Source organism: Arvicola amphibius, chromosome 2, assembly GCF_903992535.2.
Source record: "Arvicola amphibius chromosome 2, mArvAmp1.2, whole genome shotgun sequence".
Classification (NCBI taxonomy): Eukaryota; Metazoa; Chordata; class Mammalia; order Rodentia; family Cricetidae; genus Arvicola; species Arvicola amphibius.
The window spans coordinates 106,578,497-106,650,043 of record NC_052048.2 but is presented as its reverse complement, the minus strand read 5'-3'; the positions used below and the strand labels follow the sequence as shown (position 1 = coordinate 106,650,043).

General features: G+C 40.8%; 3 protein-coding genes and 1 pseudogene across 4 annotated transcripts; 1 reads left to right on the top strand and 3 right to left on the bottom strand.

Annotated features, from left to right (window-relative positions):
• Positions 1–10,971: 10,971 nt before the first annotated feature.
• Positions 10,972–26,182, bottom strand: LOC119806790 (zinc finger protein 883-like). Its single transcript, XM_038318781.1, has 4 exons — positions 26,074–26,182; positions 15,310–15,436; positions 15,016–15,070; positions 10,972–14,078 (listed from the first exon to the last, which is right to left on the bottom strand). The coding sequence occupies exons 1-4, from the start codon at positions 26,092–26,094 to the stop codon at positions 12,497–12,499; spliced, it is 1,785 nt and encodes a 594-aa protein (XP_038174709.1). The 5' UTR covers positions 26,095–26,182; the 3' UTR covers positions 10,972–12,496.
• Positions 26,183–29,259: 3,077 nt separating this feature from the next.
• Positions 29,260–37,745, top strand: LOC119807282 (annotated as a pseudogene).
• A 7,345-nt stretch (positions 37,746–45,090) lies between these two features.
• On the bottom strand, positions 45,091–47,022 carry LOC119806789 (60S ribosomal protein L24-like). Its single transcript, XM_038318780.2, has one exon. The coding sequence runs from the start codon at positions 46,421–46,423 to the stop codon at positions 45,950–45,952; it is 474 nt and encodes a 157-aa protein (XP_038174708.1). The 5' UTR covers positions 46,424–47,022; the 3' UTR covers positions 45,091–45,949.
• A 29-nt stretch (positions 47,023–47,051) lies between these two features.
• On the bottom strand, positions 47,052–64,069 carry LOC119806787 (zinc finger protein 14-like). 2 transcript variants are annotated; one of them, XM_038318778.1, is made up of 4 exons: positions 63,937–64,069; positions 51,296–51,422; positions 51,011–51,068; positions 47,052–49,313 (listed from the first exon to the last, which is right to left on the bottom strand). In XM_038318778.1, the coding sequence occupies exons 1-4, from the start codon at positions 63,937–63,939 to the stop codon at positions 47,993–47,995; spliced, it is 1,509 nt and encodes a 502-aa protein (XP_038174706.1). In that variant the 5' UTR covers positions 63,940–64,069; the 3' UTR covers positions 47,052–47,992. The 2 variants fall into 2 exon arrangements, with proteins under 2 accessions (XP_038174706.1, XP_038174707.1); XM_038318779.1 differs by lacking the exon at positions 51,011–51,068.
• Between the last annotated feature and the right edge of the window lie 7,478 nt (positions 64,070–71,547).

Here is a 71,547-nt window from a genome sequence, read left to right as displayed (position 1 = left end):
TGTGGCTTCCCTATCCTATCTAGAGGGCTATCCTATCTAGAGGGCTCAATCTCACAGCTGACTTCCTAGTCTTTTGCCTCTTACAGTTTTTCTTCCCCCTTTTCAGCAAAGTTCTGAGCCTCAGGTGTGGGAGTTTTGTGGTAGATGTACCAATTGGATTGGCCATCCCATAGTAACTGACTAGTCATGCTTTTAGTACTGGACTCCTGGTGCTACAAAAACAAGCTACTTTGATGAGGGGTCAGATCTTATCTGCAGGCATAAGGATGAGCTTTGAGGGAGTGTTAGGAGTGCTCAGAGTTGGTTCTCTAGGCATGAGTAGCTGGCTTAGGTTTAGTAGGTAGGGTTTTCCTCTCAGTGCATGGGCCTTAAATCCAACGGGACAGTTGTTAACACTCAAGATAAAAGTGCCACTTTTTAATCATTGATATTCATAGCTTTACATTTGGGTATTGCTACCTAATGCTCCCCTTCCTTGGCAACTTGCACGGCACCTTCGGATACTCAGAGCCACAAGGATGAGGTCTCTGGGTCAGCTCCAGCTCTCTTACTCCAAGTTTTGTGTCCAAAATGTGTCACGTTCTCAGCGATAGGGGCTCACCTTTAAGTTCTGGGAAATAACACAAGGCAACAATAGCCTATGTTGTTTGGGGAGTCTCTTGCACTTCCCTAACCAACCTAAAAGGGCTGTTTTGGGTTTTGTTTTTTTTTTTCCTGTGATAATGAGGCTTTTGTTACTCTGTGGCTCTTGGAAGAAATAATATTGCCCCAAGTCATGTAACCTTTTTAAGTTTGTGTGTGTATATATTATAGATGTTTGTATCCTAGATAGATTTAGGTAAGTATAAAATGATTCCCTGTGTACTTTTTGAGCGTTCTTTTTTTTTTTTTTTTTTTTGGTTTTTTCGAGACAGGGTTTCTCTGTGGCTTTAGAGCCTGTCCTGGAACTAGCTCTTGTAGACCAGGCTGGTCTCGAACTTACAGAGATCCGCCTGCCTCTGCCTCCCGAGTGCTGGGATTAAAGGCGTGCGCCACCACCGCCCGGCCATTTTTGAGCGTTCTTATTTATCCCTCCCTGCTCTCTCCTGTTGCCCTTCCACTTTCCTCCCCAGTTAGAAGCCCCATGTGCTCCATACTACCTGTGTCCTGCCACTCCCCACTCCAGCCCTCTCACCTCTGCCCCCAGATTTCTTTATTTTCCTGGTGTCTGTCGTTACTTGCTATTCATGTCTGGATTTTCAGAACTAGAACCACAAAGAGAACATGTGTCGCTTATCTTCCTGGGTCTGAGTTACTTCATTTATTACAGTGTGTTTTGTTTCTACCCATTTGCCTGTAAACTTCATGGTGTCACTTGTGTTTACGTATGGCTTGGTTTCCATTGTGTACATGTGCTCATTTTCATTATCCATTCATCTGTTGATGGGAATTTAGGTTGTTTCCACTTCTTAGCTATTGTGAGCAGAGCAGCAATGAATATGGCGAAGCAATATCTATGGAGTAGGAGAGTGCGTCCTCTTGGCCAAAGGGTGGTATAGCTGAGTCATATGGTAGATTGATTTGTAGCTCTTTGAGAACTCTCCGCACAGATTTCTGGAGTGGCTTGATTTGAATTCCACCAAGAGTGAATAGGGTCCTCTCCATGCATCCCCTTCAGCCTTTGCTTTTTTATTTTGTCGACCTTAGCTGTTCTGATTGAGATAAAATAAAATCTAGTCATTTTATTTGCATTTCCCTAAGAAGAAGGGGTAACGGACAACCCTGTCCTGTTCCTAATTTCAATGGTGTTCAAGTTTTTCTCCACTTAAGATGATGTTAGCTGTACTTTCCCCATATGTAAGCTTTATTATGTTTATTATCCTTTGCTTGCAGAATGTAGGGAAATCAAACTGGAGTGAGTTGGAATCTTGTGGCTAGGTTTCATAGTGCCTTTCAAATATTTATGTTTTCACCCATACATTAGTTCTGCTTTCAGCCTTCGTCAGAGAAGCTACTGTTTGCACTGGGCAGTGGGTATCGCAGAGACTCATAACTGGTCAATGTGTTGAGAATAAATGTTTTAAGGTAGCTCATCCCTAAACGAATGACCTATACCACTTCCTCTGAGGCCTAGAACAAATTGTGGAAGAGGAAGCAGGAAGACTGTAAAGGTCAGAGGATGTGGAAGCATGTTGAATGGAGATGGCTATTTTCTGAGCACTACATGACTGTTGCGCTCATGAACTGAGAGCAGCTTCTGCTACTTGCATAAGCCTGGGCCTCTCAACATTCCATCACAGGTTCAGGGGAGTGTTATGAGGATCCACTCCTCTCTGAGCAAATGTAAGTAGTTAATGACTTTTGGAGGATGTTAAGGCATGTTCTTCAATGTTGTATCCACTAGTATGCTGCCCCGATCAAACAAATAATTCTCATCAGTTCTCAAGCAGGCAACCCTAACTAAATGGGAAACTTCAGGATGGAAAGTTCAGTTGGAGGAGGAAAGGGAGAATTGAAGACAATGGGGTTATATAATCAAAATACATTGTAAGTACATACGTGAATATGTATACATAGGAGGTACTGGCGACATGGACCAATAGTTTCCAGAGTATCTAAATTCACTTCCCAGTCAGGCAGTGTACAAATGTCTGTAACTCCAGTCCAAGGGGATCTTATGCTCTTTTCTTGACTCTGCATACACACAGAGGCACACAAGCATATGCATAAATCATACGTAAATTACATATTGTGAAAAAATGTATAATATCTTAATAAAGAGATGACTGGAGAGACGGCTCAGCAGTGAGGAGCACCTTTTTGCTTTTTCAGATGACTAGACTCAATTCCCAGTACCCACATGATGCTCACAACCATCTGTAACCATCCTAGGGGATCAGATGCCATCTTCTAGCCTCTTGGGTCACTAGTCATGCAAGTGGTGTACAGACATACATGCAGGCAAAACATCCCCACACATTTTTTTTTAAATTAAGGCTACTGTGATGGCTATTCCTGGTTGTCAACTTGACTACATCTGGAATTAATGAAAACTAGTTAAATAAACTAAAATTGGGCACATCTGAGGAATTTCTGTTTAATTAAATCATTTGTGGGAAGACCCGTCTCTAACCTGGGTCACACCTTTTGCTGGATACAAATATAAAAGTCATGGAATAAAAAGCCTTTCTTTGTCTGCTTGCTCTCACCCTTGCCAGCAAGTTCATTCCTTCTATGGCATTAGAACCCACTTCTTTGGGATTCTGCTATATACTGTAGACCTGCTGACTCATTCAGCCTTGTAGACTGGATTCTTGGACCTTCCTTTCATAGGCAGCCATTGTTGGACTAGCTGGACCACTTCCTGTTGGTCATTCTCATCTCCTTCCTATATATAGAGAGACATTCACTATAAGTTCTGTTACCCTAGAGAACACTGACTAATACAGCTACACAGTGAGACTTGGTCTCAAAGTAAGAGTCTTCCCGAGGGATTGCAATGTAGTCAGTGAGGTGTGCCAGTATTCAGTCTAGAAGCTCAGGGCCCACCCTACATCTTGTCCCTTTATCTCTTTCCCACTTTACCATGGTAGCCTGGTCAGTCTTGATTATGATCCAGGTTATATCAAAAGTTAACCTTTAATATTGTCAGACTCATTTTGCACTGTGGCTCTGAGAACCTACTGAGAAGCAATTGACATGCAGAACAGTGAAATGAGATTGAGAAACCTGGTCTGAATGCAAGCAGAATTTTTTTTTTTGCCAGTAGTGTTTAATTCTTAACTAGGTTTTTAGGCTATTCAGCCTTTGGTTCCTGTCCATCATACATTGACTTTAAAAAAACTCTGAGTAAACAATATTTAATATTCTCATAATTTAAGATGAAAATGCATAAATGCCTAACTAAAAGGAAAGTTTATGACCCCAAGAAATGACTCAGCTGTCAAGAATCCAGCAGAAGATTGGGCAGCTCACCAACACCCATAAAGCCTGCTCTCTTGGATCTGACATTCTCTCCTGACATCTAGAACTGTACATAGTGGTATAAACACAGACACACACACACACACACACACACACACACACACACACGTAGAAAGGAAGCGGCGGGCTGTGTCCTGCCACCCGGCTAGCTTTGCCCAAAATAATTACACAGAAACTGTATTCTTTTAAACACTGCCTGGCCCATTATCTGTAGCTTCTTATTGGTTAATTCTCACATCTTCCTTTAACCCATATTTAGTAATCCGTGTAGCACCACGAGGTGTGGCTTACCAAGAGAGATCTTAACCTGCGTCCATCTCGGAGAGGAGAATCATGGCGACTCACTATGGCGACTCCCTGAAGCGTCTCCCCAACTCTGCTTCCTTGTTCCCACAATTCTGTTCTGTCTACTCTGCCTACCTAATTTTCTGTCTCTTAAAGGGCCAAGGCAGTATCTTTATTAATAATGAAGTAACACATAGACACTCCTCCATCACACACACACATGTCTATAATTAAAATAACAAAGGAAGAAAACTAAGCAAAACCTAGTTTTCCACCTCAAAAGTAATTACATATAAAGGATATAATTTTTCTTTACAATTGTCCATTAAAATGTCAGTTATGTGTGTATGCACATTTGTGTACACCAGTTAAGACAGAGTGACAGGAACAATAACTGCATATAAGAAAGAGGTGATATCTGACAGTTGTGAGAACATTATTGAAGGGTTTAAATATACAAGGTGTTGCTGACCACATTGCTCATAACTGAAATTCCAGCACTTGAAATACTGAGGCAGGAGGAAGGCCGTTAGTTTGCTGCTGCCATCCTGGGCTAATCTTAGTCATGTTCTATTGCTATGAAGAGACACATGACCAATACAACTCTTACAAGAAAAGGCATATAACTGGAGGCTTGCTTACAGTTTCAGAATTTCATCATAACAAGAAGCATGGCAGCATGCAAGTAGTCATGGTGCTGGTTGTTGACAGAGCTTTCTGTCCTGCACAGTCCTGCAGACATTCAGTCCCAAAGAAACACAGAGGCCTACATTAATTCTAAACTGATTAACCTATTAGCTTAGGCTTTTTAATGAACTAATTCTTATATCTTATAGTAACCCATAATTCTTGTCTATGTTAGCCATGTGGCTTGGTACCTTTATCACTGAGGCATTCTCATCTTGCTTCCTCTGTGTCTGGGTGATGACCAGAGACTGAACCATTCCTCTTCCCAGATTTCTCCTGTTCTGGTCACCCCACCTATATTTCTTACCTGGATACTGGCCAATCAGCATTTTATTAAATCAGTACAACTGACAAACTTTTACAGGGTACAAGACCATTGTCCCACAGCACTCTCCCTCCTTCTTTTCAGAACAAGAACTCTAATCTTTGTTTAGTTTCTTTCCTGATCATTATCCATAACAACTTGTAACCAACACTTTAAACAAAGACAAACATCCATAATCTATTTTTTTGGGAATGTGGGTGTAGTTTTCTAGGCTACTTCCTGCTGACTGGGAGCACTGATAATCTTATGGGAACATGAAGAAATTTTAGGATTATAGTTAAGTCCTGACTGGAATATTCTGTGAGGCTTGATTATTCCAGCCAGCAGTCTTGAGGAAGTTCTGGATGTAGAACTCAGAGGAAATTCCAACATAGGTCCTCTGAAATGTTGGATCATCTGGGCCATCTGCTCCTATAGGAGATTCTTCAGGGGGTCTTCTTTGATCAAACCTAGTATTTCTTAATCCAGAATGAATCCACAGCCTCTCATTTCCTGTGGAAACAAAGCAAAACCTCTTCTCCAAAGTAACATATCTTTTGACTTAAATTTTGAAGTCAAAACATTTTTAAATATATATGTTGGATTAATCCAGTAGCATTTATAATCAAATGTCTTTTAGCAGCAGATGCTTTTTCCTCAGACATCAAACAATTCAAGACAATACAATAACATACAGTATCCAGATTCTCTTCCATTTTTATGTGGCTTTATTTTAAATTCTATTTATTTTCTTTTATTTTTAATTTTTTTCAAGACAAGGTTTCTCTGTGTATCTTTGGCTGTTGTGGATCTCACTCTGTAGACCAGGCTTTCCTTGAACTCACAGAGATCTGCCCATCTCTGCCTCCCAAGTTAAAGGTGTGTGCCACCACACCCAATTACACTCTCTCTCTTTTTTATAAAGGACTTTATCTTTTTTTCTCTCCAAAGCCTACATATATTTTTAAAGACATTGTAAACTGTTTAGAGTTTTTTTTCCATCTGAATCTGTCTTTACTGTATATCTCTTTTTTCTGACCACATGTGTCTTTATTCATTAATAGTAATCACAGCACACAGAGGGGACTCCCACATCTTGTATAAGTAGAAATGATCTAAGCCACAGGGAAACATTTCCTACTCTATTCTAGATGGTGAATGCATTATGACCAGGCAATTAAACACTTCTGCTTTGTTGGTTTCCCTGTCATGATCAATACTAACCTTGCATTCTTTCTGCCTTAAGTTGCTTTCTTAGGGGCAGTTTATTACAGTGACAGAAAGCGAATGAACACACACACAAGAAGAATGGTGAAATCACTGGAAATGCACTGTAGTGTTGAGTTCACTTCATTATTTCAAATATTCATTCTCTATTATTGCTGATACACATTTCCTATTCATCTTTCTTCAAGAACATGAACTCATTGATACTTAAGACAATTATTCTTTCATTTTTCAAGAGAGGAGTTCTCTATGTAGCCCTGGCTGTCCTGGAATTTGAGGTTAGCCTCAAACTCAGAGATGTGACTGTCTTTGCCAGTGCTGAGATGAAAAGCATGTGCCACCACCACCTGGCCAAGACAATTATTCTTATTTTTTAAAAGTTTTTTTTTCATTTTACATACCAACCCCAGTTCTTCCTCCCTCCCCTACTCCTAGCTCCACTTTCCCCCATACTATCCCACATCCACTCCTTAAAAGTACAAGGTCTCCCTTGGGGCATCACCAAAGTCTGGCATGCCAAGTTGAGGCAGGAAGCAAGCCCCTCCCCCTTGCATCAAGGCTGAACAAGGTATTCCACCATAGGGAATGGGCTCCAAAAACCAGTTCATGCACCCAAAATAAGTCCTGGTCCCACTGCCAAGGGCCCCACCAACAGATCAAGCCACACAACTGTCACCCACATTCAGAGGGTCTAGTTAAGTCCCATGCAGGCCCCTCAGCTGTCAGTCCAGAGTTTATGAGCTCCCACTAGCTTGGATCAGCTCTCTGTTTTTTGATCTTGACCGTCCCCTTTTCATGAACTTGACCCCCCTTGCTCATATGATCCCTCCTCCCCCTCTTCAACTGAGTTCTAGGAGCTCTGCCCAGTGTTTGACTGTTGATCTGCTTCCATCAGTTACTGGATGTAGGTTCTATGATGACAGTTAGGGTAGTCATTAATCTGATTACAGGGGCAGGCCAGTTCAGGCACTTTCTCCACTATTGCTAGGAGTCTTAGCTGGGGTTATCCTTGTGGATTCCTGGAATTTCCTCAGCACCAGGTTTCTCCCTATCCCCATAATGGCTCCCTCTATCAAAACATCTCTTTCGTTGCTCTCCGTCTATGTCTCTCCCTTACCTTGGACATCTTGATTCTTTATGTTTCCATCCTTACCCCTCCCTTCTTTCCCTCCTCCCAATTTACCCAGGAGATCTTAACTATTTCCTCTTCCTGGGGACCTCCATGAATGTCCCTCACAGGGTCCTCACTTTTATCTTGCTTCTTTGGGGTTGTGAATTGTAGCTTAGTTATCCTTTGTTTTGTGTCTAATATCTATACTGTGTTTGTCCTTCTGAGTCTGGGTTACCTTACTCAGGATGATTTTTCTAGTTCCACCAATTTGTGTACAAATTTCATGATGTCATTTTTTTACCTCTAAGTAATACTCCATTTTATGTAAATGTACCACATATTCTATATCCATTCTTTGGTTGAAGGGCATCTAGGTTGTTTCCAGGTTCTGGCTATTACGAATAATGCTGCTATAAACATAGTTGAGCAGTATCCCTGTGGTATCATTGTCTTTTGGGTGTATGCCCAAGTGTAGTTTTGCTGGGTCTTGAGGTAGGTTGATTACCAATTTTCTGATAAACCACCATACTGATTTTTAGAGTGGCTGTACAAGTTTGCACTCCCACAAGCAGTAGAGGAGCGTTTCTCTTATTCCACATCTTCTCCACCATAGCTGTCATCAGTGTTTTTGATCTTAGCCAATCTGTCAGATGTAAGGTGGTATCTCAGTGTTTTTTGATTTGCATTTCCCTGATGACTAAGGATGTTGAACAATTCCTTAAATGTCTTTCAGCCTTTTGAGATTCTTCTCTTGTGAATTCTGTTTATATCTGTACCCCATTTTTAAATTGGATGATTTGGTAGTTTGATTTCTAATTTCTTGAGTGCTTTATATATTTTTTAGATCAGCCCTCTGTGCTCTTGGATTCAATTTGCCAGTATTTTATTGAGTATTTTTCATCAATGTTCATGAGGGTGGTTGATCTGTAATATTCTTTCTTAGTTGTGTCATTGTCTGGTTTAGATGTCATGATAACTATAGTCTATAGAAATAGTTTGGCAGTGTTCCTTATGTTTCTATTGTGTGGAACAATCTAAGGAGTGTTAGCTTTTCTTTGAAATTTTGGTAAAATTGTGTGTTAAAAGCATCTGGCCCCGGGCTTTTCTTAAAAAAAAAATTATTTATTTATTTATTTATTTATTTATTTATTTATTTATTTATTTATTTTTATTGGTTGGGAGACTTTTGATGATTTCTTCTATTTCCATAGGGGATATACATCTGTTTAAATTGTTTGTCTGGTCTTGATTTAATTTTTGTATGTGGTACCTATCCAGAAAATTGTCAATTTCTTTTTCAATTTTGTGGAATACAGGTTTTTGAAGTATGACCTAATGATTCTCTGGATCTTCTCAGTGTCTGTTGTTATGACACCTTTTCATTTCTGATTTTGTTTATTTGGATATTCACTCTCTGCCTTTTGGATAGTTTGGATGTTTGTCTATCTTGTTGATTTTCTTGAAGAACCCAGTCTTTGTTTCATTGATTATTTGTATTGTTCTCTTTGTTTCTATTTTATTGAATTCGGCCCTCAATTTGAGGGTACTAAACTGAAAGCTATTAAATTTATGCAGAGGACATGGTGCAGACCCATATAGGTCCTGTATTTGCTGCTTCAGTTTCTGTGAGGTCATATGAGCCTTGCTTAGTTGACTCAGAGGGTTTTGTTCTCATGGATTTCTTCATCCTCTCTGGGTCTTATCCTGTTCTACAGGGTTCCCTGAGCTCTGAGGGGAGAGATTTGAATGGGAACATCTTATTTAGACTCTTTCCATGTAGTCTGGCTGTGGGTCTCCATCCTTGTTCCCATCTGCTGCAGGAAGAAGCTTTTCTGATAATGACTGAATTGGGAACTGATCTATGAGTATAGCAAAATACCACTACTATTGACCCTTTTTTTCCTTTTTAGACTAGTAGTATTTGATTTTACCTTAGCTCTTGGGCTATCTAGTCCCTTGTTCTTGGCTATCCAGTTTGGTTCCGTGGGTGTAAATGGGTTCTGTCTTGAGAGTGGGACTTAAGTCAAATCAGTCATAGACTACTTATTCCCACGAACTTTGTGTCATCATTGCCCTAGTATATTTTGCAGGCAGGACAGGTTGTAGATTATGGGGTTTGTGGCTGGGTTGGTGTGTATGTTTCTCTTCAAGTAGCATGCAGAGTACCTTCCCATACCAAAGACACTAGAAGATGGGGGTGAGGGTTCTATGTAGGCAACAGCTCAATTTCTCCACATTTTATGAGTTTTGTGGGTGTTGTTTTCAGCAATGGAATCTTGCTGTCAGTTTGTGGGGAGCAGTCTTTGTCTTTGCAAAACTCTGGAGATTTTCATATGATCCTTTTGGTCAACAACTCAACTGGATATGTCCCTGTACTAGAAGCTTCATTTGGTGACAAGAGAGATGCATGCCTGGTTCTTCAAATCCAGTTTTAAAGTCTGTGGCTGGTGGGGTCACAGCTGGCATAGTGTAATATGACTTTAGTCCCAGCACAGGAGAGAGGTAGGTAGAACTGAGTTAGATGCCAGCCTGGTCTATGCAGCCACTTCCAGAACAGTCAGCACTACATAACAGATACTGTCTAAAAGAATGGTGTGTGTGTGTGTGTGTGTTAAGAACTCACTGCACCTATAGTTTTCTGTACTAGATCCACACAAGATTGGGCCTGTGAACATTTCTCCATGGATAGGAGAAGGAATCATGAACCTGCACACATCCAGTAGGGAACTATTGGTAATTCATGGTTGTTGTAGAGGAACAGCCATCTTTGCAGTGGCTTAGGCTCAGACAATTTGCCCTTCAGTAGATGATCTCTAATCCATGTTTGAGCAAGATACTCAAATTAGACTTAGTGGGGCACACACAGAATATGGAACTAAGAAGGGGATTTGTTGAGGATCCCAGAAATAGAGGGACAGAGATGAAAAGGGAATGTGGAAAAAGGGACTAAAATTATATAGGTGAATAAAACTGTCAGAAAAAAATCAAGAGCAAGAAGGGGCTAGAGAGATGGTTTATCACTTAAAGATTTCTTGCTGGTCTTCAGAGAACATGAGTTTAGTTCCCAGCACCATCACAGCTGTTTGACAACATGCTATAACTCCCAACTTCAAGGATCTGATGATTGTGGCCTCCACAGGCACCCGTATGCAGGTGAGCTTAAACATATAAACACACAGCCAAGTGTACTGGTTCATGCTTTTAATCCCAGCCATTGGAAGTCAGAAGCCAGTGAATCTGTTTGATGTCAGACTGTTCTAAATAGCAAGAGCACAGCCACAGGTACAGTATGAGGCCCTTTCTCAAAAAACAAAAATATCCCCCAAACTCAACCAAACAAGCAAATAAATAAATAAGGGTAAAACACATATACAAAAATATAATTTGAGCCAGGTGTGGTGGTACAAGCTTTAATTCCAACTCTTTGGTGGCAAAGGCAGGAACTATGTGAGTTCTAGACCAGTCATAGTGAGATCCTGTTTACAAACAAAAAAGAAACAAAGCACTATTATTGGAACAACACATACACTGAAAAGTACAACATATAAAAATCTATGTAAACACCAGAAAATTTCCATTTTCACATAAATGTAAGGAAATTGTAAAGGAATTAATAATACTTTTAAAAAATATGACATATGAGAAAATACTTTTAAGAAGCATATATTTTTACTTTCAAATGAACCATAATTACCAACAAACTAGGTGAAATTAAGTCTACTGTTCTATTAAAAATGCATCTCAGTTCAATGAATCCAACAGCTCTACAGTAAAGTTGAAAAAGTTCTACCTCATTTCATTTAAACAATACCATTTAAATGACATTAATTAACCAAACTTACACTACCTCAACACAATTTTTTTTATATATGATTGCTATTGTTAGGGACAGTCTCTTGGTAGCTTCAACATTCCAAACAGTAGGTAATACAGGCAGGCAAAATTATGACATTGTTTATGAAATCTTATTTCAAAACTATAAAAAAAACAATGTAAAAGGTTACATATAAGACTTGAACAATGACAAAAATTCTCATAATTTTACTGTAATCCAGGTTATTTCCAGAAATATTCTGTACAAATAAATTTGTTCAGTCTCCACATTTATTATTCTTATAAGATTGAATTACATAATATTTCATAAATTTTCTTATGTGAAAAATCCACAACTGTTTGCTTTATACACATAATTACTTAAAGATGTGTTTTTAATTCTAAGTATGTGTATCACATGTGTTCTGTGCTTGCAGAGGCCAGAAGAGGGCATCACATCTTGGATGTGGAATTAGAGGTGGCTGTGAGCCACACTGTGTGGATGCTGAAAAACTCAGGTCCTCAGGGAGAGCAGTATGTGCTTTTAATAGTGGAACCATCTTTTCTTTTTGTAAAGAAAATTCCACTTGCTTCTAACTGGTTCTTCTTAAACCTCCCATGTGGTGCTCAAACCCACTATATCCGTTATAGTTCTCTGATCTCTACCATCTCTTCTTCACCAAGTGCTAGAATAAAAGGCACGCCCTACCATGCCCAGTGCAATAGGATGTTATCCTATATATATTTGCATATTGGGGATACAACTACACTTTTGCAGCTTTCAGTTAGTTAATCTCCACTGTTTTTAAAAATAAATATTCAGTTTGTGTGTGAGTCCAAGTGTGTACCTGGAACTCAGAGGTAAACATTTGGGAATTCTCTATATCCACTATAAGGGACCCTGGGATGGAACTCAGATTACCTGACTTAGGAAAAAACACCTTTACCCATTGAGCCTTCTTGTGAGTTGTTCACACTCTTCTTTCCTTCATACCTCACAACATAAGTAAGCACAGGCAAGGCCACCAGATACACTGCTGTAAATTTCCAGTTCTTTCTGTCAGCTTCCATGCATATAAAGGGATGTGGAACACACAAAAGCTTCTCTATTTTTGAATGTGTAAGGTTTCTCTCCAATGAATTCTTTCATGTTTCACAAGATAGCTGCAATCACTGAAGGCTTTCCCGCACTTTTTACATACATATGGTTTCTCTCCAGTGTGAATTCGTTCGTGACGGTAACGGGCACTCTGATGTGTAAAGGCTTTTCCACAATGCTTACATATGTAAGGTTTCTCTCCAGTATGAGTTCTTTCATGATTGCGAAGGTATGTGGAACACCTAAATGCTTTCTTACAATGTTTACATACATAAGGCTTTTCTCCAGTATGAGTTCGTTCATGATTGTAGCAGGCCTTACGTTGAATGAAAGCCTTCCCACAATGCTTACATGCATAAGGTTTCTCTCCAGTGTGGATCTTTTCATGGCTGATAAGATGACTGGAATGAATGAATGCCTTTCCACACTTTTTACATACATATGGTTTTTCTCCAGTATGAATTCTTTCATGACTGTAACGGGTACTGGAATGTGTAAAGGCTTTCCCACAATGCTTACATGTGTAAGGTTTCTCTCCAGTGTGAGTTCTTTCATGGTTGCGAAGGCATGTGGACCATGTAAATGCCTTTCCACACTGCTTACATACATAGGGCTTTTCTCCAGTGTGTGTTCTTTCATGATTGTAACAAGCATCACGCTGGATGAAGGACTTGCCACACTGCTTACACGCATAAGGTTTTTCTCCAGTGTGAATTCTTTCATGGTTGCGAAGGGACGTAGAACAGGTAAATGCTTTTCCACACTGCTTGCAAACATAGGGTTTCTCTTCAGTGTGAATTATTTCATGTCTATAACAGGCGCTGTGATGGCTGAATGCTTTTCCACAATGCTTACAGGCATAAGGTTTCTCTCCAGTGTGAGTTCTTTCATGGACAAGAAGGTGTGATGAACGAATGAATGCCTTGCCACACTGCTTACACACATAGGGAGCGTCTCCACTGTGGATTCTTTCATGTTTCTGAAGGTACGAGTAGTGTCTAAATGCTTTTCCACACTGATTACACACATAACATTCCTTCCCAGTATGAATTTTTTCATGGTAGACAAGCTGACTGAAATTAACAAAGGTTTCGCCACACTGTGTACACATAAACGGTCTTGCTCCAGTGTGCATTCTTTCATATATTTGAAAGTAAGTGTATTTCCTGACGGCTTTATCAAACTGATTGTATTCGTGACATGTACCATCACCGTAAATTTGCTCATCATTTTTGTCAGAAGTGTGAATCCTATACACTTCGTTAGATTGTTTCTTTTTATGAAATATCTGCCTAGGACTTTTGAGTACCTGAAAGTATTCGGAAGAGGTGAAATCTGCATAATGTTTCTCATGTTGAAATGCTATTTCCACATATCCCTTATTCTCAAATGGTTTCTTTCCCGTTTCACTTGTGAGATGCACAGCTGAGGGTAAATGACCAATGGTGCCTCTTGCACACATACTGCTTTCCCGTACTGCTGTTGCAGAAGGCATGTGCTCATTATCAACATATTCCGGAATTGGGTGGTGGGCTTCTCCACACTGACAACCATTTCCACATTTACAGTCTCTCTCAGTTAGCTGAGTTCTACAGAAAGAAAAAGGAAACAAAAGAACATAACATTTTAAGATTAGCCAAGAGAAGCCCTAGAGGCTGGATGCTGTGACTCACTCCCATTAACTCCCATTAATAAATAGAGTATTTAGGAGGCAGCAGCAGAATGACATCAACTTTGAGGTTCACATGGAAAGGGCCTGACTTAAGGGACAATACTAAATGTGGACTTTATTTGTATATAGAATTTTTCTTCAAGAGTGTAGACCCTTGCGGGCTCCTCATGCTCCACTGGAATACCCTGTACCCACTGCTATATAGGTAATACCAATTGGACTCCAGGGATTATTTAAAATAAAAAAAACTTCTACAAAGAAACCATGTGGTTACTAGAAGAGGGATGCGAGGAAGGGTCCTGGAGGAGTTGGAGAGAAAGGAAAAGGACAGATCTATGATTAGATACATTGCCCACATGTGTGTAATTACCAAAGAATAAGTTTTGGAAATGTCTCTACCAGTTAACAATGGGGAAAATTACTCATGCAAAGGTGTGAAGCAAGCATGATGAAATTTGAAATACCTGAGTAATCTTCACAAGATTTATTGAAGCTAGATCACAGTTTAAAACTGAAATTCACTGTACTTAATATAGAAGCATATATCCAAGTCCTAAAGTCAACCTGATAAAAATAGATTAAATACTTTTGTGCATGAAGAGGAGATTGTATAGCTCAAATCACTGGAGAATGGCTTACACTGCCTGATGTTGTAACACATTTAGGAAATATTACTAGAGTACACAGATGGAATTCCCATCAACTCTGGATGGACAAATTAATACAGGTTTTAGAAAACATTGTCATAGAACCATTTTACATTAAGATGTAGTTGGATCATTGGTTTGGTTTTCATCTTTCCTAAAATATTACAAATATTTGATGCAAATTCCATGCTTTTGAGTGTGAATTACCGAAAACTTCTTCTGAAATTTTCACACTCCTCTTCAATGTTTTCTTCTGTTTTCCCTGGGAGTAAATCAAAAGAAATCATTATGACTTATCCAACACTAGAAAACACTTATTAAAGTCTACCGTTTACTGTGGTACAATATGACTTGGAATGCCACAAATACTATCAGGTCCCCTTTCAATATTTCAATTCATGAAACTACATTCAATATTTCAATTCATGAAACTACACAAATAAGCAAGAAAAGCTGTTCTCTCACTCAGTAGGTAAAAGAATCATAGTGTTTTGTTTTTACCTATAGAGATCAGGTTCATAAAAGTTTCTGTCATCACATCTCTGTAAAGCTTCTTCTGACTAGAATTCAAGAAAGCCCACTCTCCTGGACTGAAGTTCACAGCCACATCCTCAAAGGTCACTGGCTCCTAAAAAAAATAATAGCGCAATGGTTAGTGTTAACTGCCAGTTTGACAAGATCTGACACCTTGACAGGACCAGACCATCACCGTGAAAGCTGGAAGACAAGACTGTGGACAGAAATGCAGATCAGCAGCCCATCTCGTGACATTTTGGAGAAAAATTAGAACTCCATCAGACACTGAGACCGAGGTCATCTTTTCCTTTGCCACATATCTGGACTCACACCAGTGGACCAGGGTTTAAGATCCTGGATGGAGTTGAATATAAAACAATGGACTAATTTATGTGACTGAGGAAAGGGGTGTCTGCAGCCTTAAATTTTGGATGAGCAGATTATTACAGACAACAGAGTTGCTGTATTGCTAAAGAGATTAGTACTGGACACTGGGGTAATAGAGAGGCAGCGAGCACAGGGAGTAACTAATGAGACCCTACTTGATTTGGACAGTGCAAATATCCCTTCCTCAAAAATGCTCTTACCAACTTAATGACAACTTCTTGTCAATCTAGTGTCCTCTACGCATCAGGATGCAAGTATGCCTGCTTTAAACAGTTAAAATAAATTATTTCCCTTGGCAACACCTGGGAAAGTCTGGACTCCATTCACATACACACCCAGATTATGGGCTGATCTGACAAGAACTAGTTTTAGGTAGATGGGAAATAAGACAAACATTGCAAATGAACCTATGAGGATAATCAGTCTTCTCTCTTCCATCTTATGCTTATACATGGGTATGACCAAATTCTGACAAATTACAGAAAAGGACATGTGCAGTGAACAGAGACTTACCCCAAACCAGCCTATCAATCAGAACCATCCGTGCATGTTAACCTTCCTTAGCAATCAAACTCCTCCTCCTTTCTAACTCCATAACAAGGGGAGACCAGAAACCATAATTGAGGTCCTCAAGTACCCTCAGTTCTCAGGACTGAAACCATACTTTGCAGCTACTTGGTTTTACAAGGCTTGTTCTAGGGATGGAGAGATTGCTCAACAGGAAATAGCTGCTCTGCCAGGTAGTGGTGGGGTACACCTCAACTCCTGGGAAGCAGAGGCGGGCAAATCTACATGAGTCTGACCTACAGGGCAAGCTCCAGGACTATCAGGGCTACAGAGAAAAACTGGCTCAAAAAAAAGATGAAGGAGGAGGAGGAAGAAGAAGTAGAAGGAGGAGGAGGAGGAGGAGAAAGAGAAGGAGGAGGAGGAGGAGGAGGAGGAGGAGGAGGAGAAGGAGGAGGAGGAGGAGGAGGAGGAGGAGAAGAAGAAGAAGAAGAAGAAGAAGAAGAAGAAGAAGAAGAAGAAGAAGAAGAAGAAGAAGAAGAAGAAGAAGAAGAAGAAGAAGAAGAAGAAACAAACAAAAGAAAGAGTAATTGCTGCTCTTAAACTGGAGCGGAGTTTGTTCCCAGTACCCACAGTCAGGTAGCTTACAAGTGCAACTCCAGGGGATCCGACAACTTATTTGTGCATCCACTGGCACCAGTACTCCCCTGCACACTGACACACATATAGACCAAATTAAAAAGAAAATATCTTTTCATAAAAATCAGGATTTTCTTCTTTTTTTCCATTTGATTCTCCTCCTTGTGTTCTTACATGTGTGTGAGACAGATAGCATCATTGGTTCAGTAGTCAATGTGTGCTTGCTTGTAGAGATAAGCAGAAAAGTAAAAGGAGAAAGGAAAAAATCCTTTGTGGGCATAGATGACAGAAAACAACTACAAGCTACTGTATTGCTGGCCACGTGACTATTGAGAAACGATGACTGAAAATAGCTTTGCTCTGGGCGCTGGAGCCTGGAGCAAACTAAACCACTCCCGCTGAGGCATAATTGCTCTGTCCCAAGCTCCACAACCACCTCAAGAGAACAAAGTCCTGACTGGGGATCATCTACTTCTTAGTTTTCCCTTGAGTACTCCCTGGCCCTTTAAAGCCGCTGCGTCTGCCCACACATCATACAGTTAAGTTAGTAGGTGTCAGCCCATTGCTGGATAACCAGGCCACTGGGAAATCAGACCCTTCTGGTTATGAGAGACTGTCAAGTCAATCAATGTATGTCTAGTATGAGCAACTTACATACTCCTTTCTGTGGCTTTACATCTGTGACTTTCAAATATCTCAGCTTTCTACACTAACACAATGTGTACATCTGAAGGCTGAGGGGCCCTGCCTTTTTTTGTAACATGAGCTGCAGATAACCTGTTCTCTCTAATTATGGAGTAGTAACCACTGATGGACGATTTCTCTCCTATTTCCTAACCAAACCCAAAGGAAACAGGCTCTCTCTGGTCACAGCCTTTCCCGGACTTTCCTTACTGGATATGTGGCCCGGCAGGACTCCTCTCTTGTAATGATTATGTCATCACTCCTACCGAGAAACCTCTTCAACTCGCGCTCAACAGTAACTCAACTCACCAGCCAGTGCCTTTACAAGAGGTTCCCTGGGAGATCACGTACTCCAACTGGAGGCTGCCACGAAAAGACTAAGGCACGAAAGCATAGGAAAGGCCTTAGCAACATGGAACATCGCTTAGCCTGTGCTATGTGTATGTGCTACTCCAACAAGGCACCTGAGAGCATGGTAGTAACCTAGGACACCTTCCCCCACCCCTGCATCAGGCAACTTATATACCTGTTTCAAATGATGTAAATAAGTTACTCCCTTTAGGAAACCCTCAGCAAAACCCCATTTCTATTCAAATACAAACTATTACATGTCCGAGTCATGTGAACATTGGGCCAATCCAGGATTAGCTAGTTTTTGCTGTAAGTTCAATAAGACAAATTATGTCCTCCAAGGGATTTTTTAAAAAAATATTTACAATATTTACAATCTTATGCTTATGTATATTTAGGAGTGTATATGATTAAAACCAGAAGCATAATGGAAAATGACATATTAAATCTCACCAAGGGTTAAACTGATTTTGTGGACAAAGACACAAAGAAAATAGGGCATATATTCTTAGGGGTTTTTTTGTTTGTTTGTTTTTGTTTTTTGACAGGGTTTCTCTGTGTAACAGCTTTGGCTGTCCTGGAACTCACATTTTAGACCAGGCTGGCTGAGAACTCACAGAGAACCATCTGCCTCTGCTTCCCCAGTGCTAAGATTAAAGGTTCGGGCCACTACGCCTGGCAAGTGCACATTTTTGTTGGTGACCCTGTCAGAGGAGCAGCAGGTGGCAATTGACTTCAGGAGTTCTGCCCACCAGAATGCAAGGCATTGATGAGCAAATCTTAGACAGGCAAGGCCTGGGGGCTTCAGCTCCAGAATGTCTCTTGCTATTGTTGTGTCTTTGCATGTTTGTTTCTACCATATTTCTCTGGTATCTGGCATGGTGTAAATAGATGTAGGGGAATCCTTATTGCCTTTAATGTGGTGTGATTATCTCCTGGAAATATTCCATTCAACTGGACGTTTTTACCTGTGGATTATTATGAAGATGATTTCCTCTTAAGCTGTACTAACTAAAGCAATGATTTTATACAAAAATAGTGTTAAATAGAATTTTGACGATTGAGGGTTTTTAAATAATTATAGTAAAGGATTGTAATAGAAGATAGTTTAGTGGAAAAATAAATAGAGGTTAAAAACAAGAGTGTTGTCTATGTCCCTGAAAAAAAAAGTGTCATCCATCTGGCACAACTGAGTCCCAGAAGCTAAGAGAGCTTAAGTTCTTTTAATCTTAATGTTGGGAGATATGTTCATGGGTTTTGGTGTGCATCACAGCTAAAACAAAGTTTTAAATAATGACTTAAAGTTAGGTTGAGATGTTTTTTTGTTTAATGGCTTTGAGGTAGAAAATCTTGGGGAACAATTTAAAGTTTATAAAGGTACACTTTTTTTAAAAAACTTTTTTTTCCCACAAGAAGCCGTGGGAGAGAGACACCGTTCACACAAGCAGCACACGCACAGACACGACACGCGGGATTCGAACTCGCCGACACACGCACTCACGCGGGCGCCCTACACGATGAACCACCGCGTGGCTTGCTAGGCACACTTTTAATAGTTAAACAAGGGACTCGTTGAAGGCAGGGAACAGGAACAATGGCAGCCTGGCTATTGCTGGCTGATGAAGTGTGTGCCTTTCTTTCTAGAACGGCTTGATGACCAAAAGTGATGATTAATTCCTTGTGCCCATTTTTGCCCTCAGTTTCCTGATAGTAAAAAAACAAAACAAAACAAAACTGTTAGTAAGTGGGTGTTCACCCTAAGGATGAAAATAGAGCTAATTGTTTTTCATATATAAAAGTTTAGATTAATGATTCTTTTAAGGATATTTCTAAGATTATCTTTTGAGATAAATAATAAAGTGATTGATCTTTTCTTTGTAGCCACAAAATGCAGTCTGCCAGCAAAAGAACTGCCTGGGGAAAATACCTTGCTTGCTTACACTCTGTTCATCTATAACAAGTTGCTTGGGTATGAATGTATGTGGGTTCTTGAGACAACTTGCTTTTTACCTGTAATACATAATGTTCAATCATGTAAAAGCTATGGAAAACATAGTGTTTTCTACTTGCATTCATTATAATTATTCACTTAAAAATAGAATGTAACCACATTGTAATTTTTATTTTGTTTGAAGGATTTTTCTGGAGTATATAAGTTGTAAGGGAAAAAATAAACTTAGAAGGAAGACATCAAGAGAGATAGAAGGGATACACCTGGTTAGAGGTAAGAAAAAAAGAAAAGAAGATGATAGGGAGACTCTCTAAAGGTGTGTGTGTTTGTGTGTGTGTGTGTGTGTGTGTGTGTTTCCTTTTGCACTGGCCCCAGAAAGTTAAGTTTAGCCCCACCTCGTCAGCCCTAGAGAATTAAGTTTTACTCCCTAAGATAGAAAAGTCGAGTGATTAGTTTGCCAACTCCGTGGATTCCTCTCAATTCCTGATCTGCTAAAGGTTGGTCCTTACAGCAGCAAGATACACTCTTAAGAACTCAATATCACACACCCAAACAATCTCTTTATCATCAAAGCATGAAATTCCCACAATACTTGAGGTTATGTTAGTTAAGTTCCAGCATGGATTTGGGAGGGGCGCACAAGGGAGAAGGAGAGTCAGAATTTCTCTGTGGCTACAGGTAGGCTAATCATACTCCAGTGGATGAGGCCACACCCACCCATTTTCATCTGCATCTCCTAATGGCTGAGGATGTTGAACACTTTGTATTTATAAGCCATTTCTCTTTCTTCTCATGAGAATGTTCTGTTCAGTTCCACAGTCCACTTTTTTTATTTGCCTTGGTGGTTTGCCTGCATGTATGTCTGTGTGAGAGTGTTGGATCCCCTGGAACTGGAGCTATAGACAGTTGTGAGCTGCCATGTGGGTGCTGGGAATTGAACGGGGGTGATTTGGAAGAGCAGTCAGTGCTCATAATGGCTAAGCTATCTTTCCAGCCCCACAGTCCACTTTTTAATTAGGGTGTTTGATGCCTTGATTCTTTTTATGTTGTTTTGAATCGCTTTGTATTACAGACACTAATCCCTTTTAGAGGTATAGCTGATTTTCTCCCATTCTGTGGGCAGCCTGCCTCTTCATGTAATTGACTCTTTGTTGTACAAAAGATTTTCAGTGTCATGAAATTCCATTTGTTTTACTTGAAGTCCTATCTAGAAATTCCTTACCTGTGCTTGTCATCTGAACTGCACTTACAAAATTTTCATCGAGAAATTTCTGGATATTAAGTTGTTTGTTAAGGTTCTAATCAATTTGGGGTTGAGTTTTGTGCAAAGTGAAAGATAAGGATCTAGTTTCATTTGTCTGCATTTTACAGCTACAGTAAGAGGCCACCTCACTCCAGTCAAAAATGGCCATCGTGCCGGGCGGTGGTGGCGCACGCCTTTAATCCCAGCACTCGGGAGGCAGAGGCAGGCGGATCTCTGAGTTCGAGGCCAGCCTGGTCTACAAGAGCTAGCTCCAGGACAGGCTCTAGAAACTACAGGGAAACCCTGTCTCGAAAAACAAAACAAAACAAAAACAAAAACAAAAACAAAAACAAAAAAAAAAAAACGCCATCGCGAGGAATAAAAATGACAACCAGCACTGGCCTGGATGTAGGTAAAAGGAAGCCCTTGTCCTGTTGGTGAAAATGTAAACTAGTGCACACCCTGTGGTCATCAGCCTGGAGGTTTCTAAAGAAACAGAAACAGGGCTGAAAAGATTGTTGAATAGTTGAGAGCCCAGGCAGCACTTGCAGAACCCCTAGGCTGTATTCTCAGCATTCACCTCACAACTGTCTGTAACTCCAGCTCCAGAGAATCTGACACCTTCTTATGCTCTTCATGGACACGTACATAATGCAATATACAGGCATAGCTGTAGGAAAAATACTCATGCAAATAAACATAAATAAAAAATTCCAAAACTTGAAATACATTTATCATATTGCCTGGCTATACCACTCCTGGGCATATGCACACAGCACTTTGTACCTTATTCTAGAGATACACTGGCACATCCATGTTCACGGCTGAGCAGTTCACAGTAGGTAGGAAAAAGAATCAACCTAGATATCCTTCGACTTAAGAACGTATAATGAAAATATATGGTGTTATCTACACAACAGCTGTAGAGAAAAATGAAGTCGTGAAAATTTCATGAAAATGGACAGAACTGAAAAAATTATACTGAGTCAGTTCAACTAGGCTAAAAAAAAAAAACAAAACACTGCAAGGTTTTTCTCATCTGAGGTTCCTAGGTGTATGTGGAAGAGAAGAAAGCAAAACCAGGCTATTGGCAGGGAGGATGCATGGAGGTGTAGAATACAGATAAAACAGAAGTTGAGAGTGGAGCGCTGGGACTGAAGGGCTCAAGCAGGCTTGGGAATGACAGAGATGGCAAAAAGAGGAGCCAGAATAAGGCTTAAAAAAATAAAACGCACAAAGAAGTTATTTGGGCACTTATGATCGTGCAGTCCAAGTTAAATATAAATATAAAAATATATAATATATATATGCATACATATATTTAGTGAACACACATATACTATAATATACATAACGAGAGGGATATTAGAACATATGCTATATGAATGATCAGTGAGAAAATATTGGAAGCTAAAGGTTTAAGAAGGGATAAGAATGGAACATAGGGGAAAGGAGGGTTAAGAACTGAGTTAACCAAAACTAAAGATGTGTGAAGTAGCGTTATGAAACAGCACTAGCTTGTAAAACTAATTTAAAATACATTTTTTTCTTGGAGGGGGTGGGGAACAGAGCCTTACGAGGTAGCCCTTGTTAGTCTGGAACTCTGCCTATAGACCAGGCTGGCCACAAACCCACAAAGACCTAAGCAAGCAGAAGTGCCACCCATTAGTGAACAATGCTGCTCCCTAAAAGCCACAAGGGACTAAATAAAAACGTCAGGGTCAGGCACAGGTCACCACCATATGAGTTATTGGTCAGTGAAGCTTCTGTAGCACCCCAAACAATATAGGCTACTTCCATTGCTTTGGATTACCAACCATAACTAGATGATAAAATTCTACTGTTGAAGACACCACACAATTTGGTTGCGGGATACAGGGAAACCAATCATGAGCTGACCAGGAAACTCCCAGGTAGCTATTTTTTCAGAGCGTTGAGTGGTACTATGAAAGCTGTTGGGAGAGAAGAGGCACCAAAGATTTTATCCTGAGCTGAACTCTGGATGCTACAATACTGATATGCCAGACAAGATGGGCCTACTGGAAAAATGTTTATGGAGCTAAGGAACTTTGCCAATGAAATTTCAGGCCTGCGGCAGAAGACAAAAGTCATGTCTGATAATTTAGCATGGTTAAAACCATGGCTAGGAATGCCATAGGTCCTAAGGGACAAGTCACTGATGTTGTGTTTCTAAGCGCTGATGTTGACACAGTCACGGCCTTCTAAATGTTTGTGCTTCCTTCATGGATGCTTGCTTCTCCCAACCTGGGTCAAAGGGGCTTCTTACTGTAGCCATGGTAGTTAAGACAGAGAAGCATTACTGTTTAAAGTATGAGAATAACTGTGTATTCTCAACCACAGATGGGACATTATATCAACCTTCTGTTCCCAAGACTCAGGAAATATTGCAGAAAAACTGAAGTGAAAATGTAAGCGCTGGGGCATGGGGGGGCAGTATCATCAAATGCTGACCTGACATGGCTGTTGTGTACATGAATTAACAATGGCTGTGGTTACCCACACAAGGTCTGCATGGGATCATGCCAGTGAAAAAGCCCAGCAATGGACTTGGGAGAGGCTTCCAAAGCCCCATCCTTTACTGAAAAGCTAGTTTTAGTTGGTGGTTTCTTGCGGGGGGGGGGAGAGTCATTTTTCTTTTGGAGTGTGGCCTTGTTATGTTTGCCATATTCCTGAACAGAACCCCTTGCCCATGTAAATAAGGGCTGCACTAATTAAACTCAATGGGGGCAAAAGTACACTATTTTAGAAACTGACCCTGTCTTCATACCTTGAATCTACCTTGACCTTAACCCTAGGTACACCGTGAAAATATTCATTTGTTTAGGAGGTAAATAACAGAAAGACTTTACTATATAGAACTCATATGATCTTTTGAAAGAGGCTATGATGGCTGAGAAAATTAAGCTATATATTGCTGCCTAACTATTCTTTCCTTGGTAAAAAGTCTTCCACTTATTTACACTGCACTCTAAATGCCCATCATATTAGAAGATAGAGCTCAAGTAATTTCTCCTGTGACACAGATGTTTGATCAAGCTGTTTTGGTTTGTCTTTGAGACAGGACTTGAAACTATTTACGGTTTAGGATGTCACTGAACGGACAGCAATCCTCCCACCTCAGTCTTGCAATTGCTGAGATTTCAGGATGTCATTATGACCAGCAATGGCTAATATTTTTAATCCCTTCAACAATTGGTACCACAACTACTAAACTCCATCTCTTTCATGTAATTATTTTTACCCATAGAAGAAAGACAGTTAAGTTTTTTAGTCTAATGTTCTCTGTCACTCCCTTTTAACTGGTGTGCGCATGCATACTCGTACACAAAGACACACACAATATTGACATTTAAACGGATAATTTTAACAAAAATGTGTATGTCTTTTATGTGTAACTGCTTTCATTGTAATAAACTATTTTGCTTGATTTTCATTCTGTATTATTTTTTGATATGTCTGTGTGTATAATGCCTGTGTGCAGGCTCTAGAGGCCAGAAGAAAATGCCAGGTCCACAGGAGCTGGGTTTACAGGTGTCGGTGAGCTGCCCAAACTGGCTGCAGGGACAAAACCCAGGTCCCCTGCGAAAGTGGCAAGTATTCTTGATAGCTGTGTCATCTCCTGAGGCCTAAACTTTCCGATTAATTTGGTACTTATTTTCCTTTCAACTTCTACCAGAAAATTAAAAGTGTTCTTTTCTAAGTACAGTTTACCCAGAGTTTTAAAAAATTCAATGTACAAGTAATCTAAACTCACTTTCAAGTAACAGTATACTGTTTCATACACAATGGAAATATTTTACCCTCTCCAAGTTTGTCTTTCTTGTCTTAATATGCAAATGCTCATTATTTTACTTATCATTAACTAGAATTATCTATTACACTGCTAAAAATCCCTTCAATTTGGGTATGAATACAACACAGAGGGAATTTTAAAAAGTAAACATTTTCTTTGTAGCATTTAGTACTTTCTTGAACATAGCAGAATATAAAATCAACATTCAATAAGCAAGAACATTCCTCTATTCCCATAAAGAATGGGCTGAGAGAGAAAACCAGGAACACAATCTCATTCGCAGTAACAGGAAAAGAACTAGAAGTAAAAGATCTCGACCATGACAACTTCAGATGGTAAAGAAACTGAATACCCCAGCCTATGGACTGCAAGAAACAATACTGTGCAAATGGAGATCCCTCAGAGAATGCCATGTGATAAATACTGATTAAATACTCTCAGACTCAGCTCCTTCTTCTTGGAGAAGCAGCTCAGGGCACACAAACAACAATACAACCGCAAGTACCTGTTCCCCTCCAAAGGGCTCACAAACACCAGGTCTGCAAAGCTTTCCAAAAATCCTAATTTTGGCCTCAGAAATGGTCAATGAAAAAAAATCAAATTTAGGTTTCTCTCCTTCTTCTAAGATTGGGAATTTTGGCCCACGCTCACAAAGGGCAAAATCAAATACCCTCTAGAAATCACCATTTTTTAAAAAGCAGAACACACCCCCCACACGCACAGTTTAATTGATGAGTTGAGGTTTGGGAACGTAGCCTAAAGCCAAAGTCCTGTCCTACTGGACCGCGGTACTAAAAAGAATATAATTCAGATAGGTGACGACAGAAAAAAATCGAAAGCAGCCCAGATGTACCTGTAAGGGCAGACGAGCAACAGCTCTCACTGCCCACGTCCCCTCACACCAGCCTGGACTCTGTGTCACCAACCTGCCAGCGCTGCGGTAAGTGCTGAGGTGCACATCCCAGGAATGACTCACCCCAAGAAGACAGGGGCCTGGGACGAAGTAGCTTCCCTGGGACAGAACCGGACGGGATCCGACGTCGGGCCGCTGCTCTGCACACAATTCCAGAGCTCTGGGGATAGGCGAGCCAGCAGGGCACACCCGCTGGACAGCACCAGGGGACCGGCCAGGCGACAGCGCTGCAGGAGGATTCCAGGATCCCGGGGCACACTCACCATTTCCTCTTTCAGATGCATGCACGTGTTCTTCCCAATCGGCTCGAAACCAGGAGAGACAGGTAGTGTAGACCCAGCACCGCAGGCCTCCTCGACAACACAGGACTCAAACATGGTGGCACGGAGGGGGCCTTCCGAATATTCGCGCTCCTCATTGGACAGTTTGTGAAGGGCAGCAACAGCCTCCCTGATTGACGGAAGATGCGGGCAGCCTTGCGCTTAAATGCCTGAATTAATCACCTTCACCTTCCCAGAGGCAGTCAGAATGACAGTTTCCATCGTACTCCAAGTTCTGTTTTTAAAGCTGGGTTAAGCCTGTTCCGACCAGGTTTATAGCTTTTCATTTAAGGGGAGCAGGGGACCATGCTCCAAACTTTCAGGTGCCTACACGCTTGGGGTGTGTGTGTGTGTGTGTGTGTGTGTGTGTGTGTGTGTGTGTGTGTGTGTTGTGCGGTGATTGTCCTACACAGTATGTTAGTACATCTTACACAGGTCCTAATGGGAAGGCTTATATAAGGCCTGAATTATCATTTGTCTCTTTCAAAGTCTAGGCTAACTTTGTTTTGTCTTATACCAATCATTTTCTTCTTTGGTTATACTTTCCTGTTAGGGTATAAAACCATTAGGGATGGCCAAAAGTAACCATTATAATTACTGTTATTGTTATTATTATAAAAACTATTGTTATTTATCGCTGTTATTATAGTTGTTGCTGTTAGGGTCAGTTTAGATTACAGTCCATGAGATACTGGGTATTTAGGACTCCCAAGTTCCTTAAGCTTTTCACCAGTGGTTTTGCCTATGGAATTTTGAGGTGTCCCGTAGTCCCATGGAAATTAGTAGACCTGGAGATAGGTCCACAATATTATTCCTGTGGTCCTTGTGCACACTGGTACAGGTTTCCACATATGGCTATTGAACACCTGAAAGAACAAATTACTCCAGTATTGATGAAGTCCTGCTTGAAAATTGAGCTGTAGGGGCTACAGAAATGGTTCAGTGGTTTAGAGTACTTATTGTTCTGGCACACGACATGAGTCCAATTTCTGGCGATCAGTTGTGGGCTCACACTCATCAATAACGTCAGTTCCAGGGGATCTAGAGTCCTCTGCTGACTTCCACAGGCACCAAGTCTCCACTGAGCATGTACACATGCAGGCAAAGCATCCATCCAAAACACATAAAATAAACACATCTAAACGTCTTAATTAAAATAGTATTTGGAGGGCTGAGAGATGGCTCAGAGGTTAAGAGCACCCACTGTTCTTCCGGAGATCCTGAGTTCAATTCCCAGCAATCACATGGTGGCTCACAACCATCTGTAATGAGATCTGGTGCCTTCTTCTGGTCCTCAGAGATACATGCAGGCAGATGCTGTATACATAATTAATAATAAATCTTTGAAAAGAAAAAAAATAAAAAAATAGTATTTGGATGTTTCCTAACAATTGGCAGAAATTTGACCGTGAATGATTACAAAATAAAGATGAGGCCAGGTGGGTGGTCGCACATGCCTTTAATCCCAGCACTTGGGAGGTAGAGGCAGGTGGATCTCTGTGAGTTTGAGGCCAGCCTGATCTACAAAGTGAGTTCCAGGACAGTCAGGGCTACACAGAGAAACTCCATTTCAAAAAAAAAAAAAAAAGACAAAGTAAACAAGCAAATAAAAGAAAACTTGATATGTTTTAATATGTTAATATGTTAAATAGAAATCCGGCATAGTGGAAAATATGAGCAAATTATTTTGATGAAACATAACGTATGTTTTTAACCATATTAATTACCTAAATAACTCTGAAATCACAGGGCTAAGTTATATCCTCAGTCTTTCCATTTCAAGAATGGCAGAGTCTAAAGGATCATTTCCGAGAGGAGGGCCTGTTCGTGGTAATGAAATTGTACGCTGGAGCAGAAGCTAGTGTGTTCTGAGAGCAATGAGGGCATTTTAGATTTCTTACAGACTCAGAGCTGAGACAATGATTAACCAAAAACCATCCAACTAATGCTTTAACTTTTCAAGAAAGTGTCTTTAGTTACACTGTGAACAAAAAGAAATTTAGGACAGTCTGAAATTTTAATTAATATTACCACTTACTTATAAGCTGAATTGGGCTGGAGAGATGGCTCAGCGGTTAAGAGCATTGCCTGCTCATCGAAAGGTCCTGAGTTCAATTCCCAGCAACCACATGGTGACTCACAACCATCTGTAATGAGGTCTGGTGTCCTCTTCTGGCCTTCAGGCATACACGCAGAAAGAATATTGTATATATAATAAATAAATATTTAAAAAAAAACTTATAAGCTGAATTGTATCATGGAAGAAATATAAAAAGAGGTACATATTACATATATACATGGGTATTATAAAGATAATTTTAAATCAATAAATACTGTATAATATTTTAGTTTTGGGTTAGTCTGTTGATTGTACCATATTTTACTGTCATCAGCAATCTCAAATGTAAAGCTTATCCTTTTTTAAAAAATTATCTTTTAATTTTTGCCTGCATGTATGTTTGAGGGTGTCAGATCTTGGAGTCAAGGACAGTTGTTACCTGCCATGTGTGTAGCGCCTGCACACGAGCTGGAAACTAAGCTGGAGACTTAAACACACACACACACACACACACACACACATAGACAGACAGAGACACAGGGACACAGGCCATCCTTGATACAAGAATGCCAAGTTTATTGTGCTCCAGGGAAGCTTATATAGGGATCCTTAACCGATAGCCATGCCCCAGCTCTTGGGGTATTTCAGCTGCAGGCCTCACCAGAACCCAGTCCCCTGCCATCAGGGTCTATTGCTCAGAGCAGCTGCAGGCACAGGTAAACAAGTTGTTTTGCTCAGTTCACTCCAGCAGGCAAAGGGTCTGAGGCAGGCAAAGAAAGTCAAGGCGCCAGGAGTCTGCAGCCCCCAATACATGTGTGTGCTGGGGATTTAACCTGGGTCCTCTGGAAGAGCAGTCAGTGTTCTTAACCATGGAGCCCAAAGCCTGTCCTTTTGAAGATATGATTATAATCTAAGTAGAAAATCTTGGATATTAAAGACTTAGAGACTAGACTGATTATTGATAATACTATAAGCATGTGGAACAGAAACTACTAGCTTGGTATTTAAATTACCTTTTTAAAAATTGACTTAAATTGGACAGAACCATAACTTAAAAAAAAAAGCCCATCATGCAGACCACCAGGAGGAGAACCATGAGCAGCAGGTCTGTGGGTCAGGCCAGGCTGCTGGAAGGGGAAGGCTGCCCCGAGAATTGTGAGCAGCAGCAAGGTTGGCCAGACTGCCGGGAGGAGAAGCATGAGCAGCAGCATGTTGGACTGGGACCAGGCCAGGCAGCCATGAAGAGAAGTGTGAGCAGCAATGTGGGGGTAGGGGGCTGGGCCAGACTTCCGGAAGGAGAAGCATGAGCTGCAATGACAGCAGTAGCCTCCAGAAATTATCTGAGCACCAGGGCCTCAGCCTTACCAACACCAGGAGGAGCAACCATCTGACCATTGGGCTCAAAGGCACCCGGAGGAACCATTACCAGAAGCTTTCCTCTACCTACACCTGAAGAAGCCATCAAAGGAGCCAAAGCCCCTAACTTCACCAGTTGGAGGAAAAGGGACACACACACCCCAAAAAAACAGGCTTGACCTGTTCTGATTGGCAGAAAAGATGGGTAGACAACAGAGTAAGAATATACTCAACAACATAAGGAGCAAAACAACACCACCAGAAACTAGTGGTTTGACAACAACAAAACCTAAACATCCCAATGAAGATGAAGCAGAAGAAGAGCAACCTTAAAAACAACTTTATGAAGATGACTGAGGTCTTTAAAGAGAAAATGAAAAATTCCTTTAAAGAAACAGAGAAAAAGACAACTAAAAAAATTGGAAGAAATCAACAAATATCTTAAAGAAAACCAAGAAAAAGCAATCAAACAGGTGAAAGAAACAGTTCAAGACTAGAAAACTGAAATAGAAGCAATAAAAGAAAGACACATCCAAGGAAAATATGGAAATGGAAAATCTGGGTAAATGATTAGGAACTACAGATGAAAGCATAACCAACACAATACAAGAGATGGAAGAGAGATTCTCAGGCCTTGAAGATATGATATAGGAAATAGATTCATAGGTCAAAGAAATTGCTAAATACAACAAATTCTTAACATATCTAGGAAGCTGGGACATCATGGAAATATTGATCCAAAGAATAACAGGAATTGAAGAAGGAGAAGTCCAGCTCAAAGACACAGAAAATATACTCGACAAAATCATAGAAGACTTTTCCAACCTAAAGAAGGACACACCTATGAAAATACAGGAAGCTTACAGAAAACCAAATAGACTGGACTGAAATCAAAGTCCCCTTGCCACATAATAATCAAAACACTAATCATACAGAATAAAGAATAACGAATATTAAGAGTTGCAAAGGAAAAAGGCCAAGTAACATATGAAGGCAAACCTATCAGAAATGCACCCAACGTCTCAATGGGAACAGAGAAAGCCAGAAGGTCCTGGTTAGGCATTATACAGACATTAAGAGACCACAGATGCCAGCCCAGACTACTATATCCAGTAAAAACTTTCAACCAGTCCGGTGAGCGATGGATGGAGACAGAGACAGAGACCCTCATCAGAGGAACGGACTGAGCTCCCAAGATCCAGTTGAAGGCAGAAGGAGGGAGAAGATGAGCAAAGAAGTCAGGACCACGAGGGTTTGGTTCACCTGTTCTTATGGGAGCTCACCAAATCCAGATGGACCGGGTCTGAAGGAGCGTGTGATCAAACCATACTCTCTGATTGTGGCTGACAATAGGGGCTGACGGAGAAGCCATTGATAAAAGCACTGGGACTTGTTTTTACAGCATGTTCTGGCTTTTTGGGACCCTAGTCTATATGAATGCACAGCTCCCTAGGCCTGGATGTAGGGGGGAGGGCCTTGGACTTCCCACAGGGCAGGGTTCCCTGCCCTCTCTCAAGCAGGGTGAGAGAGGGAGGAGGGGATGTGGGGGAGCAGGAGGGGATTGGGAGGAGGGAAGGAAGTGTAAGTAATTGAATGGAAAAAACCTTTCAATCAACAAAGATGGAGAAAACAAGATATTCTATGACGAAACCAGATTTAATCAATACCTATTCACAAATCCAGCCCTAGTGAAAGTACTAGAAGGAAAACTCCAACCCAAAGAAGTTAGCTATATTCACAAAAACACAGGCAATAGATAATCCCACACCAGAAAATCCCAAAGAGAAACACAAACACACACACACACGCTGCCGCCACCACCACCACCACCACCACCACCACCAACAACAACAACAACAACAACAACAACAACAACAACAACAACAAAATAATAGGAACCTACAATCACTGGTCATTATTATCTTTTTATATCAAGGGGCTCAGTTCATCTATAAAAAGACATAAACTAATAGATTGGTTACAAAAACAGAATCCATCTTTCTGCTGTATACAAGAAACACATTTTAACCTCAAAGACAGATATCTCAGAATTGCCGGGGACCAGCCTCAGCAGAGAAGTGGGTCTTGAATCTGGGATGTCTGGAAGGCAAAATGAGTACATGAACACAGGATTCTGATGCAAGCTGACAGGCTATCAGCTGCAGGACAAGTACTTCTTATCCTTCTTCTTCTGCCCTGAGCTTCAAACCTCAGTCTTTTATTGTAAATTTTGCACATGGAAAATGATTCTTTTTTCTTGTCACACATTAATTGTTACCTGGGCAAAGCAGTTCACAAGAAGTAAAAGGATTCTTTGAAATCAGAACATCATCATTCATTATGACATTTTCCCAGTTCCCAAGCCCCATGCCAGCCACTATATTCTTAATTCTTAGCTGAGTTAATCATAAAACACCTTCTGAGGCTTTTATCTCAGAGGCTATCTACTTGCAGTTACAGAAGCATAGTTCAGTGGGTTTTACTCCATTGTCGTACCCTTCCTATTGTTGGTCCTCACAATTCCAATTTTGATTTATAAGGCCATAGCCAGACAGCTCTAAAAGTCCTAAGTTCCTCAAAAACTTTATTCATCATACTCATGTTCTTTTCTGTCTTGGTGTAATTATTTTGCCAAGTTTTATAATCACGTAAAAAACAATTTCTGCATTTTCCTCAAATTTCCCCAATTCTATCTTTGGTCAGGTTTTTCCCCATAACCTATTTTACAGTTTCAATGCCTGCCTGCTCTATCAGATTGGGAAGACTCATATTGTCGTACAGCGCATCCATATTTTCAGAAGCCACTGGTGTGGAAAGAGAAAAAGAACATGAAGAACAAGTACACTAATAGAATTGCTATAACCAGAATCAATGCCAAGTGGCTGGTAGGTGTTTTCTTCTTGGCCCTCAAGTAACAAGCTCGTTTAGATGCCACTGGTTTGCCTGGAGGGAATTACTTCCTGCAACTCAGGAATCGCATGTGGAGGGGGGCTGTGCTTTGCCATCTTCGGCACAGAGTAAAGGGTTGGGAAAAGATTTTCCAATCAAATGGACCTGAAAAACAAGTTGGTGTAGCTATCTTAATAGCTAGCAAAACAGACTTCAAATTAAAATTAGTTGAAAGAGATGAAGGTCATTTCATATTCATCACAGGAAAAAATCCATCAAGATAAAGTCTCAATTCTGAACATCTCTGCCAGAAATGCAAGAGCACCCTCATTGTAAAAGAAACATTATTAAAGCTAAATCACACATCAAGCCCCACACACTAATAGTGGGAGACTTCAACACACCCGCTCACCACAGGACAGGACAGACAGACAGAAACTTAACAGAGAAATAAAGAATCTAAAGGATGTTATTATTCAAATGGACTTAACAGACATCTATAGAACATCTCACCCAAACACAAAAGAATATACCTTCTTCTCAGCACCTCATGGATCCTTCTCAAAAATCAACCATACTTGGTAACAAAGCAAATCTCAACAGATAGAAAAAAAATGGAATAACCCCCTATGTCTTATTGGACCATCATGGCATAAAGTTTGAATTCAACAACAGCACTAATTGCAAAAAGCCCACAAACTCATGGAAACTGAACAGTTCTCAACTGAGTCACCACTGCCCAAGGAAGGAATGAAGAAAGACATCGAAGACTTCCTAAAATTCAATGAAAATGAATGTATAGCATATGAAAACTTATGAGACATTTTGAAAGCAGTGTTAAGAGGAAAGTTTATAATCTTAAGTGCCTACATAAAAATGTGGAGAAATTCCACATTAGTGAATTAACAGAACACCTGAAATCCTTAGAACAAAAAGAAGCAAACTCACCCAGAAGGACTAAATGACAGGAAATAATCAAACTGAGAGCTGAAGTCAAAATAGAAACAGCGAAAACAATGCAAAGAATCGATGAGACAAAGAATTGGTTCTTTGAGAAAAATCAACAAAATTGACAAACCTTTATCCAAACTAACCAAAAGACACACAGAGAGAATATCCAAATTAACAAAATCAGAAATGAGAAGGCTGACATAACAACAAGCACAGAGGAAATGCAGAGAGTCATCAAGTCCTACTTCAGAAACCAGTATTCCACAAAATTGGAAAACTTAAAGGAAATGGACAAATTTCTAGATAAGTATCACATACCAAAATTAAATCAAGACCAGCCAAGCAAATTAAGTAGACCTTTAACCACTAAGGAGTCATCAACTATATCCCCCCCCCAAAAAAACCCAGCCCAGAACCTGATGGTTTCATTGCAGAACTCTATCAGATTTTCAAATAATTAATACCAACACTCCTCAAATTGTTCCAAAAATAGAACCAAAAGGAACATTGCTAAACTCTTTTTATTAGGCTACAGTTACCCTGACACCCAAACCACACAAATTGCAACTAAGAAAGAGAATTACAGACCAATCTCCTTCATAAACATTGATGCAAAAATACTCAATAAAATACTGGCAAACCGAATATAAGAGCACATCAGAAAAATCATCCACCATGACCAAGTAGGTGTCATACCAGAGATGCAGGCATGGTTCAACATACAAAAATTTGTCAATGTAATCCACCATATAAATAAACTGAAAGAAAAAAAAAACCCACACGATCATCTCATTAGATGCTGAAAAAGTCTTTGACAAATTTCAGAACCCCTTCATGATAAAAGTTTTGGAAAGTGGAGGTACAAGAAACATACCTAAACATAATAAAGGCAATATACAACAAACCAACAGCCAACATCAAACTAAATGGAGAGAAAATCAAAGTGATCCCACTGACATCAGGAACAAGACAAGGCTGTACATTCTTTCCATATCTATTTAATACAGTACTTGAAGTTTTAGCCAGAGCAATAAGACAAAGAAAAAAGGAGATTAAGGAACACAAATTGGAAAAGAAGTCAAACTGTCACTATTTGCTGATGATATGATAGTATGCATACATGACCCCAAAATACCACCAGGAAATTCCTACAACTGATAAATATCTTTAGTAATGTAACAGGATACAAGATTAACTAAAAAAATAAATCAGTAGCCCTTCTATATACATATGATAAATGAGCTGAAAAGAATATCAGAGAAACAACACCCTTTAGAATAGCCACAAATAACATAAAATACCTTGGGATAACTCTAACCAAACAAGTGAAAGACCCATGTGACAAGAACTTTAAGTCTTTGAAGGAAGAAATTAAAGACATCAGAAAATGGAAAGATTTCCCATGCTCTTGGATAAATTGGGTTAACATAGTACAAATGGCAATCTTACCAAAAACAATCTACAGATTCAATGCAATACCTATAAAAATCCCAGCAAAATTTTTCACAGACCTTGACAGAACAATACTCAACTTCATATGGAAAAACAAAACCCAGGAAAGTCAAAATAATCCTGTGTAATAAAGGAAATTCTGGAGGTATCACAACCCCTGACTTCAAACTCTACTATAGAGCTACAGTAATGAAAACAGATTGGTATTGGCATAAAAAACATACAGGAGAACCAATGGATTTGAATTGAAGACCTAGATATCAACCCACAACCTATGAACACCTGATTTTTGACAAAGAATCTAAGATTATAAAATGGAATAAAGAAAGCATCTTCAACAAATGGTGCTGATATGACTGGATGTCAACATGTAGAAGAATACAAATAGTCCAATATCTATTGCCATGCACAAAACTCAAGTCCAAATGAATCAAAGACCTCAACAGAACACCAACCACACTGGACCTCATAGAAGAGAAAGTGGTAAGTAGCCTTGAACACATAGGCACAGGAGACAACTTACTAAATATAATTCCAGTAGCACAGACACTGAGATTGACAATTAATAAATGGGACTTTATGAAACTGAGAAGTTTTTGTAAAACAAAGGACACTATCAAAAAGACAAAATGGTAATCTACAGACTGGAAAAGGGTCTTCATCAACTGCAAATGTGATAGAGGACTGATCTCCAAAATATACAAAGAACTCAAGAAACTAGACATCAAATGCACAAATAATCCAATAAGAATACGGGGTAGCACCTAAACAGAGCACTCTCAACAGATGAATCTCAAATGCCCAAAAGACACTTAAGGAGATGCTCAACATTCTTAGCCATCAGGGAAATGCAAATCAAAACAACTCTGAGATATCATCTTACACCTGTCAGAATGAATAAGATCAAAAACACTAATGACAACTTTTGCTGAAGAGAATGTGGAGTAAAGGGAACACTGCCCCATTGCTGGTGGGAGTGCAGATTTGCACAGTCACTTTGGAAATCAGTATGGTGATTTCTTAGAAAATTAGAAATCAATCTTTGTTAAAAACCAACAATACTACTCTTAGACATATACCCAAAGGATGCTCAATCATACCACAAGGGTATTTGCTTGACTGTATTCGTAACAGCATTATTTATAATAGCCAGAACCTGGAAGCAACCTTGATGCCCCTCAACTGAAGAATGGATAAGAAAAATGTGGTACATCTACACAATTGGATACTACTCAGCAGTAAAAAATAATGACATTTTGAAATTTGGAGGCAAATTAATGGAACTAGAAAAAAACCACCCTGAGTGAGGTAACCCAGACCCAGAAAGACAAATATAATATTTACTCACTCATAAGTGGCTTTTAGACATAAAGCAAAGAATAACCAGGCTACAGTTATCTAGAGAATCTAGACAACAAAGACCCTAAGAAAGAAATACATGGATCTGACTAGGAAGGAGAAAAAGACAAGGATCTCCTGAGTAATTTGGGAGTGTGGGGAGTAGGGAAAGAATGGGAGGGAAGAGGGGAGGAAGGAGGGGGAGTGGGGAAAATGTATAACTCAATTAAAAACAATAAAGTATAAAAAACTGTCATTAAAGAGAACCTGAGTAGACTGTTAGTATTATTTTATAAGTTATAATGTGTCTTAGAAATATGAGATACTATTGTTATTTTAATACTTAATAACATGGTCAATTTTCTTACATATGGAATAAGCATACTTCGATTTTGACTGTGACTTTTGATTGGTATTGTACATCCTGTCATCCTCACTATGAAAGTAGAATTTCACAGAAAAATTGCCAAGCATTTTTCTATCATTCTATATATATTACCGCCAATATATAAAATTTTACACTTAACATTTGTATATCAGGAATATTTCTGGGGTCTTTGAGATGGCTCAGTGGTTGAGAAGTCTTGCTACTCTCCCAGAAAACTTGAATTATCCCCAAGACACACATAGTGATTCACAACCATCTTCACCTCAAGTTCCAGGGAATCCAATGCCTCTTCTATTTTCCTTGGCACTAGACCTGCACATGGTGTCCAGACATTTGTCCAGGCAAAATATTCATACACATTAAAATTTTTTTAAAAATTTGAAAAAAATTTCAGAGCAATTTTTCAAAGACTTATAATACATATTATCAGAGGCATCCCAAATGTTATAAATCAATTTTTGTCTTATTATTTTGCTAAATGTGAAACTCACCATAAGTGTAAATGAAATTAAAAATTCATAAAATAGATCATTATTAAAATTTCTGTATCAATGTTAATTGAAATACCAGAATGATAATTATATTTCATGGTAAAAATAAATATTATTTTATAGAAATAGTTAACATTTTAAGATTTCATTTAACATTTAATAGAGCTTAAAATATCCTATTAAAAGGTCTTAAGTCCCTCCCCTACATCCCTCCTTCCCTGCAACTGATAAATTGTGTGGAGGTGGATGCTTGGGTGTGTTCAAGATTTGGCCTCACCTGTAATCCACACCTATGGCCCAGGTAGGCATTTGCTGCTGGAGGTGTAATGAATGCCAGTACTGCTCTTTAAGAGTACAGAAGACCATCCTCATACGTGATTTCCTAGCAGGTGGCTTACATGAAGCTGCCAAAGCCTTAGATAAGTGCCAACTCTATCTTTGTGTGTTTACGTCTTACTTGTGATGAGCCTATGTATGTCACATTGATGGAGGAACTTTGTGATAACCACCAAATCAACCTAATTAAGGCTGATGACAACAAGAAACTAGGAAATGGGTAGACCTCTGTAAAATAGATCAAGAGGGGAAGCCATGGAAAGTGGCTGGATGCAGTTGTACAGTGGTTGAGGACTACGGCAAAGAATCTCAGCCCAAGGATATCAATGAAGAGTACTTCAAATGCAAAAAGTGAATAAATAAAAATTTTGACTCCTTTAAAAAAAGGTTTTAAGAGTTGCTGGGGTAGATACCAAGTATCTAGGAAGAGGCACTGTCAACTCAAGTGATATAACTTCACTTAAGACGTGTGTGTGTGTGCACGCACACGCGTGCGTGCAATGCATATCTTATATTCACATATATGCTTTGTATGTAATTTTATGCATGTAACATATAATGAGTCTTTGATGATGTATCAAACATCCTATAAGTATCTGTTCTTCCTCCATCTCCCGTATTGATGACCCTCATCTTATTCCCAATTTAAATTCTGCCTCCTCCAGATTTTCTACATTTTCCCTGTATTATCACTCATTCCCTGCTTTTCCCCTCTCTAGTTCTACCCCAACATCATTTTCAGGTAAATGGGATCAACTAGAAAACAATTGCAGTAACTCCTTGCTCTTCTGTAGTTCCTAGCTCCAAATCTTCAGGTGTGAAAATATAACCTGGAGTAACCACTGAAACCATATCTTGTCTTCCAAATAAAAAACATAGTGAAAGCTCTTTTGTAGGATTGGGCCAATAATTAAAATCCTCAAAATTTATCTGTACCCTTTTCACACTGTTTTTTTTCTAAATTAGTCTGCACAAAAATTAAAAAGTATTTATTTCTGTGATAAGATTCAACTACATAAAAATTTCACAAATGTCATCTTATTTAAAATGACACTCAGCCTTTTCATAGTCTGCAATGAAAATTTCATTTGCTGAACGTGGTTCTTCTTGGATGTGCCCTGAGTTGGTTGTCTAGGTTTCTCTTCTATAGCTCTGACAAACTTTTAAAAGAAAGTGCTTCATTGGGCTTGCAGCTATAGAGGGCTAGAATCTGTGACGGCAGTGCAAAGGCATAGTAGCAAGAACAGTTGAGAGCTCACATCTTAATCCACAAGGAGGCAGAAGAACACATTGGTGTGCTACTTGTAATGCTATACTTTGTTGTCAACTTGATTACATCTGGAATTAACTGAAATCCAAACAATGGAGGGCAAAACAATGCAGGATTTTGCTTGAGTTTTGAAGTAGGAAGATCCAGTTCTAATTTGGCTCTTGAGGTAGTAATACACACACCTTTAATCTGGAACATACTTTCTCCTGGAGGTTTATATAAAGCTTTTGCTCTTGGCCTACCTGCTCTCAAGTCTATTCTTTCACTGGCATTGGAGCTTACTTCTTTGGGACTTTAGTGTATACTGAGGAAATCTCGCTGAAACATCCAGTCATGTAGACTGAGCAACTACTGGATTCTTGGATTTTGTTTACTGCTAGCTATTAATGGATTAGCTGGAGCACAGCCTGAAAGTCATGCTAATACATCTCCTTTCTAGATAGAGATTCATTCTATAAGGTCTGTTACTTTAAGCGCTCCGACTTAAACACTTGCCTTCTGAAACCTCCAAACTTGCCTAGAGTGACAGATATTTCAACAAGGTCATAATTCTTAACCATTCTCACACAGCTCCACCAATTCCAAATCAAGTATTCAAACTTATGAACCTATATGGGCCATTCTCACCCAGGCCACTACAGTGGTAGGAAAACTTGCTGTTGTAGCTAATAATAATAATTATTATTATAATAAATATTAGGGCAGGTACTTGCACACATAGTATAGTTGGTTTTCATACTATATATAGTAAAACATTGTAGATAAAACAATACTTTTGCAGGTCTCACAATCTGTTTCTTTTTCTCTTTTTTTCCTTTTGTTCTCTTTCTTTCGTTCGCTTTCTTTTTTTTTTTTTTTTCGAGACAGGGTTTCTCTTGTGACTTTGAAGCCTGTCCTAGAACCAGCCTGACCTTAAACTCACAGAGATCCACCTGTGCAGGTTGGGCTGAATAGAAAACGACAGAATAGAGAAAGGTTTGTAGAAACTGAGCACAATTGCTTTTCACCAATGGCCTTCTGAAGTGATCCCAGGAGGCCACTGGGGAAAGAGCATGTGCAGAACTTCTGGCACATTAGAAAAGCCACGGGAAGATTTCCTAGGATTGAAGCAGTTGTGCAGTGGAGTGAGTCTGAGACTGTCAGTCAAGATATGTGTTCTGTACATGGCAGAACCAAAAGAGTGAAGACCATGTAAAATGAGATCCGAATATGCTGAGCAAATTTCAAATATGGTGTATGGAGCTAAATCATTTGATTGACACTGTAGAGTTTTGGTTTTCCTTTGATCTGAGTGGAAGTCTGCACTGGTTCTTCAGATTTGGAAAAGAGAAATAAAAAAAAAATTGTGATTTTCAGGAGCCCACAGTAGAGAGCTTTTGGGCCTGTTTTTATAAAGAGACTTATTATAAAACATGTAAAAAAGTTATTATAAAATGTTTAAAGTGTTAGAATTTTTAAACACTGGGAGACTTCTAAAGTTATAGTATGCTTTATATTCAGATATTAAGAATATTTGGGAACAAAAATGTGGAGGTTTATAGACTAACAGTGATGTATTTGAATGTCATATTGACAAGGGGTCAGTTGCGTTGGTTAGATTTTGTTAACCTGACACAAGCTAAGACACACATTTGAGAAGGCATTTAAGTGGATAAAATAGCTCTATTAGATTAAGGTGTAGGCAAGTCTGTGGGGGACATTTTCTTGATGAATGATTGACGTGGAATGGCCCAGCCCACTTTGGGTGGTTTGCACCTAGAGTGCTGGGCTCACATTGTGAAGACAAGGTAGCTGAGGAAGCAATGAGGAGCACAGCAGCAAACAGGATTTCTCCATCACCTCTGCCTCAGTTCCCGCCTCCAGATTCCTGCCAGGCTTGATTTCACGCCCAGACTCCCTGTATGATTGGACTGCGGCATGGAAGTATAAGCCAAAAAGAAGCCCCACCTCAAAGCCTCAAAAGAACATCATTAAGACGGGAGGTGATAGTGTACAACTTTAATCCCAGCAATGGGGAGGCAGAGGCAGATGGATCTCTGTGACTTTGAGTCCAGCCTGGTCTATAGAGTGGGTTCCAGGCCAGCCAGGGCTACACAAAGAGAAACCCTGTCTCAAAAAAAGGAAAATAATTTAAAAAATCTTAAATATCTTTGGATATGAAGGTAAATTTTAGTATAATGAACCAGTGGAAAATTTATTTCAGAAATTAATGTTATATCACATAACATAGGTGAGATTCATAGATTACAGTGATGAGTTACTCAAATTCTGCATGATATAGTTCAATGCTTTGTTACAGGAATTTGTGTTAGACTCAATTTGCACTTAGGTATATTTGGATTATTTGCTAAATTCTTAGTGGTCCTATCACTCCCAAATGTTATGATGTAAATTACTTTCTACTGAATTGAAGACCCAGACATAAATCCACACACCTACGGACACCTGATTTTTGATAAAGAAGTCAGAAATAAGCACTGAAAAAAAGACAGCATCTTCTACAAATGAGCAAAGTAGATGGCTGTACGCAGATGAATCCATATAGATCCTTATAACCCTGCAAAAGACTCAACTCCAGGCCAGGCAGAGTCTCATGCCTTTAATCCTAGCACTGAGGAGACAGAGGTAGGTGGATCTCTGTGAGTTTGAGGCCAGCCTGGTCCACAGCGCAAGTTCCAGGACAGACTCCAAAGCTACACAAAAACAAACAATAAGAAAAACAAAAAACTCAATTCCAAAGAAGAGAAAGCGGGGGAAAAGCCTTGAACTCACTGGGACAGGAAAAGACTTGAACAGAACACTGTTAGCATAGACACTAATACTAATAATTGATAAATGATACCTCATGAAGCTGAGAAGCTTACGCACAACAAAAATCTTCATTTTGGGACAAAGCGACACCCTACAGACAGGCAAAAGACTTTGACCAACACAGTGGAAATTTATTATTGTTAAAAGCAAAGAAATTATGAAAGTTATCGACAATTTGATGGGTTTGGGAAATACCATGAGTGAGCGAACCTGACACAGAAGACGAATGGCTTATGTTGTCCCTTGTATGCAGATCAAAATACAACAATTAAATGTTTGTATTAACAATGTATACAAGGAAAGACCAGATGAGACAGAAAGGGACAATTAGAGAGAGGAAGAGTGAATATTAGAACACACCATATATAAAATGTAGGCCGAAAGGGTAACACTGGGGAGAAAGTTTTAAGGACACAGGGCAGTTGTAAGATAAAAAAGAATGTGTGTTGGACAGAACCAAAACATGATTATGGAAAAAGCATATAGAAGTGCTGGAGAGGTGCTGTTAAGAGCACTGGCTGCTTTTCCAGAGGTTCTGAGTTCAATTCCCAGCAACCACATGGAGGCTAATAACCATCTATAGTGGGATCTGATGCTTTCTTCTGACATAAAGTTATACATGCAGACAGAGCACTCATATATGTAAAATAAATGAATACATCTTAAAATAAAAAAGCATGTAGAAACCTTAGTAAAGACATAAATGTTTCAATTCTCCATTGATGAGTAATTTTGCTCCAAGAATCATTGTTTAAACTTGGAACTCAGTGCCAAATTTCAGACACTTTCTAGTGCTTGTTGGCCAGGGAGGAACGAGCATATCCCACAAAATATAAGCTTTTCATGATTGCCTAGCAAGACCCTATGGCCAAAGAGAACACGTACTTTTTTTTTTTGTTGTTTTGTTTTTCGAGACAGGGTTTCTCTGCAGCTTTAGAGCCTGTCCTGGAGCTGGAGCTAGCTCTTGTAGACCAGGCTGGTCTCGAACTCACAGAGATCCTCTGCCTCCCGAGCGCTGGGATTAAAGGCATGCGCCACCACCGCGCGGCTGAGAACATGTACTTTTATCACAATACATTGAGAAATCAAGCTGGAGCTGAGTTGGGAGTTTTCTCTCTATCCTCCAGCCTTCAAAGTCTACGAATTTGCTATGCAACCTGCTAGGAAGAAGTCATCCATTATTACCAACTGAGAATCCAGTGAGCTATCTTAACAACCTGCTAAGAAAACATATACATTCTCAAATTATGGAGTTACAAGGATGACCCATTCCTTTCTCCTTGGCTTTGTGACCCCTCCACAGAGAAAATTCATGCCAGGTTTTAAAATAGTCATTTTTATTCTCTATGTCTGTCTGTTTGTGTGTGCACATACACAATAGTGTGTGCCTGTGGACAGCCAAAAGAGGCAGATGGTCAGATCCTTTGGAACTAGAATGACATGTGTAAGTCAGCTGACTTCCATGATGGGAAACAAAGTGAAGCCCTTTGGAAGTATAGCCAATGCTCTTCATCATGCATTAATTCCCCCAGGCAGCAATTCATTTCCTTATATGCTTGCTATTGTTGGAGAGTTTGTTTGCCTCAGGTTTCCAAGAAACAGAAACTGCAGAGAAGCAAAATCATGCCAACATTATCAAATATTTTGTAAATTTAATTATGTATATATTTTATGTTTCTGTGTATATGTGTGCACCGTGTGCTTGCAAGGACCTGCAGACTTCAGAGGAGGCACTGAATGCCTTGGATCTGAACTCACAGATAGCTGTGTAATACCACGAGTGTCTGCAACTGAACCCGAGTCCTCTGCAAAAAAACGGTAAACCCTCCTGTTGAGTCAACATTCCCACTATTTTTAAAAAGTCTGGTTAAATAACAACCACAATTCCCTTTCCCTTTTCTCCCTCCAACCCTTCATACATTCTCACAATAATTTGTGGAATTGATGACGTTTGTCTTTATTATTGTTACACACACACACACATATTCATAAACATATGACAACCTCTTGATACCGTTCTTGTTTATGTATCTCTGGTTTTAGGTTTACCCAATACAGGGCTCACACCCGGGAGGTAGTTCTGTCTCATTAGTTGTTTATAGTTCTTTTTTAAGGGTGGAATCCTACTTCCCTGTCATCATTGTTCCTGTTGGGCACACAATGTTGAGGTATTATAGGTGTAACTTCTCTGTCATTTCCAAGAGACCACCTCACTCAAGAAATCCTTCTAATCTGGTTCTTAAAATCTTGCCACTTCTTTTAAGATGTTCTGTGAGCCTCAGGGGCAGGAGTTGCGTTGTAGTTTATCTAGTAGGTCTGAGGTCTCAGCTTATCAGTTGATCTCTGCACTATGAACAGTTAGGCTTAAAGAACTGTTTGCTCTAAGGAGTTTTTTAAAAGGACTATACTTGAGTATATGTTTTAAAACTCAGGAATTATGCTGGCCTAGCAAATTGGCAGACATAGTTTTTTTTTATTCTTCAGAATTATTATGTATAGTGTTCTGCCTGCATTTATGCCTGCTGGCCAGAAGAGGGTAGCAGACCTCATTAGAGATAGTTGTGAGCCACCATGTAGTTGCTGGGAATTGAACTGAGGACCTCTGGAAAGGCAATCAGTGCTCTTAACCTTTGAGCCATCTCTCCAGCCCTAGATATAGGTTTTCTAAAATCCATGACCTTGCTAGCCCAGATCAGGTTTCTAGTACCAGGAATGATTTTTGTCCTGTTGAGGTCTTCAATTATACAGTAACTGGTTACCACCACATGATCCTCTTTGCTATCTTGTCAAGCTGATCACTGTTGGGGTTCATATGATTCTTACTTTCCTATTGCTGTGAAGAGACATCATACCCAAAACTTATGAAAGATTTGCTGGGTGGGGTGCTGCACACCTTTAATCCCAGCACGAGGCAGACAGATCCCAGTGAGTTTGAGGTCAACCTGGTCTACAAAGTGAGTTCCAGGAGAGCCAGGACTGTTACATAGAAAAACTCTGTCTTAAAAAAAAAAAAAAAAAAAGAAAAGAAAAACTCTGTCTTGAAAAACTACACACATGCGTGGAAGAAAAGGAAAGAAAACATTTCTTGGCACTCATGCTTCTGGAGGTTAGAGCCCATGATTATCATGGCAGGCAGTCTGGCACCAGGCAGGTAAGCACAGTTCTGAGCAGTAGCTAAGCCCTTACCTTACATCAGGACCTGAAAGTTGGAGGAAGAGAGAAAGAGCTAACATGGAAGAACATAAGCACCGAAACCTCAAAGCCACCCCAGCCACATCTTCTAATCTTCCCAACAATTCCACCAAGCAGAAATCAGTCATTCAAATATGGGATCATATGGGGACCATTCTCATTCAAACCACAACAGAAGTCACAGCTGGGGAGAGCTATGGACTGCTTCTCTTACTTGGCAACTTGCACTCTATGTATTACCATGCCGGTTAGATTAAATGAAGGTGGTTTTGTCGTTAGATCCAGCTCAAATCATTCCAAGTCCTGCATCCAAATTGTGCAGCAGAACCGACTTACCTTCAAGCTTGCAGAGATGACCAAAGGAAAGAGAAAGCCCCTAAATTACTTTGGTAATCACATAGACTATCCTGAACAAATCAAACGGAGATTTCTCATACTGGTGTTTTTATTAGTGCAGGATTCTTGGGAGGAGGCACTACAAAGTCAAATGATACAACGTCATTTAATATACACGTGTGTGTATCCATGGTGGATACATAATCTCAGTCGCACTTTTATGTATTGTATATAACTTTAGGTATGTGCAAAATAACAATCTTAAGCATTATCAAACAACATTGGTATTTGTTCCTCTTTCCTGTATTCACCTTTCCCATCTAGTGCCCGACTAGAAATTTCTTCCTCCAGTCTTCACATTTTTCTCCTCACAGCCCTCACATCCAGCTAGTGCCCTCTCCAGCCACTTCTCTAATTACCAACGGAACACCATTCAGCTATAAAGAAATCTTAAGTCAGAAAACGGTTTGACACAGAATCAACTAAAAAACAAGTACATTAACCCATATTCAGAAAGATAAATCTCTCTTCTCTTTCATTTGTGGTTTCTTGCTCTAAATCCTCAGATGTGAAACGATAAACCTGGACTAAAAGAAACCACATCTTGCCTTCCAAATAAAAACATAATGAAAGCAAAACTCTGTGGAAGAATGGGCCAATAACAAAAATGCTCAGAATTTGACTATACTTTCCTCAAACTGTTCATTTCTAAAATATTCTGGAGTAACTTCCAGAAAGTATTATCTTACATGAGATTCAAATACATGAAAAAAAATTTTGTCATGTTCAAAATGACACTTTTTTTTTTTTTTTTTTTTTTTAAGTTTTGCAATGAAAATTCTCTTGACTGGATTTGGATGGATCTTCTTAAGGTCCAAAGCAGGTTGTGTTTTCTTTTTTTTTTTTTTTAGAGTTTGAAATGGACTTTATGCAAAACTCGATCTTCCAAGTTAGCGTTTTCCACCAACTCGGGGAGCAGAGACCTTCACAGGCTTCACAATCTTTTGTTTAGGTGCTGCTTTTGTGGGGGCCTTGGCAGCAGCCATTGCGGTCTTCTTGGATGCCTGCTTAGCCTTTTTTGCTTCCTTGGCAGCCCTGATTGCCTGCTCTCGCTGGGCTTTCCTAACTTCTGGTTTCTGATTCCTCTTGGCCATTATATCAGCAAGGGATGCACCAGTGATGGCCCGCTGGAATTTGACTGCGCGGCGGGTTCTTTTCCTTTGAATTTCTTTCGACTGTCCTTTTTTGTGTTTCCTTCTGTACAGGACAGTCCAGTTTATCTGCCGGGGATTCCTTTTGGACAGGAATGCGGACTCGCATTTTGCATTAAGAAACTGGAAAACCTTCCCATCGGTCCTGGCGTAGCGCCGCCCGTGTCCAGGGTAGATCTTGTACCCGCTGAAACTGCACAGCTCGACCTTCATGATGAGAGCTGCTGCCCGGCCGGTGGAAAGATGGCGAAGAGCACAGGTTGTGTTTTCTATAGCTGTGATGAATCACAACTGCTAAAACACGTTTTAAAAGCAAGTGTTATATTCGGCTTGCAGTTAGAGTGTGAGTGTCTGTGATAGCAGAGCAAAGAATGGCCATGCTATCCCATAATAAGGAGGCAGAGAGAATACACTGGGAGTGTCACTATCTTTTGTATCTCCTTAAAACTTCCTGAGAGTGACAGGTGTTCTCCCAACAGGTCATACCTCCTACCCATTCTCAGTTAGTTCCACCAATTAGAAACCCAGTATTCAAACTTACGAGCCTTTGGGCCCATTCTCACTCAGAACACTAGTATAGTTGTATTCAAAGGTACTGTCCTAGTCATAGGGGGCAAGACAGACATTATTCCACATCTTGTAAGTGGTTTTTTATCCTTTATAGAGTCACATATCATGAATTAGGTATTACACTTTTTTTGGGTGGTGGTGGCACACGCCTTTAATCCCAGCACTTGGGAGGCAGAAGCAGGCGAATCTCTGAGTTTGAGGCCAGCCTGGTCTACAGAGCTAGTTCCAGGATAGCTAGAGCTGTTTTACACACACTTACACACACACAAAACCTGTCTCAAAAATCAAAACAGAACCACCAACAAAAAATAATTATACTTTGTTCTCTCACAATGTTTCTACATTTAAAAATGTATCTATTAGTTTTTGTTTCCACTGTTTTGAACATTTTATTCACTTCATTACTCACTTGTAAGTCTCTGTGTATGTATTTATTGGGAGGTATGCATGTGATGTCAGAATACAACTTTCAAGACTTGGGTTTTTATTTACACAGTGTAAGACCCAGGGAGGTATCTGAGATAATCAGGTTTTGCATGAGAACTACTCTTAGCTGATGCACCTCATGACCCAACCAGTTTTCTTTCAACCCTCACAATGGAGGTGAGCTGATCAAATGCAGCACCGCATACTTACGCTGGTAGAAGTGCTACCCACTGCACCTCTTGTCACCGTGAGATCATGTGGGTTTGTATAGGGATGTGAAACAGAAATGCAGGCATACTCTGGCTATATGGAAGATGTTTCTGAACACTATGAATTAATTTTGCACATCCATTTCAAAGTTTTTCACCACTATGAAATTCTTTTATGGATATAATCAGAACTATGATCGCTAAAGGCTTTTTTCCACATGATCACAGATGTATGGCATCTTCTAATCTTTCATGAGTGTTACACCAACTGGAAGTGGGGAAGGCTTTTCCACAGTGCTTACATGCTTAAGGATTCTTTCCAGTGTTTTACGATTCTTGTGGCAAGTGGAACTTATGATGGCTTTCCCACAATGCTTACATCCATTTGCCTACTGTCTAGTGTGATGCCCTTTACGACTGTCATGCCAACAGGAAGTGAAGGTTCTTTTCGACGATGCTTAGATGCATAAGGTTTCTCTACACTGTGACTCCTTTGCTGAATATTAAGATAACTGGATCGGGCGAAGGGTTTTCCATAATGCTTACAAGTGAATTCTTTTATGATTATGACAGGAACTTAAAATGGCAAAGGTTTTGCCACAAGAATACATACACAAGGTTTCTCACTAGTATCAACTCTTTCATGAATGGTATGGTATGTAGAACTAGTCAAGCCCTTTCCACAATGATCACGTTCATAAAGCTTCTTTCCACAGTGAATTCTTTCATGAAGGTTACGACAATACGAGGTGGAGAAGCTTTTTTGGCAATGCCTACATGCATAAGGCTTCTCTCCAGTGTGAGTGATTTCATGTTTCTTAAGATAAACGGAGCGGGTAAAAGCTTTTCCACAGTGCTTACACGAGTAAGGCTTCTCTCCAGTGTGAATCCTTTCATGAACGTTACGAAAATAGCAAGTGGTGAAGGCTTTTCCACAATGTTTACAGGTATAAGAAGGCTTTACATTATGATTTCGTTCGTGGCAGTTACACAGACTAGGAACGGTGAAAGGTTTTTCACAGTGCTTACATGCACAAGGCTTCTCTCCAGTGTGAACTCTTTCATGCGTGTCATGAGAACTCAAAGTAGCAAAGGTTTTGTCACAATGTTTACATGTATCCAATTTCTCTCCAGTGTGAATTCTTTCATGAGTGTTACAAGAATTGGAACTGGTAAAGGTTTTTTCACAATGCTTATGTGCATAAGGCTTCTCGGCACAGTGACTTCTTTCGTGAATGTTACAATTACTAGAATGGGTGAAAGCTTTTCCACAATGCTTACATTTATAAGGCTTTACTTCTCTGTGCGTTAATTTATGCTTCTCAAAACACTTCACACAATTACAAATGTAACTTCTCTCTCCAAGACGACTTTTTTCATGGTTGACGAAGTCACTGGAATCAATGAAAGCTTCTTCACAATGCTTACATACAAAGGGTTTCACTCTTGTATGGATTCCCTGATCTTTCCGGCCATGTGTACATCTCTTTAAGATGTTCTCACTGAGTTTACCTCCAGTGTGAGTTCTCTCCAGAGGCTGATCAGAAGGAAGACTCCTACAGGTTTCATTATATTGTTGGTTTTTATAAGGTTTGTCTCTGGGAGAGGTTTCAAGTACCTGAAGTGATTCAGAATGACTGATATCTTCCCAATGTTTTGTTGGTTTAAAAGACTTCACCACAGCTTCCTTACATTTAAATTCACTGCTTCTACTTTGGTCTCTTTGATAAACTTGTAAGGATGAATGACCAATGATGTCCCTTTCATGTAATCTGCTTTCATATACTGTCTTTGCAGGAGGCATGTCTTTATTAACCATATTCTCTGGAGTAGATTCCTGGTTTTCATCACACTCAGTATCACGCTGATATCCACAGTCTTTCTCAACCACTGGAGTTCTGCAAAAACAATGAGAACAGCATTACTGTAGAAAAAAAATGTTTGAGGCTAGCTTATGGTGTGCACTACAACTATACTGCCCCTGAGGCAATAGCGGAATGTCTCCAATGGTAAGGACAACATGAACCACCTGTAAAGACCCTGGCATGTGTAAAGTAGAGTGGTGCTGGAGAACTGTCTGTATTCTGTCAATCATGTTTGAAATAAACGCTGATTAGCCAGGCAGGAAATATAGGTGGGAAAACCAGACAGGAAGTAGAAATGATGTAAAGAAAACAGAAGAATTCTGGGAAGGAGAAAGTTGATTCTTCCCACTCCTGCCCAGACCACCACATGGCTAACATAGATCAGAAAAATGGCTTAATTAAGATGTGAGAGTTAGCCAGTGAGAGGCTAGAACCAACGGGCCAATCAGCTTTATAACTTTAGAGACCCATGTGTGATTTTCTTTGGGGCTAAACAGTTGTGGGGTACCGGGCGGGACAGAAACCCCAACAAACAAGCCAGCCCGTTCGTGTTACAGTAGAGTGTTGATTTTATTTAAGAATTATGAAGGAGCTGTATCATAGGGTCAGATATAAAGAATAATTCCAGCTCTTCTAGCAGACCCTCCATCAGCAATCATGTGGAGGGCACATAAGTTCCTGTTCCTATTGATCTGAAGGCTGTGATACCCTTTTCTGGTTTCCACAAATGGTTTTGCACAGGTGGTGAATACAAGCACACATACACATACACATACAATAAGTGACAAGCAAGAAAGAGTGAATATGAAGGCAAAAGTCCTGATGTTAGCAGACAGTCATAATAATCACGTAGTCCTCTAACACTAGGATATTTTGACATTTGAAATACTTGGCCTGTGTTGGCTAGCTTTTTATCAGTTCAACCTGAACTAGAGTTGAGAACATGGCTTGTAAGCAAGGCTGTGGGAGCATTTTTTAATTCCTGATTAATGAGGCCATGTTAGGTAATATGTTCCTGGGCAGGAGTATAGGAGCAGTAAGAAAAGTATGTTAGCAATCCATGAGAACAAGCCAGTAAGCAGCGTTCCTCCGTGGTCTTCAGTTCAGTTCCAGCCTCTAGGTCCCTGTCTGTATTAAGCCCCTGTCCTGCCTTCCCTTGCTGGACTATAACATGGAAGTGTAAACCAAAATATGCCCCATTTCCCCAAAGATGACTTTGGTCATGGTGTTCAACGCAGGAACTGAGAGCATCATAAAACAGAAGTTGCTTACCAGGTTCGCGGGGGTAATCCTGAGACAGAGGTGACCATGTGGTTTTTATAAGGGCTGTGAGAATGTCTAGACTACTGGGCTCTTTCAGAGCTTATTACATGACACATTGGTGATATTACTCGATTACACAGATGAGAAACTCAAATACTGAATGACACAGTTCAATATTCTGTTACAGAAATTGGTGGAGAATCAATTTGCAGTTAGATAGATTTGGATCACTCGGTAGGTTCGCAGTTGTCCTACCGCTCCCAAGTGTTTGATGTAAATTGTTTTTGTTTGTTTGTTTTTGTGGACAGGATTTCTCCGTATAGCCCTGGTCACCCTGGAACTCACTCTGTAGACCAGACTAGACTCAAGCTCAGAGATTTGCCTGCCTCTGCCTCCCGAGTGCTGGGATTAAACATGTGTGCCACCACCACCTGGCTGTAAATTGCTTTCTATTGAATAAAAATTACCCCAGATTTCGGCTGAGATCTCTGTGGTCCTCTTCAATATTTTCTTCTAGTGTTTCCTCTAGAAATAAACCCAAAGAGTTCATTATGACAAATTCAATGCTTAAAAACAAGTAGAATCTAATTCGTATGACATAGATGCATTCATTAAATCCTATAAATAGTCCCTGCAGGAATTCAAACCACAACACCACACACATAACCAGGACACAGTTGCTCTCTGACTGCTGATGAATGAGCAATGGCAGTATGCTGGTGTTTATTTTTTATTCATTTATTTGTTTTTACCTATGGAGAGCAGGTTCAAAAATGTTTCCTTCATCACATCTCTGTAGAGTTTCTTTTGCCTATCATCCAACATCGTCCACTCTTCTACAGTGAAGATCACAGCTACATCCGCAAAGGCCACTGGTTGCTAAAACAGTGCACATATTGGGATGGTTAGTTTTAACAGCCAGGTTGATGACATACAGAATCGTCTAGGACAGAAATTACTGAAGACAGCTCTATAAGTGATTATGTAGATAAAGGTTAACCCAAAACATCCATAGGATACTGTCTTGAGTTCTTGTTGTAAGAAAGGCAGATGCACAGTCTCAGTTATGATTCTGCTGCTGAGACGAGAGTTCATGATCAAGGCAGCTACTATAAAAGGAAGCAACTGATCAGGGCTTGCTCACACAGTCAATGATTGTCACAAAAGAATCAGGACAGGCATGGAGTGAGAACAGTAGCTAAATGTTTTACTCCTGAGAAAAGGCAGCAGGCAAAGAGACAGACACAGTGCCTGGAATGGGCTTTTGAAACTCCAAGACCACTACCAATGACAACCCCTTCACATCATTGCCACCTCTCCTAATTAAATCCAGCTACTTCTACTAACTGGGGATGAAGCTTCCAAACATATGAGCCTATGAGGGCTATTCACATTTAAAACAACACACCTACCTATTTGAGATGCAGCATTTTGTGAACTATAAAGGGTTTATATTAGTGGAAGGAGGGAGCCGAGAATCTAGTTCTGATTGTGTGATTTGATCAGCTGCTTCAGAATCCTGCATTTTACAGACTATACCCTTAAACTGTGAGATGATAAACTTGTTCTGCTTCAAGTCACTTTTTTTCTGAGTCATTTCTGACAGACAGATGGAAAAGCCTAACATAACAAGTACATTTTTTAAAAAGTGGGACCACTGTTGTAAATAAACCTAAGCTGGTTCTCTGTGGGCATTTAGAACTTGTTTTGGAGAGGAGTGTGGAGAAATTGGCAAGAAAATTTTCTCTAGAGAAGGAAAAATCTAGAACACATTGAATTCAAAATTGAATGAATCTAAGAAAAAGATGTTGATAGAAATGGCATGGACCGCCTTTTGTCCCTGCGTAGCCAGGAATCCCTGATCCGGTGCAGTGGAGTTCCATCTGGACGGGTGAGTGTTTGCAACCCTGGGGCGACCTGCCCTGGAAGAGAGCACAGACCCCCTCCCCCAGCTCCCTGGTGCAGGGTTGTCTTTGGTACTCACGTCCCTGCCTCTCCCAAGCCTTCCCTATTGTATTCAAGTGTCCTGCTCCTGTACTAAGGCCATCCACCCAAAGGGGTGAGAGGCTGCCCCCCAGGCAGGTCTGAGGATTCCTGCAAGGGAGTGCGGGCTCCTTCAGATTGTGCTGCAAGGAATAGCTCCTGTTCCGGCACTGAGGAGATCCAACCAGATTCAGTCACAGCAAAGATTGGTCTAAGACACCAAGTCCCTCCTGGCTCCATTTGAAGGAAGAGATGGGCAGACGCCAATGCAAGAACTCCTCCAACAACATGAAAGGCAACATGACATCACCAGAATCCAGACACCCCAAAACAAGAATTGAACACCCTACTCCAGAAGAAATAGAAATCGACCTTAAACAGTACTTTATGGAAATAATAGAGGACCTTAAACAAGAGGTAAAAAACTGTCATAAAGAAATGGAGATGACAAACAAAAAGGTAGATGAAATAAATAAATCTCTCAAAGATACCCAAGAAAAACAAGAAAAACAAGAAAAAGCAATCAAACAGGTAAGGGAAACAGTACAAGACCTGAAAAATGAAATGGAGGTAATGAAGAAAACACAATCCGAGGGAAGACTGGAAATGGAAACTCTGAGTAAACGAACAGAAACTACAGAGACAAGTATTTCCAACCGAATACAAGAGATGGAACAGCCGGGCGGTGGTGGCGCACGCCTTTAATCCCAGCACTCGGGAGGTAGAGGCAGGCGGATCTCTGTGAGTTCGAGACCAGCCTGGTCTACAAGAGCTAGTTCCAGGACAGGCTCTAAAGCCACAGAGAAACCCTGTCTCGAAAAACCAAAAAAAAAAAAAAAAAAAAATCTCAGACTCTGAAGATACTATAGAGGAAATAAACTCACAGACTAAAGAATAAAACAAATCCAACAAATTCTTAACACAAAACATCCAGGAAATCTGGGACACTATGAAAAGACCAAACCTAAGAATAATTGGGGTAGAAGAAGGAAAAGAATTACAACTCAAAGGCCCAGAAAATATACTCAACAAAATTATAGAAGAAAACTTCCCCAACCTAAAGAAGGATATTCCTATGAAGGTACAAGAAGCCTACAGAACACCAAATAGACTGGATCAAAAGAAAGCATCCCCACGCCATATAATAATCAAAACACAAAACATACAGAATAAAGAACAGATATTAAGAGCTGCAAAGGAAAAAGGTCAAGTATCATACAAAGGGAAACCTATCAGAATTACACCTGACTTCTCAATAGAAACCATGAAAGCCAGAAGGTCTTGGATAGATGTGCTACAGACCTAAGGGAACATGGATGCAAGCCCAGACTACTATACCCAGCAAAGCTTGCATTCACCATCGATAGAGAAAACAAGATATTCCAGGACAAAAACAGATTTAAACAATACGCAGCCACAAATCCAGCCTTGCAGAAAGTAATAGAAGGAAAATCACAAACCAAGGAGTCCAACAATGCCCACGGTAACTCAGACATCTAGCAACCCTTCAGCAGCACAACTCAAAGAAGGGTAACACACAAACTCTACTACCAGAAAAAAATGACAGGAGTTAACAACCACTGGTCATTAATATCACTGAATATCAATGGACTCAATTCACCTATAAAAAGGCACAGGCTAAGAGACTGGATACGAAAACAGGATCCAACATTCTGCTGTTTACAAGAAACACACCTCAAGCACAAAGACAGACATCTACTCAAAGTAAAGGGTTGGGAAAAGGTTTATCAAGCAAATGATCCTAAGAAACAAGCGAGTGTGGCCACACTAATTTCTAACGAAGTTGACTTCAAACTAAAATCAATCACAAGAGATGGAAAGGGACACTTTATACTTATAACAGGAAAAATCCATCAGAATGAAGTCTCAATCAGAATGAAGTATCTATGCCCCTAATATAAAAGCATCCACTTATGTAAAAGAAACATTACTAGAACTCAAGGCAGCCATCAAACCACACACATTAATAGTAGGAGACTTCAACACTCCTCTCTCACCAATGGACAGGTCAATCAGACAGAAACCTAACAGAGAATTAAAAGACTTATTGGAGGTAATGAACCAAATGGAACAAAGACTTCTCAACAGAAGAAGTTCAAATGGCCAAAAGACACTTAAGGTCATGCTCAACCTCCTTAGCTATCAGGGAAATGCAAATCAAAACAACTTTGAGATACCATCTTACACCTGTCAGATTGGCTAAAATCAAAAACACCAATGATAGCCTTTGCTGGAGAGGTTGTGGGGTAAGGGGTACACTCATCCATTGCTTTTGGGAACGCACACTTGCGCAACCACTTTGGAAAGCAGTGTGGCGCTTTCTCAGGAAATTCGGGATCAACCTACCCCAGGACCCAGCAATTCCACTCTTGGGAATTTACCCAAGAGATGCCCAATCATACTACAAAAGCATTTGTTCAACTATGTTCATAGCAGCATTATTTGTAATAGCCAGAACCTGGAAACAACCTAGATGGCCTTCAGTGGAAGAATGGATGAAGAAACTGTGGAATATATACACATTAGAGTACTACTCAGCGGTAAAAAACAATGACATCTTGAATTTTGCATGCAAATGGATGGAAATAGAAAACACTATTCTGAGTGAGGTAACCCAGACCCAAAAAGATGAACATGGATGTACTCACTCATAATCGGTTTTTAGCCATAAATAAAGGACATCGAGCCTATAATTCGTGATCCTTGAGAAGACAATAAGAAGGTGAAACCAAAGAAAAACATATAGTTATCCTCCTGTTCTGTAGTAAGGAGCTGCGGGCTGCGTTCCCGCCGCCCTGCTCCTGATCGCCGGCTAGCTTATGCCCCGAAATAACAACACACAAATTGTATTCTTTTAAAGACTGCCTGGCCTATTATTTTCTGCCTCTTACTCACATCTTGACTAACCCATATCTAATAATCTGTGCAACACCACGAAGTCGTGCCTTACCGGGAAGTTTCTAGCTTACGTCCATCTTGGGCTGGAGCTTCATTGCGTCTGGCATCTCTCTCTGAGGAGAGGCATGGCAGTCTGCCTAACTTAGGAGAGGCATGGCATCTTACTGATCCTTCTACCTCACTTCCTCTTCCTGTTCTGTCTACTCCACCCACCTAAGGGGCGGTCTATCAAATGGGCCAGGCAGTTTCTTTATTAGCCAATGAAATCAACTCAAACAGAAGACTCTCCCACATCACTCCTGGATATTCGAAGTAGACAAGTTTGCTGGGCAAAACTTGGGAACTTGGGGTGGGTGGGTTGGGGGCAAGGGGAGATGGGGAGAGAAAAGCGTGAAGGGGAGGATAGGGAGAGCTGGGGGAATGGGATGCTTAGGATATAGGAAGGGTGGATATGGGAGCAGGTAAGCATATATCCTAATTAAGGGGTCCATCTTGGGATTATTAAGAGACTTGACTCTAGAGGGGTTCCCAGGCATCCAGTGAGATGCCCCCAGCTAGTTCCGTGGGCAGCTGAGGAGAGGGAGTCGGAAAAGGCCAGATCCTATAGCCATACTGATGATTATCTTGAATATCTCCATAGCACCTTCATCTGGCGATGGACGGAGCTAGAGACAGAGCCCCACATTGGAGCACCGGACTGAGTTCCCAAGGTCCTGACGAGGAGCAGAGGGAGGGAAAACATAAGCAAGGAAGTCTGGACTGCGAGGAGTGCTCCCACCCACTGAGATGGTGGGGCTGATCTATTCGGAGCTTACCAAGCCCAGCTGGACTGGGACTGAAAAAGCATGGGATAAAACTGGATTCCCTGAAAATGGCGGACAATGAGGGATGCTGAGAAGCCAAGGACAATGACACTGGATTTGGATCCTACTACACATACTGGCTTTGGGGGGGGCCTGGCCTGTTTGGATGCTCACCTTCCTGGACCTGGATGGGGGGGGGGGGGACTTGGACTTCCCACAGGGCAGGGAACCCTTACTGCTCTCTGTTCAGGAGAGGTAGGGGGAGTGGAGGGGGAAGGGGGGTTAATAGGAGGCGGGGAGGAGGCGGAAATTTATATATATATATATGGCATGGACCAGGAAGGCTCAGAGGAGACAAAGAGTCGGAAATTTCAGTGAGCTATTCTTGTGCAATTAGAATCAAGAACATAGCTGTGTTCTGCCCTACATCGGAGAACTTGAAATGAACGTGAATGTAAAAACTGTTGGGTTCTTTAGTAGAAGAAATGAGGGTGAACAAACTAAAATTCTGAACAAGCAAAGCAAATGGAACTGATGACAAGATTAGCACTAACCACTGAACAACAGCGAAGCAGGCAAGCACAGAGCAAACAGAGACTGGGACTATACTTGGCATGGGTTTGCACAAACGTCCTCTCTGAACAACGAACCTAGCATTGTGTGGGTATCCTTTGAACAATCATCTTTAATAGGCTGTACTGATATCTGCTTTAAAAATAGCAACAAGCAATTGCTTTAGTAATGGCTTGGTAACTCCTTATTGTATTCAAATACCTTTTGGGAATCATATGGGCCATATGGGAAATAGGCTAACCTGCACTGAAGTAGTCTGAGGTACATGTGCAATAAAGTAATCTGTAGTCTCAAAAGGAATGTTCAAGAATAATCTTTTTCTGTTGTTACAATATTTTTTCTTCTAAACAACTGGGCTTGCATATGTTTAAAATCGGATGACTCTGGGAAATGCCATGTGCGTTAGCAAGGTTTACCAAATGACATCCTGTCAGTCAAAACACTAAACCTTCTGTGTATGCTGTGTTCTTCAGCAACCAATTCCTTTCTTTCAGTCTCCCAGATAGCTATTGATACCCGTGAGCACCCTCACTCATACAGGCTGCTAGCATCTTTCACTGTAGATTGATTCCTATAGTGTGCCTTTGCTTTGAATGAACTGGACCCTGCCCAGAACCCAACAACCAATTAATTTAGTTCCTGGCAAATGGGTATAAAGAGGGAAGTAAATCAATTCTCCTCTCATTACTAAAAATTTCCCTCTCACTTTCTATACCTTTTTCATTGTGATATCTATTGCTGCAATGTCTAACTAATCAGTTTTGTCAATAAGAATCATCAACCAAAATCACCGACCATGTTCTACAATAAAGGCTGGCTGAGGATGGACCATTTCTGATGTTTTTCCTCCAGGAACAGATGAGAAATTGTACAGGTTGCTTTTATCTCGACATAAGCTAGAGTCATCAGAGAAGGAGCCTCTATTGAGAAAAATGGCTTCATAAGATCCAGCAGTAAGGCATTTTCTTAATTAGGGATCAATGGGAGATGGCCCAGCCTTTTGTGGATGGTGCCATCTTTAAGCTGAGAGTCCTGGGTTCTAGAATTTATTTATTTTTATTTCATATGCATTGGTGTTTTGCCTGCAAGCATGTTTGTGTAAGTGTGGGAGAGACCCTAGAACTGGAGTGAGCTGCCAGGTGGCTGCTGGGAATTGTACCTGGGTCCTCTGGAAGAGACGTCAGTGCTCTTAACTGCCAAGCCATCTCTCCAGCCTCCGTCCTGGGTTAGAGTGGTATATCATTTGTGTTTTAATAAATAAAACTTGTCTGAAGATCAGTAAAACAGTCACACTGGTCAGTCATACAGATCAGGCAGTGGTGGCACACACCTATAATCCTAGTAACCACACTAGTTAACCATAGAGGCCAGGCAGAGGTGGTGCATGCCTTTAATTCTAACACTAGAGAGGAATATAAGATGGAAGGAAACAGGTCTCAATTCAGGCTCATTCTGAGCATTTGTGGAGGCAGGATTGCCATTTCGGTCTGAGGTAGAGGTAAGAGGCAGTGGCTGGCTGCTTTGCTTTTTTGACCTTCAGACTGAACCCTAATATCTGTCTCTGGGTTTTTATTATTCATGCTACACTGGCTTCTTTAAGAAACAGTCTGAGAAAGCCATGAGAAGCAGCACTCCTCCATGGCCTCTGCAACAGCTCCTGACTCCAGGTTCCTGCCCTACTTGAGTTCCTGTCTTTCTTTGGTGATAAACAGCAACGTGGAAGTGTAAACTGAATAAACCCTTTCCTCCCCAACCTGATTTTTGGCCATGGTATTCCACTACAGTAATAGAAACCCTAATTAAGATAGAAATCAATAGGAAAAACTGAAAATTTGATTAATAGATGATTCTGCCATATTGCAAACAATATAAGAGTCTTTAGTTTGAATTTAGGACAATTTCTCTGACCCAAATCTCCAGCTATTTGGAATTTAAGGGAAGAATTATGCTTCCTTTTTCTTGTTCATTCTTTGTAGGGCCCGGGTCTGCCCTTGTTCCTGGGGCTCACCTTGAGGACAGTTTCTGGTCAGATGACTAAGCATCCTGTTTGTTCCTGTGCTCCCTCTGCCCCGCCTGGTGGCCTGGTGATTTGTTGTAGGGCATTGTTGACTCTATTGTTGGTATGGTAATTTCCCACCTGCCTAGGTGGGAGTCCTTGTGCAGCAGTTAGATATGGTAATTTCCCACCTGCCTGGGTGGAATTCCTTGGGCAGGAGTGGGGTATATAAGATTTTCCCCAAGGCTAAATAAACGGCATTCGGCTGATCTCCTTTCGAATGACCCAGGTCTCTTTGTGTGTTCTTTCAATCTCCAGGCCCTTGTCCGACTCGCGTAAGGTACAGTGGCGCGCGAACTGTACTGAGGGGGTAACACAGAATCGGGTGTTACAATTCTTTTTCCCTGTGTTTAATTTAGAAGATCAACCTAAACAAGTGATTTCTTACTGACTTACAACTACATCAAATACAGAAATAATAACTGTCTATGTTAAATATGAACAGTTTAGTTTAAAAGTAGGTCTCTGGTCAAAGACATAAGGGGAACAAATATGTTTATTGAGAAGGCACACAATATCAGAAAAATGAATGCCTCAAATTCTTAAAATCACCAAAGCACTTTCAATATTGTCCGTCAAAAATTTTGGCATGATGGGATTGGTCCTCAAGAAGGTTACACATAGGCAAAAAAGGATTTGAAACGAATGGTATTTTGGAGATGGAGAGTCTTTGCTCTCTGTGAGTGTGGCCACTGGAATGTTGCCATGCTACAGTGCATGGCCACACACAACTGCATAAGCTAGCTGAAGTCAGTGGGTTATAAAAACTAAAAAGGAAGCCAAAAGACACATGAAATTAAGAGGTGGGTGTGGTGACGGTGTAAGGGTTAGATATGATTACATCCCTTCTATGTAGGAAATTCCCAACAATAAACACGTATTTAAAATGGCTTAGTCTTTTATTAATAAAACAATAAAACAGAGGTAGTGCTAGGTTACAGGTAAGCAGGTGTAAAGCTTGCTGTGCAAGCCTGAAGACCTCAAACCCCACGGAGGATGAATAGAACAGTGAATCCTTACTCACGGTGGGTGGGAGTTTAAACTGCTGCAATTAACAAGCCATCAGTGTGAGCTTGTCTCAAAAGGGAAAGATAGAAATACTATTTCACCCAGCGTACATCTCTCCTTGTATAATGAAAACAATCCATACGCTACAAAAGATACTCGCACTCACGGCCATTGCTGCTCTAGTCCCAATGGCTAGAGAAGTATCAGCCTGGATGTCTATCAGCTGATGTCCAGATAACAGTCACATCACACACACACACGCACACACGTTGGAATACGACTCCGTAATGACCAAACTGAAGTGATGGATGGAACTGGAAATGTAACTATCCTGTGCCAAATAACCGAAAGGCACAGAGTTAAATGCTGTCTCTTTACCTCATATATGGGTTCTATCTTTAACCTCTTCCTGTATGATTCTGAACTGGACTGAGTGTCTACAGAGAGCATGGAGAAGACAGGCTCCATGGGATCTGTGCGTGGGTGGGATGGGACAGGAACAGTAGTAGGCATGTGATGTGGTGGACACGGTATGGCTGTGGGAAAGGGAAGAGAGGAGTTTACTGTATCAAGGTTCAGGATTCTCCTCGTCTATTCAGTGCTTTCCAAGCCAGCCTGCGATACCCAAGGGGCGGAGCAAGCCTTTAATCCCAGGATGCATGAGGCAGGCCAGGGAGATCTCCAAGTCTATAAAGCTAGTCTGGTCAACACAGCTAGTTTCAGGGCTGCACTGAGAAACCCTGATACAAAAAGCAAAACAAACAAAAAGAAAGAGATAATAATATATTAAATACTAAATAAAAATTAGCAATAAAATTAAAATCATAGCGACCACACACACAAGTGTAATAAATGTATTACAAATATATAATACACTCAAGTCAATTTTTAGCAAAACAATGTCTCCAGCCAGCAGGTAAGCAGCTTGCTTGTCATTCTCTCCGAGGAACATTTCGAAGCTTTTCAATTGCTCAGAAATTACATTACCTACAAGCCCCAGCTATCTGAAAGTTAAAGGAATGTAATCTTGAAAATGACTCCTTACAGAAAGCACACTCCCAATCTCTTCTGCTCCAAACAGTGTACAGCAAAACCAGGAGCAGCAATGAAATCCAATTGAATTCCATGAAGCTCTTCACCAGACTCGCTGCCCTTTTTCATATTCAGCAAAGTTTGGAAAACTTTGCAAAATTCCAACTTTAATCTCAAATTTGATCACTGCATGCCACTCCTCCCAGGGCAATGGTAGGATGAAGGCGACCCACACCTCCCCTTCTGCTCCTGAGATCCAGTCCAGAGTCTCATATCCAACTCTGTTACAGAAAACCTGCTGTGGTTTCCCTTTCCTCTCTCCCTAACACATCACAGAGACCTTCTCCTCCCACATTCCTTCCTCCAGCTCATCCCAGTTACCCAGTCTCTCACACCAGCAGCCATTCCCTGGGAACACAACAGCTGAGCAGGCCAGGAGAAGGTTAAACTAATTGAATCCCTTCACTACCCACTCCTTTCCTCCAAAGGCAAACCCCCATCTCATCCCCATCTCTGCAACAGAACACTTACACAGCCTTCCTGCCCCCTCTGCCCACATCTCCTGGGGATCCCACAGACTTTCTCTTCCCATCTTCCCTCTGCCCACTTGTTGTTTTACCCCAAGCCCCAGCTCAGAGCAGGCATTCTCTGCTAACAACAGACCTCTTCTGTCTGGGAAGCAAGTAGGAGGTCTGTAGATCTTCCCTCTCCTTCAGTTCCTACAGATCCAAGCCCCAAGTCTCATCCTCAGTGCTACGCAGAACTGTGGGGTGACTTCGCTTCACTGTCTCCCCCCACTCCAAGGAGATGAAATAAGTAGATCCTAGTTGAACACTCTGTTCTCTCTCTACCAGGCAACACATAGCCTTCAGACTCTATGAAAACCCAGAGGGGAACCTGATACCAAGGAACAAAACACTCATCCAACAAAGATAAATCCAGAAATCAGTACCTAGACCTATAATTCACCTCAAACTCAGATGCCTAGATGCCAGCATAAAAACACAATAACATTCAGGGCAGTGTTTCCACTACAGCCCAGCTATCCTACCACAACAGGTCCTGAATATCCCAACATAGTTGAAGCACAAGAAACAGACACATGCACGTGCGCACACACACACACCATCACCACCACCAATCAACAAGACAGACAAACCATTATTCAAACTCATTGAAAGGCAGAGACAGACTATCCAAATTATCAAAAAGAAAGAAAGAAATGAAAAGGGGGCATAACAACATACACCAAGAAAATCCAGAGACTCATAAGGACATGTTTTAAAAACCTGTACTCCACCAAATTGGAAAATCTACGATACAGATAATTTTCTCAATAGGTACTACTTACCAAAGTTAAAACAAGATCAGACAGACAATTTAAATATAATCCCTCATGGAAAAGGCGTCATTAAAAATTTCTCAACTTTTTCTCACCTCTCCCCCCAAAAATTCCAGGACCAAAAAGTGTTTCAGTTCAGAATTCTACCAGACATTCAAAGAAGAGTTAATGCCAATGCTCTTCATATTATTCCACAAAAAAGAAATGGAAGGAATATTGCCCACTTAATTTTATTATGCCACTGTTGCGCTGATACTCAAACCACATATAGATCCAACAAAGAAAGAATTACAGACCAATTTCAATTACACATGAATGCAAAAATACTCAGTAAAACACAAACCCGAGAACACATCAAAAAGATCATCCACCATAAGCAGGTTTCATCCCAGAGATACACAGACGATTCAATACATAAATGTATTCCCCCATGTAAACAAAATGGAAACAAAATAAAACAAAATACATTATCATCTCATTAGATGTCACTTTGATGAAAACCAACGCCCCTTCATGGAAAAAGTCCAAGAGAGATTAATGATACAAGGGACATATATAATCATAAAAAAGGCATTTTACAGCAAGTCAATAGCCAACATCAAATTAAATGTAAAGAGATGTAAAGAAATTCCACTAAAATCAGAAACAAGAAAAGGCTGTGCACTCTCCCCATAGCTACTCAATATAGTACTTTAATTGCTAGCTAGAGCAGTAAGATACCTGAAGGAGATCAAGGGGCTACAAATTGGAAAGGAAGAGGTCAAAGTATCTCTATTTGCAGGTAATATGATATATATCATCATGTTTGTCTGCTATCTCTTAGAAGCCTGTTCTTTCCTAATGAGAGACAGAAAGGGAGTGGACCTAGAGGGGAGGGGAAGGGGAAAGGAACTGGAAGGATAAGAGAGGGGAAACTATAATCAGGCTATATCATATGAGAATTGAAACGTTTTCAATAAATGGAAATAATAAACCGCTACAAACAAATAAAATGAGAAATTGAAATTTCTCTCTTTAGGCAACTGCAGTCAGGGGAAGAAGAAAAAATTTCTTGAATAGTGTCATCTTGTAAAGCTAAAGTAAAACCAACCAAACAACAAACAAAACCCAACAAAACAAAAGGAAAAATGCAAAACCCTATTGGATGAGGTGTTTAAGAGGCTGAGACAGGTCTGTGGGAAATTTCTTACACCAAGAGGCAAGGGAAACAATTCCGAGTCAGACCAGGTGGGGGAGGGGAGGGAAGGAGAGTGAAATGAAATCCAAGGTAACAATGGAAAAAACAAAAATCTAAACCAGCGCAAACCGAAAACTCCACAGACCACCCAAGTCCCCACACAGCACAGCTTGGACGATCAACAAGCTGGATCAACAAGCCGCCAGCGCTGCAAAATCCGTGTAGCACAGGTTCATGGCAAGGACTCACCCAAGAGTGCTGGGATTGTGATAAAGCAGCTTCACAGGACACAAAAGTGGGGCACTCGAGGCTCAAGGCCGCCTGTGGGGTGCACGCTTCAAGCACAGGTGGGCAGAGGCATGGCTGAGCCAGACTCCACCTTCCACTGGACTACACAGCGCCAGAGGAAACCCCACGTGCTGGCGTCACATAACTACAAAGCAACTCAAGTCCCACATCCACCCCCCAACCAGGATTCCAGGAGCCCAACGCACACTCACCATTGTGTGCTTCTGATGTGTTTTGGGAGGTGTCCTCCCAAAGAGGTCCGCAGTTACAAGAAAGGACAGTTGCCCAAAACTGGTACTCACACGAACACTCGGTAACAAGCGTTAAAAAGGCTTACGGCACGCGTGCTGCAACCATCCGTACTCCTGATTGGACAGTTCAGCATCTTTTAGTAATATGATCCCTGATTGGCCAACTGTACTCAGACCGCGAAAAGTATGAAAACATTTTAGGAAAGCTCAGCTGCAGGTACTGACTGCCCGCTCTCTCAGAAGAACGCGAACTTCTGTGAATTCAAAGCCATTCAGGGCTACATGGTGAAACCCTGACCCAAAACGAAAACAAAGAAGCCCGGCATGGTGGCTGACTTTTCTAATCGGGATCACTAAGTGGAGGCTAGCTTGGTCCAGAGAACTAGTTCCCGGACAGACCATAGTACCGGAGAAAAGCTGTCTCGGAAAACCAAAACAAGAAAGGAAGCAAAAACAAACAACAACAACAACAAATTTTAAAACAAAAGCTCTAACATATTATCCGTCCCCTGTGGAATGAACCTGTTCCTTTCCGGGATTTCACTGCATTGTAAGACAACATACTCTGGGATTTGGGATGTACTCACTGCCTTGCACACCCCGTATTTGCCACCTGCGCTTTCCATAAAGATAGTGCCTTAAGTTAGCTCAATCCATTACTATCTCTTGCTCCCACGGGAATAAACGGCTAAAGGGTAGAAGCCGGCCCCAAGTAGGTTCAAACATAGGAAACACACGTAAGGCTTGATAAGAAACCTCAAAGATAAGGGATGGGGTAAAAATCCCATGACTTTCTCACACTTGAGTACAAGTTTCAATGCATCCATTTCTGCCAATATATTTAAAACACACTAAAGGTTTTATGATTTTTTTAAAAATGCTGCAAAATCCCCGGGCGGTTCCCCGAACAGCTAGCGGCGGGAAATGCTGGCGAGTCCCTGGTGCCGGAAAACGGAGCGGCTCACGCCAGGGGCAGCGGGCAGGAGACAGAGACATGGATAGACATGGATAGACACAACATCTCGAATATTTATTCAGGGGGTTATGGAGGGAAAAGGCAAAGGGAAGGCAGAGAGGGGGGGAGGGGGAATGGGAGTGGGCGTGGCTTGCCTCTTAAAGGGACAGAAAACATAAACAAAGGGACACTAGCCCACTCGAACACGTGGTTCTGGCAGGTCTTGCCCGACTCCCCACTTCCTCTGCCTTGCTAAAAACAGATTACATGCATAAAGCTAGCTACCAAGGCCTATTCCCTTATTTGACCCCTTTCTCCTTCTGAGGCTGACTACCAACGTCCAGCTATTAAAGTATTGAAGTGGATCACTACTCTTACTGTGAGTTTATCTCCAAATAAATAAACCTTTGTTATACTCCATTCTGGGCTACTGTGGAATTCTTTGATACAACTACAGGTGCATTGCCTTCATGCATGTTTGAGTGAGGGTACCAAGTCCTTTAGAACTGGAGTTACAGATAGTTGTGAGCATCCTTTTGGGTGCTGGGAATTGTATCCGGGTCCTCTGAAAGAGCAACCAGTGCTTGAACTGCTGAGTCATCTCTCCGGAGATATGATCTGACAGCTTCTTTGGGTGTCCATTGGCACCAACCCTTTCATGCTGACATGCACAAAAACACAAAATAAACCAAAACTATGTGTTTTCGTAATAATCAGGGTCTTCTTTTTCCTATTTCCATTTTCTCCTCAATATGTTCTCACATGTGAGTTACAGAGTATTGCTGTTTCAGTAATTCCCGTGTGTGCAGGTAGATGCAAGCAAATGAGTCAAAGGAGAAAGAAGAAAAAAAAAAAAACTCTGTGAGAACAAATTAGAAGAAACAATCGTAAACTGTAAGACCATATGTGAAACCAAAACAAGAGCAATATACCTTTCAGGTTTAAGCTTCTGTCTGGAGTTAATACTGTTAAAATAAGCTCCTGTTTGTCCTGTGTTATGTCCTTGAATGTTGATGTTTCTATTTGTAATTTAGAATAAGCCTCTGCTTCTTAGATCTTATGTAAACTGCAAAATATCCTTTTAACCTACACTAAACTTGCGACCCCATTCTCATGATGTATATCCTTACCCTTGTTCCTTCAATTTCATTGTAATTCTCTCATCCTTATGAATACTTTATTTCCTCTTTAAAAGGGATCTCAAGGGGCCAGGAAGGGCTGCTCTACCAGATGTAGAGTTGGTGAAAATCTTTTCCCATTCTGTAGGTTTCCCTTTTGTTCAATTGACAGTGTTCTTTGCCTTACAGAAGCTTTTTAGCTTCATGAAGTCCTAGTTTTAATTGTTGATCTTAGCGCCTGCACTGTAGGTGTGCATTCTGTTTTTGAAGTTGTAGCCTGTGCTGATGAGTTCAAAGCTATCTCCCATTTCTTTTTTTTTTTTTTAATCAGGTTCAGTGTGTCTAGTTAAATGTTGAGGTCTTTGATCCACTCAACATTGAGTTTTGTACAGGGTTGTAGATACAGATATATTTGCAGTCTTCTACGTGCTGACATCCTGTTAGATCAGCACCACTTTATTGAAGATGCTGTTTATTTTTCTATTGTGCATTTCTGGCATCTTTATAAAAAATCAAGGGTTCATAGGTGTGTGGGTCTATACATTGGTCTTTGATTTGATTACATTGGTCTAAGTGTCTGGTTTTATGCCAATGCCATGTGGTTTTGATTACTATAGTTGTGTAGTACAGCTTGAAATTAGGAATGGTGATACCTCTGGAAGTTCCTTTATGGTTCAGGATTGTTTTAGTTATCCTTGGTTTTTTGTTTTTCCATATGAAATTGAGCATTGTCTTTTCAATGTCTGCAAAGAATTGTGTTGAAATTTTTTTTTTTTTTTTTTTTTTTTTTGTTTTTCGAGACAGGGTTTCTCTGCAGCTTTTTTAGAGCCTGTCCTGGAACTAGCTCTTGTAGACCAGGCTGGCCTTGAACTCACAGAGATCCGCCTGCCTCTGCCTCCCGAGTGCTGGGATTAAAGGCGTGTGCCACCACCGCCCAGCTCGTGTTGAAATTTTGATAAGGTTTGTGTTGAATCTGAAAATTGCATTTGGTAGGATGGCCATTTTTACTATTTTAATTCTAACAATCCTTGATCATGGGAGATCTTTCCATCTTCTTGTCTTTTTCTCTATTTTCTCTTCAAAGACTTGAAGTTTTCTTCATACAAGTCTTTCACGTGTTTGGTGAGAGCCCCAAGATATTTTATATTATTTGAGGCTATTGTAAAAGGTATTGCTTCCCTACATTCTTTCTCAGTTCATCATTTACATCTAAAAGGGATACTCTTTTTTTTTTTTTTTTTTTTTTTTAGTTAATCTTGTATCCAGTGGCTGAGAACCACTTAAAGAAATTTTCAACAACCTTAGGAATCAGGGAAATGCAAACCAAAAGTACTTTGAGGCTACATCTTACACCTGTCCAAATGGATAAGATCAAGAACACAAGTGACAACTCAAACTGTTGAGGATGTGGAGCACAGTGAACACCTCTCCGTTGCTGATGGGAGCACAAACTTGTACAGCCACCTTGGAAACCAATATGCCAGTTCCTCAGAAAATTGGTACTCAATCTACTTCAAGACCCGACTATACCACTGTCTTAGATACAGTTTCTGTTGCAGCAATGAAACACCATGACCAGTGAGAAAGTTGGGGAGAGGTTTTATTTGGTTTACACTTCCAGATCACAATCCATTATTGGAAGAAGGCATAACAGGAACTCAAGCAGGGATGGAATCTGGAGGTAGAATCTGATGCAGAGGTCATGGATGATAGCTGCTTACTGTCTTGCTTCCCATCTCTTGCTCAGTCTGCTTTCTTTTTTTTCTTTTTTTTTTTTCTTTTTTTTTTATTGTCAAGGTCTCCGTTTATTGGGGTGAAAAGTTACAGCTTATATACCCTTGAATGGGATGGAGGAAGGGGTAGGCAGGAACTCTGCTGGGGTAACTGAAGGTCATCAGCCAGCACCTGGTGCAAGCCGAAGCATGTGATTCATTAACATTGGAGTAAGGGGTGGGTTCCTTTAACAGAGAGCTCTCAAGATAGTGGGATGAGGGGTGGGTTCTCTGTAAACATCCTTGGGGCAATGACCTCTGCTATCCCTGTAAGGACTGTGGTCCCTGACAAGTCTATCCTTTAGGAAAATGGTCCCTGACAAATCCCCCTTGCTTTTATTAAGGAAGGCAGCTAATAAGTGGAGAGCACTGGTCAGAATCTAACCACATTGTCAGACCTATAGGAGAAGGGACTGGGGCAAGGAGGACCCTTCTCTCGAGTGGAGTCTCCTATCCTCTCCTGGGAACAGAGGGGTGTCTTATGGGTAGTATTAATTATTTTTTGGCCCTTAATGATGGCCTGTGATGAGGGCTCTTGTCTTAGGTCAAGTGGGGACCAGGTTTTTCTCCCCATTACCCATCATAGGGTTCCCAGGGCCCTGTCTTAGGTTGGGGGCGGTCCCGCCATCAGTTGCCCATCCTTGAAGCTCCTCAAAAAGGTATCTAGCAAGACCAAAGTAAGCAGGTCTTTGACTGCAGGGTCCCTGTCTTAGGCTATGTGGAGGGCAATCCTCATCCCCTGACATCATGCCATGTTTAGCCAGCCTGTACGGCCTCTGTATGATGTGCTGTTCAGGGGAGGGTTCCACAATATTCCCGAAGGAACCCAGGACTACCAGGGATGGTATCACCATCATGGGCTGGACACTCTTCCACCTATTACTAACTGGAAAAATGCCTTACTGCTGGATCTCATGAACAAATTTCCTCAACTGAGGCTCCTTCCTCTCTGATGACTTTAGTTTGTGTCAAGTTGACATACAAAGATACCCAGTACCACTTTTAGGCACATACCCAAAGGATGCTCCATCTTACCACAAGGATATTTGCTTACCTATGTTCATGGTGGATTTATTCATAACAGCCAGAAACTGGAAATCATCTAGATATTCATCAGCTTAAGAATGGATAAAGAAAATGTGGTGTATTTATGCAATGGATTATTACTCAACTGTTAGAAGAAAATGACACATTAAAATTTGCAGGCAAATAAATGGAACCAGAAAAAAAATCATTCTGAGTGACGTAACCAAGAAGCAGAAAGACAAACATGGTATTTATTCAGCTATTAGTGGATATTAGCTGTTAAGTAAAGGACAATCATTCTAAAATCCACAGACCCTGAGAGGTTAAGTAACAAGGAGGACTTTGAGGGGGATGCATGGATCGACCTGGGAAGGAGAAACGGAATAGATTTTGTGGGAGTATTGGGGCAGGTGTGGATGGGAACAGGAGGAATCAGGTCTGGGGGAAAGGGTATAAAGAGAGAGTACAAGGAGAGATGATTGGAATTTAGGGAATTATGTGGAGACCTAGTGCAGTGGAAACTTCTTGGAGCCTATGAAGGTGACCCTAGGAAGGACTCCTAGTAATAGGGATATGGATCCTGAACTAGCCATCTTCTGTGACCAGGAAAGGCTTCTAGTGGCGGGATTGGGATGCCAATGCAGCCACAAAACTTTCAGCCCAAACTTGTCCTGCCTGCCAGATGTTCTGGGCCAACAATGGCTCAGAGCTTGTGGGAGTGGCCAACTGACTGTTGTAACTTGAGGCCCAAGCCTTAAGAGGGAGCCCATGCCCTACACTGCCTAGATAGCCTGAAACAGGAAGTTGGATGGCTCAGAAACCTAGGGTAGAACCAAACAGAACTGACAGAGAGAGAGAGAGAGAGAGAGAGAGAGAGAGAGAGAGAGAGAGAGAGAGAGAGAGAGAGAGAGAGAGAGAGAGAGGAGGGAGGGAGGGAGGGAGGGAGGAGGGAGGGAGGGAGGGAGGGAGGGAGGGAGGGAGGGAGGGAGGGAGGGAGAGAGCCCTAGCCTAATTACCATCCGAGAGGCTTGCTCCAGCGGCTGAAGGGATTGGGTGGAGCTCGGGGAACGCCAGGGAAGTATGTGTGAGGGAGAGAATTGTAGGAGTCAGAGTAGCGAAGGACACCAGGAGATCATGACTCAGAGAACCAACAAAGCAGGGCTCATAGAGGCTCACAGAGACTGAAGCAGAACCTGCGTGAGTCTTCTGAGTTTTCAAAACTGCTCAGAGCTGCATGTTGAGACCCTGGTTCAAAACCAAACAAACCTGGCATCGTGGCATGCAGTTTTTAGTCCAAGCAGTCCTGAGATAGAGGCAGCAAGATTACTTAGTGCAGGCTAGCTTGTCCTAAAGACTACCAAATAAAACCCCATACTAAAAAACCAAAACAAATAGGAATAAAAACAAAACAAGACTGGTAACATTCCTAGACTCTGGAATAAACTTATTTCAATTTGGAATTTCATAGTATTGTAAGACACCACTGTTAGGAATATCTCCTAAACGAGCCAAATCAAAACAAGCCAAATTAAGAAATACCCAGGTTTAATGGGAGATCTGCACTCTTGGGTGGCCCCAGGGGGAAACCGGGAAGCTGCGGAAATGCGACCCCCGGGAGGGAGAGAGACCACGTGTTCTTCTTTGGGGTGGGGGGGAGGAAGAGGAGGAGGAGGATCACTGAAGTAGCCTGGGGAAGTGTTCCTGACCCCTCCCTGGCCTGCTGGGATTTGAAGTCCAGATCAGGCCTGGCGGCTGGGATAGGTGCAAGGGACTGTCACCTACGCTCGCAACCTAACAACCATGCTTTGGGATTTTGGGTGTACGCAATTCCTTCCTTCCTTCCTTCCTTCCTTCCTTCCTTCCTTCCTTCCTTCCTTCCTTCCTTCCTTCCTTCCTTCCTTCCTTTCTTCCTTCCTTCCTTTCTTCCTTCCTTCCTTCCTTCCTTTTTTAAGTAGTTTTTATTTTATTTTTTATTGACTTTTATTGAGCTCTACATTTTTCTCTGCTCCCCTCCCTGCCTCTCTCCTCCCCACTTAAGCCCTTCCCACTTCAACCCTCCTCCAAGGTTTCCATGCTCCCAATTTACTCAGGAAATCTTGTCTTTTTCTACTACCCAAATATATTAGATCTATGTATGTTTCCTTTAGGGTCCTCATTGTTGTCTAAGTTCTCTGGGTTTGTGATTTGTGGACTAGTTTTTCTTTGCTTTATGTTTAAAAACCACCAATGAGTGAGTACATGTGATAATTGTTTTTCTGGGTCTGGGTTACCTCACTCAAAATAATGTTTTTTTAGCTCCATTCATTTGCCTGCAAAATTCAAGATGTCGTTATTTTTTCTGCTGTGTAGTAATCCATTGTGTAAATGTACCACATTTTCCTTATTCATTCTTCAGTTGAAGGGCATTTAGATTGTTTCCAGGTTTTGTCTATGACAAACAATGCTGCTATGAACATAGTTGAGCACATGTCCTTGTGGCACGATTGATATATACCCAAAAGTGGTATTACTGGGTCTTGAGGAAGGTTGTTTCCTAATTTTCTGAGAAATCACCACACTGACATCCAAAGGTGCTGTACCAGCTTGCATTCCCACCAGCAATGCAAGAGTGTTCTCTTTACCCCACAACCTCTCCAGCATAAGTTGTCATCAGTGTTTTTGATCTTAGCCATTCTTACAGGTGTAAAATGGTATTTCAGAA

What these genes read in the sequence shown, in the direction of transcription:
- LOC119806787 (XM_038318778.1), bottom strand. An exon ending in TTTGAACCTGCTCTCCATAG is followed by an intron (nt 51,069 to 51,295) that starts GTAAAAACAAAT and finishes GTTTATTTCTAG; the next exon opens with AGGAAACACTAGAAGAAAAT. An exon ending in GATCTCAGCCGAAATCTGGG is followed by an intron (nt 49,314 to 51,010) that starts GTAATTTTTATT and finishes TTGTTTTTGCAG; the next exon opens with AACTCCAGTGGTTGAGAAAG.
- LOC119806789 (XM_038318780.2), bottom strand. Translation starts at nt 46,423, where the DNA reads ATGAAGGTCGAGCTGTGCAGTTTCAGCGGGTACAAGATCTACCCTGGA.
- LOC119806790 (XM_038318781.1), bottom strand. Translation starts at nt 26,094, where the DNA reads ATGCATCTGAAAGAGGAAATG. An exon ending in TGCATCTGAAAGAGGAAATG is followed by an intron (nt 15,437 to 26,073) that starts GTGAGTGTGCCC and finishes TATTTTTTTTAG; the next exon opens with GAGCCAGTGACCTTTGAGGA. An exon ending in AATTTCAGAAGAAGTTTTCG is followed by an intron (nt 14,079 to 15,015) that starts GTAATTCACACT and finishes TTCTTTCTGTAG; the next exon opens with AACTCAGCTAACTGAGAGAG.